Consider the following 71,141-nt stretch of genomic DNA (forward strand, 5'->3'; position numbering starts at 1 on the left):
CTGTGAGTATTTTAAACATTTATATGGGAATAATAGTGACATACTGAAGAGTGGAATGTAAACAAATGCTATAAATGTTAGTGTTGAAGAAAAAAATAACAAAGAAGTAATGGTAAATGGATGTAGGAGTGTTGAATATGGTAAAGCTAGGTGCTGATGATGTACTAGAGAATTAAATTTAGATGCTTAAGAAGTGACTGTGTGAATTATTTAATGTATATGTAAAGACTGCATCTGTGCCTGACAATTGATAGAATGCGGTTACTGTTTCCTATAGAAAGAGAAAGGTAGCAAGAATGAATAAAAATTCTGTACAAGTAATCGTTAACTTAAGATCACAATTGAGCCCAAAACTTCTGTGGTAAGTGAAACATTTGTTAAGTGAGTCTTGCCTCCTTTTATGACCTTTCTTGCTACAGTTGTTGAATAAATCACTGCAGTTGTTAAGTTAGTAACATGGTTGTTAAATGAAACTGGTTTCTTCATTGACTTTGCTTGTTAGAAGGTGGCAAAAGGCTATCATATGGCCCCAGAACAACTGCAACTGTCATAAATACGAGTCAGTTGCCAAAAGGCTGAATTTTGATCATGAGACCATGGGGAGGCTGCAACTGTCGAAAGGGTAAAAAATGGTCATGTCACTTTTTCAGTGCCATTGTAGTTTTGGACGGTCACTAAAGGAATTGTTATAAGTCAAGGACTACCTATACTGTAGATGGGCTATTTAAATTAAATGGATCTAGGTAGTTTTGGCAGAATTCTGATTGAAAGGGAATGTTAGATGATAATGAGCAGAATCTGGGAAGTGCACTGTTGCTTTCTGTTTGGCAGGAGATGTACAGACTTGATTTGTTCTTCCTCAGATTATTAAAAACATATACAATACTTATATACTTGTTGATTCATAGGAAGTGTACGATAAAATGAATAACTACTTGATTTTTTGTGTGAATATGTACTTGGATGTTAATTACTGAATGCACTAGGAATGTTATATGATATTAATAGAGTGCCTATGAGAACTGAATGCTTAATGGCTCAACATTGGATTGGATGTCTCATGTTTACTCATGCTTAATGTAAATTATGAATGTATATAGAATATTTGTGTTGAAATTAGAAATCCAGATAATGCTGTATTGTTGGTTAAGAACTCAAATGATTGTAGCATAAATAGCAATAGAACTTAAGATTTAAATACCACTTCATAGTGCTTTACAGAACTCTGTAGCAGTATTAGATTGTATGATGTAACAAATCAATTATAGTCATATAATTTTTATAATTTATCAAAAGCCATGTAGAGAGAAAGAGTATTTTACATGTTTTACATAAATATTGAAAACAATATAAGATTATGCATTTTGCTTTTGTGAAACACGGATGGAAAATGTTTACAATATATAAATGTTGGCAGAATGGTTGTGAGTATTATATAGTTTGTGGCAAAGAATAAATGTTTGTTGAAAGAAGTGAAAACAGCTATGTATTTTAGCTGTGTACTTTATTATATAGGAATTTGGCATGTCAGAAGAAATATAAAAGTTGAATGCAATGAGAATGAAATACTTAAGATACTAAATAGTATTAAGAATGAATAGTGGATTGAATGCAAAAGTGAGTAATCAGCACACAAGAAGCTTGCTGAGATGGTTTGATCAAACAGAATAAAAGGAATGAGTCATAAAATATACTAAATATGACTTAATGGGTTGTAAGAAAAAAAAAGACCCAGAAAATCAGCCGGAGGATTTTCTTTTCGTACCTCATGCCTTGCGTTTCTTTGGCTTACTTTTTTAGGACTTGGCATAATATTGCTTACCCCCAAAAGGAAGTGTGTGTGTGTGTGTGTGTGTGTGTGAAAATGTTTTCTCTTTCCAATCTGACAGGAAATTCTGAGCATTTTAGGGGAAAAATATAGTTTTCATTTGAAAATGATGAACTATAGTACTTTTTAAAGTACAGTTTAAAATGTTACATTTGATCTTTAATGCAGAATATTAAAAAAAATTGAATTAAAATTTCAAACTTCTTAGATACAATATTCAAACAAAAATTTTGATATGTTATTTAAATGGACCCCAAATTCCCCATTTCATGCCTATAAAAATAAAATTGGAATTTCTCAATTTATTTATCTTCCTGATCTTCCCATTCCCATTTCTATAAAGGAAAACGATCTATAAATGTATTGTAGAATAAATACATATTTCATATTTTCTATTTCTTGCATAATTAAAATCTTCATTCTGGAAAGTTTTGTGGATTAACTTAATCTTTGTTTCTTTCACTCAATTTTATTTGCCTTGCTTTATTGCTTATTGACTGTTTTCACAGAATTATTGGGTATTTATCTGCTTGATCGCTGGATATTTAATAAGAAAATAGTATATACAAAAATAAAATAGAATAAAGATGAGTACAGCATAAGTACATTACACACATGCTTATACACACACATGCACATACTCAATTTTTCCACAAATTCCATTCTCTGTAGATACATTCCAGCTGATCTAATGTCATCTGAAGTTAAACCTTTTGAGTTGAGTTTGATTCCATAAATATAATCACTTGATTCCAGTTATATATAGTCACTTTATGCATGTTTATCCTACAGCTTGGGTTCTCTCTTGCTCACCTAATTAGGCCCAATCTTGCTTTGTACAAAGTTAACCAAGTGCTGCCACAAATGAGTAGATAGTATACAAGAAGTTCATACAACTTAAATCATGACTTGCTTTTGGTTTACTACGATGCATAATAAACCCAGGCACTTCACTTGCAAATTATGGTTTTATGATTGATGTTATGTGAACAAAGCGAACAAACTATGATTAAAAATTCTGCAGCATGTGCAATGTATAGATTCAGTCATAACATAATACTCGTTAAACAATATTTTTTGTAAGATTTAACCTTCATTAATACTATGTATAAAGAAATAATCTGGTTGTCCTACCTTTCAAACTAACCAAGGCTTTTGCTGATGAACCTGAAACAAATAACAAAACTCAATAAAGTCATTTTATTTCTAACAATAAAGTTATTAGCCTTGCTTCATTTACACCTGACAGACTTAAGAGCTCAGTCTTTAAATCCATAAGTTGATAACAGGTTCAAAGATATTATATTATTCCAGATGGATCCAATCCAAGCCTTTCAAGTAGGCTAGCAATGAAGTTGGTATTGCTAATTCATCCATTTATTCCAACTTAAACCTTCTACTTAGCATGGCACAGCAAGATTAAGGATGAAATGGTAGATTTGCTGTTCCACTTTTCTGTACTCCACTATTAATATTTTGACTTCATATTTTTGTGTTAAAAAGAAAGCATTTAAGCCATTTCTACTTTATAGATGTAAACTGATTTCAAAACTTTTACAAACTCATACAAGGAAATATAACTGTGGAAAACTACAGTTTTGCATAAGGAGATTGATTTTTTTATAAAAATATTTTTATGTTGCGAAAAAAGCATCTATTAGAGATTATAGCTCTAATATTCAAAACAAAATTAAAATGTAAAACAAAATACCAGAAGCATAGTAGTATAAATTAATGTACATTAAATAAGAGTTTGATGCTATAGGGCAAGGCCTGTCTAACTGGAGACAATTATTGATGGATGTGTCATGCGCAGACCACGGCAATCCAGCTCCGCAAACCCATAAAATGTCATGCTACCTCACATGATGTTATTGAGTTTGACACCCATGTGGCTTTGTGCTTGCTCTTTTCCACACCTACTGCTTATTTCTCAATTTATAATAAACTGCTTACATTCAAATGGTCATACCATAAATTTTACTTCCTTCAAATCATTATCAAAGTCATACATTCATAAAAAACATTTATTGCAATTTCATATAAGATATAAAACAGGATGCCCACACAGGAAACTTTCAATGGTGATTAACAATGTATATTCTTTAATCAACATTACAGAAGGTGCTTTAGTCTCTTGTTTTACAATAATACTGCTATATTATTTGAGGGTGTAGTTTCATTGAAATAGTGAATCCTACAGATGATTTATATTTTACATTAAGTAACTGAAATACTTCAAGATGAAATAATATAACCTGCAAATTATTGAGTTAATATATTTATGCATCAGATCAGTTTTTTCTTTAAGAAGAGGAAACTATGAACATGCTTTTAAATTTTATTTTAACTTGTCTATATTTATTTTTCATTAATTCTCCTTTCATGATGGAATATATCTTCACCAACAGTGTTTTAGCTGAATAAAGGCATTACACTATGCAGCTGAATAAATTGTAAAGAAAAATATTAGCAAAGATAAAATGTAGAAAGATGCAACAGTCTGTTGAATGAAGCCACTGTCCTATATAGTCCAGTATTCTGTCAGATGCATTCCAGAAACTTACAAACATGGACAGTTATAATACTAAGCCTAAAATTATTCCTTCGTGTGGCAAACATTAACAGAATGTTCTATAGACTAGTAAAAATTAAAAACCTATTATATTTATATTGTGAAATGAATTTGATGGCACCAATATATTAAAGGTTATTTCTATCTTATAATCACCAATTCATACATTGTCGTATTAAGCAAATAAGATGTTCCTCTATGTCATAAAGCAATGTAAGTTTTCTCAACTAGATTGGCTAATCATAAGATTTATTTACTCAGCTATAAAAAAAATTGATGAACATGTCTGTAGAGTCTATAATGTACTATGCTTTGCAGTCCTATTCTGGCATCCAATATACTTCATTTTGACTTCCTCATAAATATGTTTCTGATTTTAGCTTAAATTGGGGAATTTAGGTAGTAGACTGTTGAAGAATTATCTAATTTTCTAAAAATGAATTTTAATTATATGTATGTTAATTTAAACTGTCTTCTCAGTATATGGGCATGTATTTATGCAGGTGATATCTGGTTAGAAAAGGCTTACTTTTTAGAATCAGAAATTCTAACCAGATATTAGATTCTGGCTGTCAGCATTCAGATGCTCTATCAATATTGTCTGGAGCTTATGAAAGCTAAACTCAAGCAATATTTACAGAAATCTAAGGTTGTGCACCTTAGGTGGTATACTTGGAATGGCAAGAGATTACAATAATTTAGAGGTGAATAAAATTAAACCTTATTTAGAATACAATTTATTCCCCATATAGCTTTTCTAGTAGATCAAGGTATACAACAAAATGTGATAGACATGCACTTAGCATTTGGCTTAAGCAGTAAAATCAAAGGCAAATGACATAGGAAGCATAAATAATTTAGGTTTTTTAAAATCCATGTTGATTCTTCATCATGGCACACATTTATCGTTGGATTAGATGATTGAAAGGTATACAGAAATAAAAAAGTAGCAGTGGTTTAATTTGCAACTTTGTATAGAAGATATATTCATAAACACATTTTCTGAATATATAATTTATACATTCTTTCAGTTACATATAGGATAACAGAAAAATTACCTAGCATTTGACATTTTATCTATATTTTGAATGCCAAAATTTTTGACTATCAATTCAACATTCAAAATTATTGACAATGTCATATACTACTAATTTGCCATAAATATAATAGAGAATATTAAGTTCTGCAGTGTTTTATATGCCTTGTCTCTTGTCCTGCTATCATATATATGCCACACAAGGAGATAGTCTGAAATCCATAAGCAAAAGTTCACTTCCCAGAATGAAATTTTCTTCTCCCTTCATTATTACATAACATATATAGATAGTTCCAGATTCAAAGAATCTTTCAAACCTGGAATTCTTCACATTAGATTGAAGAATTAAATCTATAATTTGATTTCTTCCATATTATAAAATAAAAATGCTTGTAATAATTATATTATTATTTTAAAGCAATATGCAGTTTATCCATTAAGATAACTTGTGTTGTCATTTATGTCATTTCATGTCTTTCATCAATGGCCTTATTTCAATATTCACTGTGCAACATCAATACATGTTCCACACATCTTTATCAAATTCAATATTGCAAAATATTAACAGGAATATTTGATATTACCTTTTACCATTAAAAGTAATGGTTCCTTTTATTTATATATCTACATCATACATATTTACAAACAAGCCAAACATCTCTACCAAATTGCTTCTATAGTAACTCTCAAACTTTTATAAAAAGGTATCCTTCAATGAACAATTTTCTTTCCACTTCATTGGTGGTTCAAATAGTACAGTATATCTACCCTTCTATACGAGGTACAGATCAGTATATATTGAAGTGATTTGCAGGGGATCAAAATTTCTTCAGCAATACTAGTAATGACGAAATCATTCTTCTCAAATTACAGTGCTGAATATAAAAAGCATGAAGTGATGTGGATTTATATTTATGTAAGGAAGAAGTATGCCATATATTCAAGTCCCGATTTTAATTTAATTCCAAGGAAATTACTTCCTTGACTTCCAGCAAGGTCTGACTGTTGAATCTCAGGATTCTCTATGAAACAAAATTAGTTCTTCAGATCTGATATTTGTTCGTTGCTGCTCTATCCCCAATTGTTCAGTCAGTACTTTCAGAGAGGTGCGCCTTCCACTCTTGGTTTAAAAACATTTGATTTTGCTTCCAGTAATTTTGCCAACTTACTAATTTCACCATACAGACGGGGCCACTCACCATAATACTAGCATAATTTCCCAGATATAATACACACATTGTTTAAATATATTGGATGTAGACAACTATCAAAACAAGACTAGGTGAGACTTGCTTTTCTATTTATAGACCATTAAAATGCTTACCACCTATATAAACATTATCATTTTGGCATATACAAGATCGGCATATACAAGAGAAGAATAAGACGTAAAACCGTACTTAATACACTTTAAAACAGTTTCCCACGAACCAGAGTAAAAGTCAGACAAATCTCTCCAAGCATATAGGAGGTTATCGTCATGACAACTACTAGAAGGATGCTCATAGCAAGACAAATACCACCCTTACTTTATTTACAGCGTGAAGCTGTACTCGCCCTCCCTGCCTACCCCGGAGAGGCGTAATGCCACTCGCTGTCCTACACACAACGCTCCCCTGCCCGATTTGAAAAAGCGTGCGTTCTTCCCTGCTAAGGACGGACCCAATCCCGGTTCCGGCCTGCTCCGAGTCTCGGGGTTCAGGGTGCGGTTCAGTCCCATCAGGAGAAGGGCAGCTTATATAATAATAGCGGCTTCCGGCCCTGCTCTGTTGGCCTCCCGTCCCGCAGCCCCCTTCCAAAAGTCGAGGGAGAGGCCGGAGGGGAGGCCCTCCGAAAACAGAGCTGGGTCAGGCACCGAGAGAGGAGATTGTGACGCCGGCCCGGCAGCTTCGGCTCTTACTACAACAGCAGCAGCAGGAGCAACAAAAGAAGTAGCAAGCGCCGGCGGAGGAGCGAGACCAGGACTGTGACTCAGAAAAGAGGGAGCGGGCGAAGGGTCCGGTAGTCAGAACCACTATTTCGGGAGTGGGTGAGCAGGGAGGGCCGGCGGCGGGGCAGAGTGAGGGGCAGAGATCGCTACTCACTCTCGTCAGGCAGCTGATCCAACTCCGCCATCTTGAAGGAGCCGCGCCGCTTTTTCAAAGGCTGCCTGTCGCGGTGCATTGTGGGGGAGGAGACGGAGTCCTCTCGCTTTCGCCTGACTGGTGGGAGGAGGAGGCGGGACGTGCGCGAGTCGCTTGCTTCACCCGGGCTCTACGAAGGCTCGGGCGGGAACGCGGCTGTCTCGTGCTGCTCTCTTCGGCGCAAAAAAAGTTGTTGCATTTTCACGACAGCTGTACTGTTATCTTTCCACAAGGCGACAGGAGACGAGTTGGAGGAAATGGAGCGCTGCATGCAGCGGCCGCATCTGGTCGATGGGTTCAGTTCGTCTGTGAGTGGCTCCATCACTGGAGGTTGGACACTAATTTGTTCGGAATGGTATAAACCAGGTCTCTAGAAAAGTGCAGAGAAGAGCAACCAGGATGATTAGGGGACTGGAGACTAAAACATATGATGAACGGTTACAGGAACTGGGCATGCTAGTCTAGTGAAGAGTAGGACCTGGGGAGACATAATAGCAGTGTTCCAATATTTTAGAGAGGAGGGGGGTCAAGCTATTTTCCAAGGCCAGACAAGGAATAATGGATGGAAACTGAACAAGGAGAGATTCAACATGGAAATGAGAAATTTTTTGACAGTGAGAAAATCAACCAATGGAACAGTTTGCCTTCAGAAGTTATGGGAGCTTCATCACCCGAGACTTTGAAGAAGAAATTGGACTGCCATTTGTCAGAAATGGTGTAAGGTCTCCCTCCTGGTTGGACTACATAGATGACCTGCAAAGTTCCTTCCAACTCTGTTAATCTGTAATCAGGTCTCCTGCTCAGGAAGCGGGTTGGAAGACCTCCAAGGCCTCTTCCAACTCCGTATTCTGGACAGCAGATTGTATAGGTTGTCATTGACTTACAATGGTTTGTTTAGGGACTGTTCAATGTTACAATGGCACTAAAAAGTGACCGGTTTTCATGCTTCTGACCTTTGCAGCATCGCCATGGTGACGTGATCAAAATTCAGATGCTTGGCAACTGACTCATATTTATGACAGTTGCAGTGTCCTGTCATCATGTGGTCAACCTTCTGATGAGCAGAATCAATGGGGAAGCTGGATTCATTTAACAACCATGTTACTAACTTAACAACTGCAACAAATCACTTAACTGGCAAGAAATGGGGTAAAACTCACTTAACAAACGTCTCACTTAGCAACAGAAATTTTGGACTCAATTGTAGTTGTAAGTTGAGAGCTACCTGTATTTACAAATACTGTTCTGCTTGCACAAAGGGTTCTCAGTGGGGTATTACTCTTGGGCAAATACAGAGCAATACCATGGCATCAACTTAGTAATAATTTCTTAATATTTAATGTTCTACTCAAGTGAGCTGAGCAGTAACAATGGTATCTTATTACAACTTTTTTTTGCAAAGATGTCATAAATACATAATGGCCCCATTTGACAAAGAATTGGCCTACAATACCTTTGAACAGTAATTCCTGTATATAGACCACCAGAATTTGGCTTAGTGTTTATTTCGGCCCTCAACATTGCTACTGAAGATATGGCACAGGCATAACTAGCAATAAAATGGGGCAACTGGATTTTGCATGATTTTTATAAGTGATTTTTAGATGAGATCTGGCGATCAGATTAAACATCACTACAGATTGAAATATAAAAATCACAGACTTTATCATTTCAATTATTTCCATCTGCAAAAACAGATGTAGGTTATTGTGTTACCTTAATTCATATATTACACATACACCTCTGGGTTAGATGATGTAACCTGGTACTGGCTATTGACAAGATAGAATACCATCTGCGAAATATCTGGGATATGTGTGAGCTTGTTGATTCCAAAAAAGTAGTCGGGGTTCTAGGATATGTAAGCTCCACAATCTGTTGAGTAGATTCCTATTCCATTTGGCTAGTGAAAGTTGTCAGCATGAGAGGAAGCTGGATGCAGATGGTGGTTAATATGACCTTATGAGATGCCACCTGTCTTGAAGGGAACAATTTTGTGCCCTCTCCTCAATCACTCATCCTGGTTGTTTTAATTACCCCCCCCCCCCCAAACTTCCCCTTAGGAAAGATTGATGAAGAAGTGATAGAGCAAGTAAAGAAGACATCATGAGAAACAGATTATCTCAATTCTTTTCTTTCTAGTTTCAGGTCTGGTTATAGGATTAAGACTGCATTGATTATTTTGGTTGACCCGGGAGTGAGATATAGCAGTGGGAGTGAAATGCTTCTGATCCTGCTTGATTTCTTGACAGCCTTCACTACTACTGACCATAATATCCTTGTTCCAGTTCCAGTTTGTGAAGGGTAGAGGTCAAACTCTCAGGCTCTGTAATGTAGGGTGCATTGGGGAGTCTCTTCTCTGCTGTTCAACATCTACATGAAACTACTGGTGGAAATCATCCCTTGGAAGGAGTTGCATTCCTGCATATACATCATTCCTGCAACATGGATTTTTCCCTAGATTCATGGCTCCTTCAGGAGCAGGTAAAGATATGGTCAAAAGAACATGCACAGCTTTACTTTGTGCCAGTTACAGCTGTTCCTGAACTAGGAATTATTGTTGAAAAATCACTCTATCCTTGTTCACCTCAAGCTTGCTGTATAAGAGACTGACATCCATGCTGTCCTCTATAAATGAAAATGTCTTTAGTTATCTTTCCTGTATTTTAGAAAAGCATACATTGATTTAAAATTATTTAACTTGTTTTATAGGATAGGATATATAGAGACATTAATTTTTTTTGGTGTAATATGGGTGTTATGAATACTGATAATTCAGAGCTACTGATAGCAATGCAGATTCTCATTATTGAAGCTAGATTAACTATGGATTTTGCATGAAGTTGCCTGAGATTACCATTTGGCAAATGCAGCATGAAGCTGATTCTCTCTCCAAAAGGAGTGCTGATTTTTTATGTTGTAACACGTGTTACCTTCTGACCACAGACAACCCTTTTTTGCCCTGTTAAGCTATAAAAAGCAGATTTATCCTCCCACTCATATCTTCCACAAGGACTGTTGACAAGAATCTGTTATTTTAAAGTAAAAAAAATCTTGAAGAGAAAATGGGAAAAATGTGCTTCTTTGAGCTTTTACAGAAAAGTCAAGATATAAATTTAATAATTAATAATTCTATGGTCTTTTCTGTCAGCATTACCAGAAGTAACTTGCCGTCATCTGGAACTTAAAAGATCCCCTTGTCTAGAAAACTTCGGCATTCAAGTACTAATTAGTGTCAAAACTCCTAGCTATGCCAGCTGCTGAGGTGTAACTACATAGGTATATATTCACAAACAATTTGCAATAAAAAAGCAAGTATAGCTACACACACAGTGAACTCTTCTTTTCAAGAGCAATAGAATGTAACCACCCAGCCATGTCAAAATAGCACTGATCTTCAAGAACTCCCCCCTCCAAAGTTACATCCCAATAACCCTTTTAAAATATATGTATGATGATGTATGAGTAATTGAAGATCCTCGAATCTTTGCCTTATAACTTGTAAAGATAGCTGAGTGTTGATCATCACTATATACTTCTCTTCCTATTAGGTCTTCTTATGTCTTCACAGTCATGTGAAGTGACAAAATTAAAGTGCACATGCTACCAGAATAAATCATGTGTGAGAAGAAAAATACTTTCTTTTATGGTTTACAATACAAGTTTGTTCTTAGAGCAGAAATGTTAGGATCTAATTAATTATTAAAACACACAAGGGCTTGTGCTTTGAAGTCTTTGTTACATAATGATATTGATCTTTTATTTTTATCTTAAAGCATAGAAGTCTCTGGAAATTCAAGTTAGTTAAAACTTTCACATGTTAACAGCTACTGGTGCTGTTTGCCAAAAGTAGCACTTTTCTTGCCAGGATACTCAGTTTATTTATATTCAGATCATTACAAGTTACCAGCTACAGTTGAGCCATAAAAGTGGAAAACAGCAAGGTGTTACTGTCTTCTAATGAATTAAAATGATGCCTGTGCATTCATTATGTGGCTGGATGGGAAAAAAGTAGTTTGGCAAATAAGTATCAGCTTCTTCAGTGATATAGTTTGTCTGCCATTCACTGTTGACTGGCTATTAAGCAGTTAAGAAGTATACTTCCTTTGGAGTGTTGGTGACTAAATATCAAGTTTGGGATGCAAAGCCATAGTAGTCTAGTTCTCTGTGTTATAAAACTTACCCCAAGATAAAATTGTGCCCAAAGACTGGAAGCAACCAAAACATCATTCCCCCAGAGATAAGATTGGCCCGCACATTGCTCTTCTCCAAGATCTTGAACATATGGTTTTGTCAGTGGCCTTTGGGACCCCATTTGAAATGAACCATGTGGATTGGTTGGTTCTGTTGCCGCCCTGGGGTGGTGATTGTGAATTTTTAATATTGTACATTACACAGACTGCGAGACTTGGGCGAGGTGAAACTCGAAAAATTAGAATATCATGCAAAAGTTCATTTATTTCAGTAATGCAACTTAAAAGGTGAAAATAATATATGATATATGACTCATTACATGCAAAGCAAGATAGTTCAAGCTGTGATTTGTCATAATTGTGATGATTATGGCGTACAGCTCATGAAAACCCCAAATCCACCATCTCAGAAAATTAGAATATTACATGCAATCAATAAAACGATTGTACATAGAACAATATTGGACCTCTGAAAAGTATAAGCATGCATATGTACTTAGTACTTGGTTTGGGCCCCTTTTGCAGCAATTACTGCCTCAATGCGGCATGGCATGGAAGCTATTAGCCTGTGGCATTGCTGAGGTGTTATGGAAGACCAGGATGCTTCAATAGTGGCCTTCAGCTTTTCTGCATTGTTCGGTCTCATGTCTCTCATCTTCTCTTGGCAATGCCCTATAGATTCTCTATGGGGTTCAAGTCAGGCGAGTTTGCTGGCCAATCAAGCACAGTAATCCAAGTCATTGAACCAGGTTTTGGTGCTTTGGGCAGTGTGAGCAGCTGGAAAATGAAGTTAGCATCCCCATAAATCTCATTTGCAGAAGGAAGCATGAAGTGCTCCAAAATCTCCTGGTAGATGGCTGCGTTGACCCTGGTTTTAATGAAGCACAGTGGTCCAAAGTCCTGTTGCTCAGTGGTCCAAAGTCCTCTTTTCTGATGAGAGCAATTTTTGCCAAAAGCACCAAAAGATGATTCAATGACCGTGGGATTACTGTGCTTGATTGGCCTCTCCATTCTTCCTCCATAGTCTGGATCCTTGGTTTCCAAATGAGATGCAAACGTTGCATGAGCTGTACGCCATAATCATCACAATTATGACAAATCACGGCTTGAACTATCTTGTTTTGCATGTAATGAGTCTTATCTCATATATTAGTTTCACCTTTTAAGTTACATTACTGAAATAAATGAACTTTTGCACGATATTCTAATTTTTTGAGTTTCACCTGTATATTGATTTGTTTTATAAATAAAAAGGCCTAATTATTATTCTGGAGTCTGTTCGATATTGCAGTTGTATGATCTGTAAGCAACATGCAACCCACCAATGCCAGAGATGTTAGTTTGCAAAGCAGTGCAGATTTTGGGCAGTCCTTTAAAAGTGCTGTCTGGCAACATGCCATCATCTCCATGTCATTCATTCATTACACTGGTGCATAAATTGTTAGTGCATCTATTGCTGTTGTACCATTTGTATTTCCCTTCTTGTTAACATTTTTGATCCGACTACATTGTTTCTCTCACCTAGTTTCTGGGGTACAATATTTGTTAAGTTACTTCCCAGATTTTCCAGACCAGCTGTTTCTCTGTCCCATATTTCTTTCTGCTTGTTGATGGTAGAGTAGGCGTCCTACTCCTCCCATGATGCAGCATGCAAAGTACTCATTTTTAAATAAAGAAATATTGCTATATAGAAACAGATTGCTATGGTAAGTTGTGGGTGTAGAAATGAAAGTTATTTCTTCTTCCTTTTCAACAAGTCTGCTAAAGATAGCGGGAAAGGAAGGAGGTGCACATATGTAAGAATGAAAGGCATCTGTGAGTACATGAGGGGGATATGCATATTAGGGCTTTGCATCCTTCAAAAATAAGTGGAAAGAAATGCTTCAAAGCTCATGCAAACAACCGCACCTATCATTCATAAAACAGCTCTTCTAGTTTAGGCTTCTGCACAAGCTTGAAAGCATGGCAGAGTCAAGTTAAAGTTAATGTGTTGGCGATACATCTTTTTTCAGGCTTACATAAAAGCCTGCCATTATTTTATTAAATGGTAGAGAGATGCTATGCTTGTGCTAGATTTGTAGCACTTTTTTTGAAGCACGTAGATTTCACATTTGCCTGAGTGCACTCACTTCCCAGCATGCATTACAAGAGCAGAGTGGATGGCAACTCCAAAAAGATTGTTCTTTCTACACACAATCATCTAACACAGTTGTTGACTGAGCAACAGGTTAGGATAGGATCCACAAACATTACACTTGACTTCTAACTTTAAAACCTTATACAGAAGTACTGTATTTTGCCTACAAGAAAACTTTAGTAAGAAAGTAGCTTTTATTTTTACTTCAAAATAAACACATTAACATTTATTCAGAATACAAATTAAGGAAGATTTGAAAAACAAGAAAAAAGTATGTAAACAATTCTAAATTTATCTTCCCTGTCTTTTTACTAAAGGTTTAATTCAAGGATTATTGACTTCCCCTCCCTTTTTGGGGAGTGGGGGTTGTTGTTAGTTAAAGATGTACAATATGTTCAAACTAGAATAAGCCAAGAGGGGGAAGGAGAAGAAAAGGGGGGAGGGAGGGAAGCACAAATACAAAATTGCTCATAGCATTTTTCATCTAATCTTGCATATTTATCAAAAAAATAAAATAAAGGAGGGGCTCAAAAACATTTGTATTAGTAATTCCAAGAAGCTGATCTTCACCAGAGTGTTGTTTTATAGTTGAACTTTAATTTCAGCAGATACTTCAGTTTCACCTGAGCAATATCGTAGACAATGTATCTGAAGAAAGTAATGAATGAAGGAAAAAAGAAAGACATTTTTGCTGTGTTCTTTTGCATTGCAAAATAAAGTAGGAAGACATAACTATCATTCTCCAAGCCCTCTCAGATTTCTAAAATGACTCAAGATTGGTGAGAATTCTAGGATTTTAGCCAGATCAGTGGCACAAGAGTCTTAGAAAGGCACTTGTTAAAGTTCCTGATACTGTATTTTAAACCAAAGTATGGTCTCTGGATTACCACTAAACATAATTCAATATAGCATGCTGCAGAAGTCAACCTGAGAGTACTAAGATATGAGAACATCAGAAATTCCTCTCTCCTCCAGAGCCAGAATCAGCCCTCTCCTGTCGTCCAGTTACCACTTGAGAAGCATGGAGTATACCCAAATCCAGAACTCACTTAGTGAGCTCCTATGCCACTTAGTGAGCTCCTATGCCACTTAACTGAAGGCAACTATTACAGAGAACAGTATTAATTTCCTTTGACTGAGTGATCTATGGCATCACTATTTTATCATGTTTTGATAGTTTTCATTGCTTTTAGATATAAGATACTTATATCTTAAGATATTTAGAATTTTAGGAATAAGGGGCACGCAAATGCATGGATAACTAAATAAAAAGTATAGGTTTTAAAACTCCAGCAAAGCCTGTACTTTCCCAGCATCTTCTAATTGTCAAGGACATTTATCCCAGAACTGCAGAGGTAACTCACTGTTCATTCTGATGCTAAAAAGTCCAAATTCATTAAGGCTAACAGTATTCACCTGGCTAGAAGCAACCACTTTCAGGTATCCCCAATGGCTATTCACAGTATATTCTGTTCTAATATTGATCAAAGGATACTCATTATACATAAGACAAGTATTGCTAATTCCAGATGGAATTCCTTTTCCCAAAGGGACATCTGCACCATCAAGAGAAGCAGTGGCTGTGGGATCTGGGGCTGTTTTGCCCAAACCTAAATGGGAAACAAACAAATGATTGTAGTTAAATCTAATGCATTCACATGTATATTGAAAAACTGGAACTTATCTGATCTGAATTATAAAATCAGTTAATATAGCATGCAAAAGAATTATGGGGATCAAATAAGTTCCCACAATGTTTGGGTATTTAAGTTTAGAAAAAGATGACAAATAGAGATATATCATACATTTATATCACCTCCTGCTTATGAACTGCACAGAGGTATTTGGTCAACCACTTTACAGTATGTTGGACTGTGGTTATAAGTAAATACAATATATTTAAATGCCTTGGAAAAAGTTCTATAGTTTTTCTCACAATGCTGACAATTTTGAAATCTAATCAATTCAGCCAATATATCCAAGCCTTTGTTACTAAAATTCTGTTTGCACTTAAATAAATAAATCATTTATGAATTGCAAAGATTTCCATCTGTCCCTTTTCCCAGCTTGGTGACTTGGAAATGAGTTGGGACTGTAAACTCCCTTCTTCTTCAATCTGACATAGCAGAAGGACATCAGATTGGGAAAAGAAACCTTGTACATTTGGAGAGGAACTATTCAGTTATAATGCAAGCTGATGGGTATAGATCAGTTTTAAGATTATCATCATTTAGCACAAGCTATTTAGGACGGATTAGGGAAAAGAAATATTTTTAAATGGACAGTGCAATTCTACCTACTTTTTTTAAAAAGTATTTTTGCAAACTAGGGGACTTGCTTCTTAGCAAGATTAGTATAGCAAGCTTAATAATGAAGTTCTATTATTTATTCAAATCTAGCTTTACCTTGGATTAACTTGTTTTTCTTTTTTGTCTAAAATATGTAGCATCCATGCTATATATAAGCTCTGATGTATTAATACTATTTTTCAATTTCAGTCATCTCATCAGTTTGGTTTCAGCTGAAATTATTAATTGAATGCCTTTTGAAGGGTGATGGTGGTATCTTAATATTGCATTAATCTGATTTATAGAGATTATTGAACAGTAAAGCATGAAAAACAACTGGGCCAAGTTGTATACAAAATAAAAATCACTCATCATTTCCAGAAGGCACTTACCTTTGACACTGTGTTTGCCCTTTGGCAGCTTGGTTATATGGGAAGCATTTTTCAATTCAAACCTATCAAACAGAGAGGAGGATCATTTAGGATACGATATTTCACAAAATTAAAAATTTGCCTCCTCCTTTATGAATATTTTGTTTTCAGTAAAACTAAAGGACTTGTTGCTTTAGAATAAGATATTTCAATACAAATTTCTATAGCTTCTCATCTGCGGTGAGACACAGAAAGAACATTTTTGTTTAGAATAAATATATTTTCAAATCTAAATTGATACTCTACATGCTATCACTGTAAGAAGGTATCACTCACATGTTTCCAAGAGCAACTTCTCCCAGCAAGAGTAGGCCAACAGGATCCACTTGAGAGGTGTGACAATAGTTGGCACTTTTGGACACCATATCTGCGAAGTAGATACCTTTGCCAAACATATAGCCAGTCTAAAAAAAGTTTAAAAAAATATGCTAAGCTTCCCAAAAGTTATCTGATTAGGAAGTCCAATGGGGATTGCAACTCCCTGTCTAGAGAAAATTTTAGCTCTAAGTATATACCTATTATATAAAACAACAAAAAGAAACATTTCCCCCTGATCTCTGGATGTGTTTCCCCCCCTTGGGAAGAAATGGTTGTTTGATACATTTTTATAATGGAGAGTAAGATATTTTTACCCTTTCAGATTAAAACAGACAGCAATTCTGTATTTTATTTATTTTCACCTTTAGTTCTGGGCTTGCATCTTAATATTCTAGTTTAAATAAACTGTATTTCTACTATGTATGATTAGACTGAATAAAATAATTTGTCAGAAGTTATTCTCTAATTGCTCAGAGGTGGCGAGTTGACCTTTACACTGTCTGCAATTCTACAAAAATGATTAATCATTTTTACAATGATTAATCTAGATGTATGGAACAGCATGTAGAATTGTGATAAGTGTAATTTCCCTCTCTGTCCTCTCCATTGAGAGAATTGAATAAACTCAAGCTAACTGAAATGGAAATCCCATCCCCAAAACTGCAAGATTATTAGGATAGAACATATTGTAAGTTCTTCTAAGAATCATATGCCTCAGATTGCTGAATTTTAACTCCCAGCAACTCTTATGCCATTGCTAACTGAAGCTGCTGGAAGCTGAGAGTTCGGCATCTGGAATGTCACTAATTGCATTAGAAAATTAGCATATTACAAACCACTGGGGCTTCAGGTGGAGCTATTCGGAGACCCTGTGATAAGATACCAGCAAAATTGGTAGTGCGAGAACCATGCCAGAGCAACTGGCGATTGTGTAAGTCCCGGAATGGTTCATAACGTTGATATTCTCCTTCACGTTCAATTTTGAAAATCTGGAAGAGATGGAGAAAAAGATATGATGACTGATAAAGCAGAGTATACTGAAAAATAATTCAATATGTAGAAAACCACTCTGAATTCTTAGGTACTGTATATTCTTTCATTTTTGTAAAGCTAGTTCCTCAGAAGTCTCATAGTAACATAAACTATGCATCAAACTTAAATCTAGATACTTCATTTAATTAAATGAATGAATACCTTCTATTGAAAAAGTAATGTACTGAATGCCATATTAAAACTGATTCAAAAATATACTTAGGAGTGGTTAGGGATGCAAATGTGACATTTCCCTGTAGCTCTTTAAAGCAGCTGTGTTTCTTTTTCTAGATGGATTATCCTATAAAAAGATAGATAGCTTACAAAAGCTATATTCATGACTTGTGTGCTCTAAAGCAGCCTTTTAGAACAGAATTTGAAATATCTACAAGAAAATCTAGCCATTTTTCTAAAACATCTTAAAACCAGGTTAGTTTTGAAGGCTTTGAATATAATATACAAAAAAATCTGAGTATAAGTAAAAGAAGTTGTTGCTTATTGAACTTTCTAAAAATCAGAGGTACCAGAAAGAACTTTTAAGGATGTAATCATCCTTGTCAAATTTCATTTCTTCACTTTTGTCCATCACTATTTTAGAATCGATTTTTGTGAAGACAGACGTAGATGCTACATTGACAATCTGTAACTGGATTTTTCCACATAATTCTCTTAAATTAGGCATGCCATACTTACTTATACAGTCTGCCCAACTTGTATCACCTTCTGTAGGCAGCCATTTTAATAAGATAATTATGTTGAGAAATCGAACAATACATCAATCACTTATTCCCTCCTGGATTTTTATGAGTGTACAAACAGAGCATGTCCTTCCCACTTCTTGCAATTGCATCCTATAATGTATGAGACTGCCAGTGAAGGTTATCTGGAAGCCACTGCTGGTATTCTGAGCACAATTCAAAATCCTAACCACTATTTTTAAAGTCCTACATGGCTTGGTAACTAGGATTCTTGCTTCAAATGGAAAAAAAATCTATCTACTGCAGGTATCTGAAGATAAGGCATTGTAACACTGTTCAAGCACATGCGAATATACATCTCCTGTAGGTGCGGGGGCAGTAGGCTGTTGGAACTGCTTTATATGGAAGTTGAGGAAAGGCATATCTATGTGATACACATGCAATTTGTGTTTTTCCAAATCCAAAGTTTTGCATTAATACACAAAAACCTCTTGGCTTATGGAACGAAAAACAGGAGGGACAAAGACCATCGCCCACTATAGCGTTACACAAACTACATTATCCTTAGCCAAAATATCAGGGTGGTCTCTGCAACCATCCTTTATTGACTAAGCACAAATTATTCTGCTGTGTTGTACTTTCAATGGTTTAGAATTAAGATAGTAAGCTCTAATGAAATATCCAAATTGATCATGTTTCAGTACTTCAAAACATGATTTTAAGTTTTGCTTAATGTGGGTGCCGATTAGAGTATCATCATATACTATTTGCATGTATTGTATGTAGCTATATAGCATGGATATTCATTTCATGACTTTCCATGCTCACAAGCCTAAGATATTTTTTTTGGGGGGGGGAGCTCAGAATATCTTCTCCATAAACATTTTGTATTAACTCCAAGATACAAGACTACATAAGATTATAGTTAACAGAAGTGAGGTAATCATGAGCCATGATTACAGTTCCACAAAAATATTATTTAGCAACTAAATACTCCAGCAATACATTCAGGAAAGACAAGTTAAATATAGACCAATTCCTTAAAATACCATACCACAACCATGAACTTACCTCCACAACTTTCAAACCATATGCATTATGGGTACTTGCATGGGTGTTCTTAACATATTGTTTTATAATCTTGGCTTCTTCTGAATCTTTATCTACTATCTGTCGGGAAGTTGAGAAAAAAAATCACTGTTGTAAATTTAATAATGTAAAAAGAGGAACCTGTAAATGTATTGGGTCATTAAAATGATGTACACAATCTACTTCCGCAATCCTGATCTAGAAAACCTGAATGTTATTTTTTTAAAAGCATCATATGAGAAGCTGCTGAAGATTGTACCTGCTTTGCCAATTGTTCTTGCAGGGTGAGACGGCAGAAGAACTTACCAACTGGAGCCGCCAAGGATTCCTTGGGCTAAAAGAAATACTGCCCTGAGGCAGAAGTATTGCTAAAGGGATCACTATATTGGTGATAGAGGTGTTAAGGAGATGATGTAATTATGGGGAATACTTAGACCTGGGAACGAAAACTATAAGGGTAAGAGGCAGGAGGGAGATATGATGGGAAGCTGAATATGGGAGAAGGGAGACTCTTTAAGCTTCCTTCCTTTTACGTTATTACCTAGCCAAGTCTGGGTGATAGCAAAAGTACAACCTCCAACCTAAAAGTCTTGTTTTGACAAGACAGTTGTTGCAAAACCTCAAAGACTAAATTAAAATTAGTATCTGAAGATAATAATAATGTTCTTATAGCATTTTTTAAATTTATTAAAAAAGAGGGCTTTAATAATCCAGATTTTAAGATTTATCAATTAATTTACACTTTAAAACCTATGAATTTTAAGTAACTTTCAAAAGCGTTTCCAGCCATAATTTTAAAGTTATTTGTCCCCTTCTGATTATTTGTCTGTTTGGTATTTTGGCAGTTGCTATTTTTACATTAAGGCTGTATGTTTGGGTTACATTGGAAGAGAAGCTCATACTTGATCCTTGAGAAAATGACACAGGGGACAATCCCTTCTTGAGAATGGCACCTAAACCTTATATTAGAAACTCATGAACAAAAAAACCCAAAACCTTTGATGAGCTTTTGCTCAATCACTCTTCTTAAGTATCTGTGGTACTGCAGGAACTATTTGAACTCATTAAAATGGCTGATGGCAATTTATTCAATTTGCACATCTTCTATTTACATAATTTGGGACCAATTTTGTTAGCAGTATTCTTAAACTGTTGCTATATTTGAAAAGATAACAATGGATTATTTTTACAGAGAACTGAAGATTATTATATATTTATCAATCACATTTATAGACCGAGCATTTCCAAAAGACAATTTCTAATTTACAACCTAATTATTAAGACCAATATTGGTAATATGCAAGAAAATATTATATTTTATATGGGTTGATGATACATGTCCATTGTCCCCTATGAATGAATTTCATATCAAGTTAAAGAAAAGATCGATCAATAATTTGTGTGTGGCCAAGTTGAATACCGAAAATGAGTCATTATATTTTTTAAAAAAATCTGGGCATTCCATCATATACATAATTCATGTTATGCATGTATTTCCCTGTTTTGTTTTTCTTGTTTTTATGTTTTAGAGCCTTTTCCTTTTCTTCTACATTAAAAATAACAGAAAAGAAAATAACCAAATGTATATGAGCTTCTAGACATGAAAACTTTTTTAAATTGTTGAAATTGTTGCAGATAAAAATTTATCACTGAAGTACCAAAATGTACATCTTATATCTACTCATTTAAATTAACCTTGGAAAGTTAGAAAAATATAGTGTCAAAAGAGAATAACACACATCTCTGCCATTTTTACCTGGATACTGGTTTTGAGCTTCTCGTAGTTCACATCTATTGGATCTTTATCCCCATCCTGACCGCCACTTCTTAGAAGGCTATAAGCGACCTCTATGTCAAGCAGATTATCCAGCATTTCCACTTTAGTCTTGATAAATGAAAGATGCAATTGTTCATAACAATACATGCATTGCAGTGTTTATTATCTTAAGAGACTGCTTCAGATTCTCCAATTGCTATTTTCCTATTGCTATTTAAATGCAGCACTGCAGGCTACTGCTAGATCAGCAGGTCAGCGGTTCAAATCTCACTGGCTCAGGGTTGACTCAGCCTTCCATCCTTCCGAGGTGGGTAAAATGAGGACCCAGATTGTTGGGGGCAATATGCTGACTCTCTGTAAACCGCTTAGAGAGGCCTGAAAGGCCTATGAAGCGGTATATAAGTCTACTGCTATTGCTATTGCTATTGCTATTCTGATAAAAATGAAAATTCCCCCATTTTTTGTGTTACACTTTATGTAAGGAACCAAAAGATGATGGATTTGATTCCTTTAAATACCCCCAATACCACCACCTTTCAAGTATGAATCACTCCTGTAATATAGTATTTAATTAAACTGAAAATGATTGGCCACAGGTTTACCTAATAAACATTATAGGTGAGGCATACCCTGAACTTGAACCTCCTGCCCATGTCCAACAGTGTATTAACCATTCAAAGTAGATTAGAAAGTTGACTATTGGGCTGACGTAACTGTCTTAAAATTACATTTTTAAAAATATGATTTATATTATTTCTGTGTTCAAGTATGAGAGTTAAATGCAGAGTACCTTAATGTAGTCAAGGTTGTTTAGAAGTGGAGGCTTCTTCATTCCAAAGTCATGGGGAATGAGTGTGTAGAAGCGATTGGAGAGATCTAATATCTGTGAATCGGTGCCACCATCAGAAACTGCCTACATGGAGAGAAAAAGAAATAAAACTATAAGAATCTTCGGCAGCAACAAATGCATGTATTTGAGTTACTTCCCTCAGTAAAAAGTTAGTTAAAAGAAACTTTAGTTAAGGAAGCATTTTGAAATATTTGTGTAAGTTTTCCCAGTGTGATGCCTTCCCAATCATCATCAGTAACAAAGTGACTGAAATATGACATCATGGGATGGCAGGAGGTGAGAATCCAGGATGTTAAATGTTAAGCAAAAGCAAACATTGCATATGCTATTTTTCCACATTCAGTTCAGGAAGGACTGGTCTACATGTAATTTCATGACAGATTTCTCCTTCCTTCCTTCCTTCCTTCCTTCCTTCCTTCCTTCCTTCCTTCCTTCCTTCCTTCCTTCCTTCCTTCCTTCCTTCCTTCCATCCATCCTTCCATCCATCCATCCATCCATCCATCCATCCATCCATTTTCTATATCTGCTAGATGGCTTACAATTCTAAAATTATAAAACAACTGAAATAATTTAAAAACAATAAAAACATCCACAAAAAAAGTACAAAACAGCAGCTGTGATGATTAATCACCTAATAGTAAAGCCAAGTAAAGTGGCCCTTAATGCATTCCAAAGCCCAGGTCCAGTTATAAATCCAACAGGTTTGGGACATTCTAATGTCTGGGAGGAGAATATTTCATAAGGTACAGGTTATAGCAGTTAAAGCCTGCCCTATAGTTCCTGCCAGTTGACACTCTTTGACTGACGGGATCTGCAGCATGGCCAATCTGCTGGATCAAATTGGGATGGCTAGAAACTCTCGGAAAAAGACGCCCCCTCAGGTAATCAGTAAGGCTTTAAGGTGACAATTAACACCTTTAAATTTTTCTATATTAGAAAATGCTGCAACAAATAGCCCACTTAACTGTGGTTCCGAATTGCACATTCTCTTTGACCCGTTTGCTCAGAAGGGGCAAAATTTTGTCTAGTTTTTTTGGAATGGATAGATATATGTATTTTAAAACCCTGTTGACATCACCTTAACAAGAATTCTTATACTAAGATTTAATTTTATATTGATGTGATCTCCTCTCATATATTATCACTTCTCTTTCTTGTAGTATAGTTACTTAATTGTGGGATTGGTATTATATTATCTCTCTCTTATTTAGTCAGAGCATAGCTTTCTACGAATAATTAAAAATACTATTGAATGATAATTTAAAATGTAGAGATTGAACAGTTTTATAAGTACATCAATAAAACTCTTCCTGAGCATTACTATTATTTTTCCTAAACCTTTAATTATCCTGCTTCTCTCTTTTTCCTCTTTTCCTTGTCCAATTCTCTCTTACTTAGCTTGCCAGCTGTGTATCTTTTAAAGACATGCCCACATGGTCCTGTACTTGCTTTCCACTAAAACAAAAATCTTCCAATTTCATTAAAGGGATTGTAGAAAAAGGCTGCCAAAATGATTAACAGTTTAGAGCGGTTCTTATATAAGGACTGAACAGTTGAGATCTAAAATCAGGCATATTTTTAAGTTAAGGACAGAAGAATGATATCTCCATTTTATATATGAAAATAGATGTGAAGAGACTCAGAAGTGACAAAAGCCACCAAGAGTCATTTGGTTGAATTGGACAGCTACAGAATTTGAATGAACGAATAGAATACTTCTTTTCAAAATGCATAGTTAAATTCTGGAGTTTGTTGCTACCAAGTAGGCAAGGATTATCAGTTAGGAAACTTTAAAAGGGAGCTACCTACATTTGTTGATAGTTACTATTCTTGAAGATTTCAAACTACTTCTGGAATCAAAGGAATATTGCTTTAAATAGCTGGAAAATGAATTTTTCTTTTTACTTACCTGCTGAACTTCATTCAGAATGGAATATGCGCTCTGGATCTGCCTCTCACTTAACTTCCCCAAAGGCATCTTCTGGAGATCAATCTAAGAAGAAAATAAATGGTTCCAATTAAAGTAGAATTTTATTATGGGAAAACAATGGAAAACTGGCTGCAAAAGAAGATATAGAAGAAATAGCAAAAAAAAATATTAACCCAAAGAATAGAAATACAAAGAGCATATAGGAAGCAACTTTATTCTAGTCAATCAATTTGTTTGAAAGGATTTAGCTTAATATACCTGTTACTTTTTGGTCTGCCCAATTAAATACAGTTAAGTACTATAAAAGATTTTAAAAATAGAGATAAATGATCTATGTGCACCTATTTCCAGATTATGTCTTCACATTTTGGGAAACAGGTTAAAAAATATACATTAAGACACAACTTTTTTCTACCAAAGAAAAATCACCATGATATTCTTGAAAGATAAAGAATGCCTATTCCCATCAAACTGTATTCGTGCCATTATCATTCTGAGAATATCAAATTAATAACACCAAGTAGTTAAGCAAAGGATGAATAATAACCTCAAACTCCACCATGGCTTTCTTCATACTTTCTACATCGAAAATCATCTTAATAAGATCTTGGACAGCCTTAGGAAGCTTTGACTTGGTTCCTGCACTCACTGTCAGTTTCTTGACTGCTTCTTCATCCTATTGGTAGAGGGTTGGGAGTTGAATGGAACGAACTTGTGTTAAAGCAACATACATGCACAAATTAAGCTACTTCTTTGCTTCTTTAGCTAAGAACAGAGAATACATGAAGTTCTCAATTGATTTTCGAAAGTTATTGCTACCCATACTTACTAGAATTTTCAGAAAATCTGAACATTTTATATCCACAGCTGCAAGGAAACAATAAATTGGGCACAAAATTGTTTGCATCCCCCTCCTCTTGTCCTCAAAGAAATAAATTGATTTCTAACTGTAGAGATTCCAGTACTTAGAAAATACCAACTCTGATCAATTGGGATGATAATGTGGCATTGTCCATTAGCTAGTCCTTTGCTGCTGTTTGAGAGGATCTAGTTCAAAGATAGGCAATCTGTCATGCTGTCAGTTTTGGATGACTTTAAGCAATGCCAGCTAGCATGGCCAAGAGGATTGAAGGAATGATAATTTAAAAATATCTGAAGGACCTAGATGACAGAACATTTTTGCTTTTAAGAATAAGTGAAGGTTATAATCTGAGGACCAATCTCTTAACAAATTACTGATACAGCTCTTCAGCAAATGCACATTACAAGGTTATGAAAAGTAAGATTAAACGCTACATAAGGTTGTCATGCATTCATTCCCCTTATCAAAGTCACATGTTTTGGTGAAAGGTGGTGCCTCTTTAGAGGTAAACTCTTTCATATGCAAGAATTGAGGCTAGTAAACAAGGGGTTATGAGTTCAAGTCCTGCCTTAGCCATGAAACCAAGCTGGGTGATCTTGGGCCAGTCTCTCTTAGCTCACCTCACTTCACCAGGTTGTTGTTGTGGGGAAAATACAAGAAGGAAGGTGCTTTAGATATATTTGTCACCTCGAATTATTTGTGAAAATAACAAAGGCAGGATATATGATATAAAACTCCAGTTTGGAACATAGAATAATAGGGTTGGAAGGACCTTGGAAGTCTTCTAGTCCCTCCCTCCCAGGATACTTTATACTACTCTAGACAAAGGGCAGTCCAGTCTTTTCTTGAAAATGCCCAATGCTAGAACACCCATAACATCTGGAGGCAAGCCGTTCCACTGATTAATGGTCAGGAGTTACTTAATTTACTTAAGCAACGTCTGCTACATGATGAATTTAAGCTGTTGGTCTCAGTCAAACTATGTTTTGATTTCACACCAACTCTAAATATAACCCTATAATATACAAATTAATAGCAATAGCAGTTAGACTTATATACCGCTTCATAGGGCTTTCAGCCCTCTCTAAGCAGTTTACAGAGTCAGCATATTGCCCCCACAGTCTGGGTCCTCATTTCACCCACCTCGGAAGGATGGAAGGCTGAGTCAACCTTGAGCCGGTAAGATTTGAACCGCTGAACTGCAGATAGCAGTCAGCTGAAGTGGCCTGCAGTACTGCACTCTAACCACTGTGCCACCTCGGCTCATAATCAATGAATGAATGGAGCTAGCAAGTGTTTACTATAGCGAAGTCTTTGCCTCACACTAAAGTTTTTCCTGGTTACTCCAAAGCATGTTATTATATGAAATCTTTTTGAAAAGGATCACATTACCTGCCCATAGTCTATCTCCAAAGGGTAGAATTTTTTGGGATATTTGGTGAAGTTTTTGGAATGCCAGGAATTGCCTGTTTTCTCTTCATACAGATCTAGGAAATGGTCAATGGCTTCTTCTTTAGAAGGCATCTTCTCTAGCTTGTTACTTCCAATTGATGTGCCAACACGTCCCCATGAGCGAAAAACCCAGTACCTAAAGATAAAAGTAAATGAAAGAAAAATATGAAATAATCTAGCAAGCTGTTCTGAAAAGAAGATATAAAGCCTAGCTCTTTGCAGTATACATAATTGTATTCATTGTTACAGAAATTGATAATAAAAATGCAAAACAGAGAGAAGGATGACTGTCAGTTCAATATTAGCATAGAACAGCCTCCTGTGCTGCATTTAGTAACAGTATGCTTAGGAAACAAGGATAAGTGGTAGGAAAGCTTTGCCTAAATGCTAATTCAAAGTTAATCTACGAAGAAGGGATTTATATATACAGAGAACACTCCCGCAGGACATTAACTAATTTAGCATCATTTAAACATTGATTCCCCTTTACACATATTCAGTAGGTTGAGCATAAGCAAATCTGAGTTTAAAAAATACAGTGAGATCATATATATATATATAACAAAACATTACCTTTTTTATAGGACAAAAATTGCTTGAAGAATATAAGTGTGAACCTACTCTAATGCAGCTGGAAATAAATATGCAATTGTGCTGAGATTTGGACAGCATCTACTAGGTGAAAATGAGTATAGTCCAATGGATCACGTTGCTGAGAAGCATATCTAAGCTTGGGGGGACCACAGTCATGATTACTGACAAGAGTAAATATAGAAGTAAACAGACATGGAATTTCTGCTGTACTGGATCTCTCTTGATGGCTTTTATGCCATCAACTACAATAACTGTTGATACTAGATACTAGGCTGGTATTAAACTAGATAGTTAAAAGTTGCCTACTTCTCTGCAACTAAGTTCTTTTATCAGACTATTATAAAAAATAGAAAACTTAACATCCTTTTCCTATAATGGCCAGGATGAAGTGAACAGTTTATGATCCTTGACACATCCTTAGCCAGGATGCAGTCTGGTTAAGGATATCTGATTACAGAGAAGTAGATCTTCTTGTCCAGGTGTGTCAAACTGGTGGCCCACATGCCGGGTGCATCACACACAGGCCACACCTATCCCAGCTCCCTGAAGGGAAAAACATCATGATATGTCACGTGACGGCAATGTCACCCAGTAAGTTTGACACCCGTGGTCTAACCGAAAAAGCCCATTTAAGGTCAGGCTGTTTACTAATAAGATACCTATTATCTAGAATTGGACTTGGACTTAATCTTCGTAAACGTCAACGTCCACAAGGCAGTGACCGTTGCATTGTGAAGGCCAAAGGCAGAACGTCACGGATTACAGAGTTGTTTATCCGTGTGTTGTCCTGCCATTGGATTCTCAGCTTGTTTCATGGTTCCGTCACCACGGGAACCAACACTCCCCATTTATCCGGGCTTGTGACCGGCTATATGGTATCTAGAATTGGCAGCAACCATTAGTATTTCCCCAGTGAATGAGCTCAAACAACAATAAGAGTCCCCCAAACAGCAGAAAATGTCTTGCCTGTTTACTCAGAAATTCGTCTGCTAATTCAAAGTGAGGCTTCGTCCCATGTGTACATGCAAAAAGATTGTGGCATTATTTGAATGATGAAAATTAAATGCTTTACAAGATTGATGACTTGTCATTTAAAAATCCTCAGCTGAATGAATGAATTCACAGTAATAATTAAGAAACTCTTTTGGGATGGCTGATTATGTCATGAGAAATCTTTGACTATCTTTGCTTTTACTATAAATCCATAAGATTTATCCACCCACCCACCCCAAATTACATAAACTTGGGAGACACTTCTAAAGTAACAGTATTTCTTTTAGATATAAATTCTGAGCTTTTGAACTTATATAAGATATGTGGACTTGAATAAAAGAGAAACAAGCGAAACTATACACACAAACACACACACACACGCTAATAGAAATTAGGCATTTTCTGCTTCTATTAAGATACATTTAAGTTGGCTGCGATTTTCTTAATTTTATTCCATTTAAGTTGCATGCTTTTTAACTTGTGGGGAGTGTTAACTTTGGAATTCCATGTGAGGGATGAACAGGAGGCAAAATCAATAAATAAAATAAAGCTGTATTTAGCTTCCCTCTGCTTGTTTCTCATCTATAGTTGTGTAAACATATTATGGATAAAACTGTTGTATATATTTGCATTGTATTTTATGAAGATCTAGACCTCTATATAATTGAGTTTTAACTAAGGCTAAATTAAAAAACAAACAGAACTAAGTTCAACTAAAGTCATTCCCAGAAAACTGCAACTGAAGATTGGTTTTATGTAGGGGTACAAATTGTTTTAGTTTTGGATTCTTATCACCTGTTTAAGAGCAAGAGCAAGAATCAAACAATTCTTATGAAAAACAAACGCAACAGCATCAGCTTTTATTACCCAAGCCACACTAAGGACAAATTTGCAATGTGCTTACTGTCTAGAAAAGGAGAATTCTCACCTGGTCTCTCTATCATCCTCCAGCATTTGAAGTTTGTAATAAGAATTTGTTCCTTGGACAATATCAACTAGACCCAAAGTGGCACTGAATATTTTCCCACTTTTTTCAAAAACATGCGCAGAATCTTCCAGACCTATTTACATATATAACAAATGTTAATTCTTCCTATTCAGAAACATTTTATTTTATTCATTTTATTAAATTGAGCATAAAATTGGAAAAGTTGGAGTTTTGATTTCTTATCCACAACGGTGATTCAAAGGAGAATTGTAACCCCATAACTGATTTATGGCAAATCATGTTGCTTCTTTCAGACTTCTAGTGCTGGATACCAAAATCACAATTTATTTTACCAAGCATCCATACTCAGAAAGTCCTATCCTGAATAACTAGTATATAAAAGCCTTGTTCCAGTTCCCAGAGTGCCAACTTCCTTGTTTTGTGTTAGGAAACATCACATAAAAGATGCTAGGACAAGGGGGTCCAAACTTGGGAACTTTTAAGACTTGTGGACTTCAACTCCCAGAATTCCCCGGCCAGCCATGCTGGCTGGGGAATCTGGAAGTTGAACTCTACAAGTCTTAAAGTTCCTAAGTTTGGATACACCTGTGCTAGGTAAAAAACCAAAAATCTTACTATTGTTGTTTATCTGATCATAAAGTACAATTACACGTACATAGGATAAATAGGGGTATCAATAGGACAGAGGCATTCATATCATCCATGCATTAGAAAAACTAGAAAAGCAGACACAGTAAATGAAAGCAAGGATATAAGAACATTCCCTGGCTGCCCAACTTACTGATATGGGAAAAAGGAGATAGAATTATTTTTATGAAAATAAAAATACCTGAGTCAGGATCAACAGCAGCCCCTCCTTTAACTGTCAACTTCATTTTCTTCTCAGACTTACTTGTTCCTAGATAATGACGGGAAACAAAGTAGTAATTTCTTTTTCTCTGGGTAGAAAGAAATCATCCATCAATTTAAAAAGTATAATTAGGTAATTATAAAAATGCTCCTTACATTTTGCAGGAACTAATGCAAACTGATCATTTGCTGAGTTACTCTGTCAATTGTATGGCAATCTCTATATTTCTAATAACTTGGTAAATAATGTTATTTAGCATTTGAACAATTTGTTTAAATTGCCTTTTGGATTATTTTTAAGCTTTGCAGGGCTTTAATACTTTTAAGAGTTTTTTACTGAATACTTTTTGTTTTAAGTTATTTTAACATTGTTTTAATTTTTACATGATTATATTTGCCTTTGGGGATATTTTAACCAATGAAAAAGCAAGACAACATGTAGAAGTAAAAACAGTAACAATGATTCTCAATAACATGTGTAAAGTTAATTGTAATCCCTCCCAGTTCAGACTACAGTTTAGAATATTAGAATTAAACACAGTGCAGATTATAAATCTTATAAATCAAAAGAACCATTTGGGTTTTGTTTAATCCCTGCTAAATCCAATCACCTACCTTGCCCTCAGATAATTCTTTTGCAGCAATTTTTAGACCCTAATCCAAACAGTTAGGTACTTAAAAATCTTATTTGATACAGAGAAGGCATATTTCTTGCATACATGTGGTTTTGTCAATGGCATCTTTATGTTTTCCTGAGATTACAAGGGAAGAATTCTAAAAAACGTAGATTCTTCAACTAAATATTAAAAATAGAACTATGGGCTTCTGTTTGTAACAAAATAAGAATACAACAATTGTTTATAGACAATCCTATTTAATGACAGCAATTGGGATTACAATTCCTATCACTAAGCAATGTGCAAAGTTATGTGATCATTTCATTTAGCAATGGCAATTCTGGCAGTACCAACTAATGTTGTTAAGTGAAGATCTCACACGACTGTGACCCCTGGCTTCCTGCCGACTTCCTCATTGACTTTGCTTGTGGAAAGCAGGCAGGGAGGGAGCAAAACATGATCATGTGACTGCAGGGGATGGATAGAAATGTTCAATGCTGTCATAAGTTTAAACCATCCCTGAACAAGCAGTTATTAATCAAGGACCACCTTATTTGCAAAGGAAGAAAACAAAAAATGAGGATTCAGATATTTCCTCGAATTTGGAAAATGGATCTCATATTTTATATATATATATAGCAGTAGACTTATATACCGCTTCATAGGCCTTTCAGGCCTCTCTAAGCAGTTTACAGAGAGTCAGCATATTGCCCCCAACAATCTGGGTCCTCATTTTACCCACCTCGGAAGGATGGAAGGCTGAGTCAACCCTGAGCCGGTGAGATTTGAACCGCTGACCTGCTGATCTAGCAGTAGCCTGCAGTGCTGCATTTAACCACTGTGCCACCTTGGCTCTTATTTTAGCATTCATGTTATACTACCATGGCATAAAAGTTCTTAGCGATACATAACCTTCCAGTTTAAGGCTTAAGTCAGCCTACTCTATCCAGGAAAGTTTACCCTTGAAGTATAGCTGCCTTCTTGCTAAAAGTTGCAGATGACATAGTTCAATATAATAGGGTTGCCAAGACAGAGAATGCTATCTCAGCAATAAGGTAACTGCAAATAAATGGCTTTAACAACAACTAAGTTTCAGGCAAGTTCTAAGGAATCTGAAGTACAGAATACTAAGCATTTCTAGAACAGATCTTTCAGCTTGCATATTTGTGCCAGAAGCAACATACAGAATCTACTATGCAGACACTCAGTTAATTGAGACTACTGCATATCAAGATCTTATCAAGCTAGCCTTGAGAACTAAAGTAAGCCTCCTCTATTCAGCATCCCATGTTCCAGTTGGCAAGTTGAAAGAATTCATTTTTCCTGATCTTTGAGGGATGGAAGGGCACACTATAATGGGTAGGGGATTTCCTTATCTAAACAATGGATGGTTCCTTCCTGTTGCCTGCTAAAAGCTGCTACACTTATTTCTTCTTAGAAGTCCAACAGCAAGGGCAAAACAAAGGAACCTGTAATATGAAGTAGAGGATGGAAAGGCCATTTCTATGACCATCACATGTGGCAGTTTTTCTACCCCCCCCCCCCCAATATGTACATTTCAGTCTTGAATGACCTCTGTTTAGGACAAATCCTGAAAAGGCTATTAAGGATCCTATTCTAAAGGTTAACCAATGTTCTTAGTAAAAAAATGGCAGCCTGAGGTGAAAATAACAACTACTATTTTGGCTTTTACCTTGCTCTTCCTTGTTCTTCCCAGAATTTTTCATGTTTGGGTGTCCACTGGATTTTCCACTTACAGACACTTCTTTGAGTTCCTGCTTTACTTCTGCACCCCAGGGAGACACCGCATGCAGTGATCGAAGCTCCTGAAAACCCTTGCTGGAGTTTTTTATATCCTGGAGGAAGTCCTCCGACACAACACATAAGTGGGCTTTCTTTACTTCTTCCATTTTTTTGCTCATTTTGTCAACTTCCTCTGTAAGATTTACATTTGAGAGAGAGGGGGGAGAGAGAAGAAATAGAAAAGGCAAGGCACACATGTTACCCTTCTTTAGCTGAAACAGCAGAAGACACTAATTTTCAGGGTACAGGAACTTGTAGCTATCTGTCTATATTCATGCCAGAACAGAGGTGGTATTCAGCAGGTTCTGGGCAGTTTTGGAGAACCAGTAGTGGAAATTTTGAGTAGTTTGGAGAACCGGTAAATACCACCTCTGACTGGCCCCACCTCCCGAGTCCCAGCTGATCAGGAGGAAATGGGGATTTTACAGTAATCTTCCCCTGGAGTGGGGTGGGAATGGAGATTTTACAGTATCCTTCCCCTGTCACACCCACCAAGCCACGTCCACAGAGCTGGTAGTAAAAACTTTTGAATCCCATCACTGTGCCAAAAGCATCTACGAAGCTAACCCAAAGGTGCTGAATGAATGAGGGCTCTGCTGGACCATACCAGTCTTGTTAATCTAGTATTGTATTCCAAAGAGATGGAGCTTCATCTGCTCAGTTGTAGCAGTTCCACCTTTATTTTTCTGATACAGCCCCCTCCCCTGACACAAATACCTGACACTGAGGTCAATTACCATGACCATACATTATATTAAGTATCATTTCAGAGCTTCTAATGCTATAATATCTTCAGAATTCTATTAAATCCTATGTTCTGGTAGTAAATGTATTAGTTATGTATCCATAAAAATATCATCAATATTTCAAGCATTCAGACCTATGGCAACAGATGCACAAAATCCTTACTAAATTAAAACTGGCATACATTGTGAATTTTGAAGATAGGTTTAAAACTAGGTAAGAGTAGACTAGATTTCCCAGAAAATGATGCAGTTGGATGGTAGCACTCACTGAACACCTAAAAAGTGTATAAAAAAGTACTCTGTTTCATGTTTATTTCCTCAATTTTTAAAAGAGAAATGTAAGTGTGTTGTGATGCAAGCTGGCATTCACTGAACAGCTTTTTCTCATGCATGAAATCAACATCCTTTCTGTCAAGCAGGAGAGTCAACTACAGAGATCCCCTTAATCTCTCCTCTTTCTAAAAACTTAAGTTTTGTAGTTTCACAGTTCAAGATACTATCCTTTAATGCGTTCTGCTGACTCCTCAAAGTTCCAAAAGGATTTCTGTATTTCCTTTGTTCTTATTAATATCAAATTATATTCATATTAATACCAAAGGGACTACCATCTTGCTACACTACAGCAAGAAGGTAGGTTGAAGGGAGGCGTTTTCAGAGACCTCCAATCTTTCGCTCCACACACACACCCTTGGATTACTAAACAGTATTACAATTGAGAAGTAAAGAAGCAGTAAACTAACAAAAATGAAGTAAAAGCAAAATGGTTTTTTGCTAAACCAAAATGGTTAAAAAGATTATTAGTAACATTTATATGGAAATGTTTGATAAAAAATAGACATAGAAGCAAACTAAGATATTACTTAATTGTATTAAAAAAAGCATACATAATCAGATTATATTTAAGACAGCTGAATACTCTGAGTTCCTTGCATTAGCTGCTAAATTTAATACAATCTCCTCTCCTCTTTTAGGCCTCTGTTTAATGTAACACTCTTGCTATTGAGAATGTCCCTGTTGACAGTATTACCATCTACTCACTTTGAGAGCTGATGCACAAGTCAGCTTTATTCACAGTCGCTGTCACCTTTCCCCCAAGTTCTTCAATGGCAGATTTAATTTCATCCTTGGTCTTCGACAATTTCCCAAGGACTACCATATTCATGTTGTTTAATGGTTTATCTGGTCAAGTGAAATCAGAAAGCTATGAATATACTATTCAAAGAAAGAAGGAAATGTGAAGATATAAAATTTTACACTTTTACTGCACATATTACCCTGACTTTTTAATGTATCACTTTCAAATCTTAGGATGTTAAATTCTTGAGCCAGTGTTATTTTTTTCCATTGCAGAATACAGTTATGCTCAGAGATTTTTTTTTAATTCATGAATATTACAATGCAATTTAAATATATTTATGCATAATAGATGGGATTTCATTCATGTTTGATGGGAAGCTGGGGGTGGGGGAGAAAAAAATGTTCAATGCCTTCCTTCAAGAGAAAATGAGTATTTCAGTTATTATGCTATAATAAGCAGCAGCTGACAATGTCAGAAAAAGCCTCCCATTCTCTCCCAACAGAATCTGCCATTCATGCAACTGCCAAGCACCAACTTTATTTAGTATGATACCCATATCTTTGGTATGACAGACAGCCTCTCATTGCAGCTTCCCATTTTTTCTTATCCAGGGCAAGAATGCCACTGAATCATTTTCTGACTTTCTTCTTTTATTTCCCTCCACCTTGCTTAGGATCCTTTTGATTCATTCCAGCTTGCTTTCTTCACTAGAGTGAACTGGCTCCATGCCTATATCTTTCCTTTCCTGAGAATGTTATCCTAGCTCTAGCATTCCTACATACCTCAGCTATCCCTGACGTTTCAACACATCAAATGTTTTTTGTGGAACAGGGTGGGAGGAATAGATAAATCTCTACTGAGAACTAGTTAAAGCATAGAAAATAGATTGGCTTGTTCCTCCAAAGTCCTTTGTATCAGAGTTACAGAAAAATATGCAATAGTAAAAATGCTTATAGCTAAACTGAATAAACAGCTAATTCAATATTTCAAAGGGTTAAAAGTACAAAAGTGGGGAAAATCAAACATAGATCATGCAAGTTGTTCTTATTTCAAATTGCTTCCCCCAAACTGTTACCTTCAACAAAATTTCAGATTACAAATCCCACCATTCCCGGTCTATCTAAAGATCTAAAGACTTTATAGAACAACCAACCTGTTACTTGCCATCTGTGGAGAACACTAAGAAATAATTTCATGTATGAAGTGTTTGTTTGAAAGTACAATTCTATTAAATTTATATTGTGGATCAAAAATATGCTGTTGTAGAAAAGGCAGTAAACTTCTTAGTGTTTAAAAGATTTTGGAGAATATATCTGGAAATTAATAGGTAATACCTAGGATATAATTATAATATGTCAAGTGTTCTTATAGTTTTTTTAAATGTTTTAAAAGAGTTGTTAATGATAATGGATTTAAGTATTATTTCTTTTAGCTTTGCTGCATGTTGCACAAAGTCACTTGTTTGTGAGATAGGGAGCTCTATAATAAAATAAAGAGAAGCATATTTAGCATATTATACAAAAGTATGTATAGTGTAGTGTAGTATAACATAGCATAGTACAGTTAAGAATCATAGGGCAATTTGTTCTGAAAGGATAAAGAAAATTATATTATAATTTAGTTCACTCTAATGATAAATAAAATTTTTCAGTAGGTACTTTTCCCCCCTGTGGGAATAACAACATTTTAATGAAAACTAACATTTCATGTTTTTAATCAAAATAGTTTCCCACAATGATCTCCAGTTAATATACCTGCTGGTGCAGCCGAATTCCCTGTAATAGGATCAGAACCTGCTGAAGGAGGTACAGAATTTGTAGAAGCAGCCTCTGGCAAGAATGCTCTATCTTGTTTTTTAAATTTGAATTTCTTTAGGTAAGGGATCTCTCGTAATTTCTGTTGTGCCGAAGGATGAGGAAAAAAATAATTTTAAAACAGTAATAAAAAAAGAACTCTCATAAACGAATGCAATGGAAAAAATAGGCAAATATATTCAGATAAGGTTTAATGTTCACTGTTCCCAAAACTCTCTTCATATCAGAGTGGGCAAACGATAAATAGCAATTTACAATATCTGAATAATTTCAAATACATCACCAGATTCCCCATAACTTAAAATTTCAACTAAAACTCTAAAAAAAAGCAACAATAACCTTGCCTTATAATAAACATCTCTCCACAGAAGAAACTAGATTGCGACAACTGCAAATCACAGTGATTTGCAGTTGTGAGGGAAGGAGCCCTCTCTTCAACCTCTTTTCTAGAAAAATGTTGCATTTACATTTATAGTAGTGGAAGGTGGTACTGAATCAACTTAAAAATGATCCTGTAGACTCAAAGTGTAAGTGATTTTTTTTCTTAAAAAGTAGCTGGGAAGAATTAATTGCCCCAATTTCCCAGTTCTGCTGGTAATTAAAACAATAAACATTTAAGTGGGGTGAGATGATCCAAACTATATCCATCCTTTGGTATGTTGTTGTATCAAATGGTTGTGCCTAATAAGCTGTACTTTTATTCTTTTATAATTAGTAATAAAACTTATACATATTAATTATATTAGAGATAGAGAATATTTGGGCTCCAGCCATTCTAAACTAAAATACTCAGTAGCACCAGCAGCTCAGTAGCACCAGCTGCCTCTTTTACATAAGTGAAAAGGAGGCCATACATAACTACTCTTCCCATTTGTTTGTCCATTTCGCTATTTAGTACTATCTCCCTAGTTGGAGGATCTCTAAATTGAGAGCAGGTAACTTTTTACCAGTTAAGGATTGCACTTAAAAGAAGATGGAACAAACTTCAAGGGCAGCAATGTTAAAACAGTACTTTACTTTCCCAGCCTGAGGCATATATTTTGTCTTTTATTTTAGGGAGGGGGGAGGCGGCACAAGTTAAAAAAAACATGTCCCAAATCATGAAGCAACCTGGGGATAGTAGGAGGGTTGTAAAATGGCAGCTGGGAATGCTAAGCTGCGGTCTAATACATCCGTAGGGCACTGGTTTTGGGAAAGTTGTGGCTTCCATAGGTATTAACAATATGCTTCTCAAATCTTTCATTTTAAATCTGACATCTATTATAGTGATACCAATTGTGTATTAAATCACAAACCAAATAAGGCCTGTAAACCAATTAAGCACTACTGCATAGTACACTTCATAGTACACTGACAGTTCCCCACCAATATCACTGTCTGGCTTTATCCCCCATCAATGCTGTTCAACCAACAGCTTCTTGGCTACAGTTCAGAGGCAAAATCATTTTATTTTTTCATCAAAATCGAGCAAGGCTAGGCTCATCATATCAGGCTCAGGCTTAGCAAGCCGTGTTTTTTTTGTCGACAATGGAAGGCAACCTTGGATGATAGATATGCACTTCCTTGGCTTCCCTGTCTTGCTGTAACTGGAGGTAGGAGCAGGAAAGTTGAATTCATATCCAACTTCCTTATATAAAAAGGAGAAAGAACTGAGATGGTGTGAGTGTTTCAAGAGTGTTGGCAGAAGGTCTTCGGCAGAGCGAGAAATGGAAGAAAAGAAAAAGGCTAGAAAGGTGGAATTCTTTCTCTTATACAATCTCATTAACAATGTTAATCAATGTGATAACAGTCATAGCAGGCCTCCCAGCCTACCTTTGGGATTTTCCATTCTTTCTTGTTGGGCATCTGTGTCTTGGCAACACATTTGGTCCAACCTGTAATATACCCTGTGCAGTAATAGGCATTGCTCTTGAACACAAACTGTCCTTTGCACTCTTCACAGGGAAGCAGAGCTCCATAAGCCATCCCATCTGCAACACGGTCCAAAATCTGAAGCAATGAAAAAGCAAAAGACGTACATTAAAATGAGTAATGCCCAATGCCACAGATGCCTTGTTCAGAGAATAGGATGTCAAACAAATGTCAACCATAGCTCTCCTCTAAAATTATAGGAGTCACTCCTCTTTGCCCAGCCTTTATTCACTGACAAGTGGCAGTGGCCAAGAACCCAACAATAACCTAAAGAACAGTTCCCGGGAATGGACTCATCTGTCCCTCACCTTATTGAGTCTTATTTTCTCTTCTGACTAGGAAGGACAGCCCTGGAACTGGATGAAGAAACCTGAGGGGCTCATTTAGATATCAAACTGGAATTTCTCCCAGCTTGCTTTAAGCAAAATGATGTACAAAACTATCTTTCAGAGATAAAATTTACAGAAGTAAAATAGCCGACTGGCTTCTGCATGTTTTGCATTACAAATATTATACTACAACCTCCAGCCACATAGGCATAAAAGAATCCCTGTGAAAGATGCACCCATTTCATGCTGGGGATTCTTAAGAAAAGAACCAAATATAAAACTGTCAGCACATCTATGAAGGGAGACACTTGGAATATGTTATTCAATTCTGGCTACCCTTTCAGCGGGGAGGGAGGGGAGATATTGGAAAATGCTTTCGTTTTTTTAAAGTGCAGGAAAAGGTAAAAAAAATGGGGGGGGGACTGCTGAAATAACTGCCTTGTAAGGAAAGGTTATGACGGGTTTTCTCTTTTCATACTACTAGATTTGTCACTCAAACCAAATGGTGAGATATTCATGGCAAAGAAGAAAAAAGTTTACACATGCATCAGTAACTACAAAATCCTGAAGTACACAGTGTCACTCATTTGGACAACTTTGTTAGCAATATAATCTAATGGTTGGGTTGGCAATATATAAATCATGTAACAATGATGTACCGGTTTCTTTAAAGCATACTGTAAAATGTGATTGGTTGATGTTTTCCTCAATTGGCCATAAAGAGGGAGCCAGAACGACTGTTTTGTCAGATGCTGGGCTGATCTGATCTGAGTGCAGTGAGCTATTGTAAGTTTTGCAACTGCTAGCAAACTTTGAGTACCAGACTGTTTGTATGATTATGGACTATGTTATTGGGATTATCCCTTAACTGAAAGACGTTGATGACTGACTGTCTTATCCATGTATGACTTGGACTGTTTGATGGACTCTGATACCTCTATTTCCACGAAAGTAAAAGCCTATTTAAATTGCAGTGTCTCTGTATGCTGGTTTGTGTGTTCTCCAACACAACTCTCCCAACGCTTCGCTGAATGTACTCGCTCTCCCAACGGGGAGCTTACTTAACAAACTTTATGAAAGAATTCCATCCATGAATAGGGGAATGGCATCAACAGCTTGCATAGTTGGATGGCTGTGTATTCTTCTCAATACCAATGTTTGTATGCATCTTGATATTGTTTGTTGGAAAATCTGGGACATGGGTACTACACAATGGTTTGCTTGTGTATTTCTTATAGGCATTCCAATAACTAGTGCTAGAACAGAATCTGAATTAAACTGGCCATTGGTATGGTATAATTCAGCATGGCACTTCTTACCAGAGAAACACCTGTGGTTCAGGTTATAGCAGTCTGTAGTCACATGCTAATACTACCCCATATCTGCTTATCATCAGAACTATATGACTAAATGCAGCATTATTATCAATTGCATCATGACCTTCATATTCCAAGAACTTAGTAGAAGCATTCAAATGACTGTTTAATAACCCTTTCCGACTTCTTAATTCTATTCTATTTCTGACTTCCCCAAAGATATTTAAGATACACTTACAGGTAACCCTGACTTTCAACCACAACTGCGACCAGGGGCTCAGTTGTTGGGCAAGACACTATGACTGCTTCAGTGATCTACTGCAATCGTGGTACTCCCAACTGTGGATAAGCAACCACGTGGGTCATTAAGCAGACAGCAAAAGAGCTGCCTACCAAAGGAGGGCTGGCAGCTCCCCTCCTTGTGAACTGGGCTGGAGAGATGAAGCAGAAATCCAAAGGTCCACACTTCCAATTCTGTAGCCTGATGGATGGTTTCTGTCCTCAACTCCTGATGCATGGAGGGGAGGGGAAATCTTTTGGCAGGAAGTAGGAGCTGGCGATTTTCTAGCTAGCTTCCTCTTTGAATTTCTGGGGAAGCCAGCAGAGAAGATTGCAAATCACAATCGTGACAACTGTTTCCATGTGCATACAGGTTGCCAAGGGCAAAGGAACATAGCATTTTATGATAACCAGAAATTCTTCAGTGTAAAGCACCCTTTCTGAGCTGTAATTAATTTTGGACAGTCATTAAATGTCCGTATGTTAAAAACTACCTATATTGGCAATAGATTGCCTTTAAGATGCCACCCTTGCTTCCTAATACTCTTTTATCAAAAGCATTAAACCCAACCTAGAAAGTTAAATTTCATTAGACGTAGTCCCTACTTACCAATGGTAATCAGGGTTAGTAGCTCAATTGCTACATGATGCTGTCATAAGATATAATATCATGTGACCATGTTGACTTAGGACAGCAATTCTGGCAGATTTTGTTGCCCTTATTAGGTGAATCATGTGGAGTCACAACATCCCACAATCACAGGACTGCCATTTGTAACCCTTGCCAGCTTTTCTAATGACTAATGTTTGTCAGAAGCTGGCAGTGAAGGTCCCAAAAGACAATCAGGTAACTATGAGGCTATTGCGACAGTACAACTATGAGGAACCATTATTAGTCATTCTTATTCAGCGCTGCTGTAACTCTGAATAATGGCTGAATGAATGGATGTTAAATTCTACTTGTGTTAATAGGCCCAAGTCATGTTTCTCTGACTGCTTTTATCTTATTAATGAAATGTATATAAGGCCACCACACTTCATGATAACTCTGGGCAGCATGCAACACTAAAACAAAGGAAGATGAATGATGCACGTTTAAAATAGAATGAAATATCCAACAGAAGAAAGGGACAACCTAAGAGGATACAACATAGTCCTATAAGAGACTTGCGACCCATCCTAGACCAAGGCCTTAGGCAAAACAAGTTTTTAAGCATCTTTTGAAGGAGACCATGTAGATCTTTGGGGGCTGCAGACATTCATCTCACTTCAATTAAATTTGCACGAGCATTAACATTTAGAAAAAGCTCAATGTGGATATGTATTACTAATAGCAAAACAGAATAATACCGGGTTTTCCCAAAAACATGACATTTCCTGATAATAAGGCCATGCCACATTTTTCTGGTGGGCAAAAATATAAGCCCTCCCCCACTCACCAACCTAGCGGTATCCTGAACATACCAAGCAGCAGAAACCAGGCCGGGCGGGGGGGGGGGGGAGGCAAAGGTGATCGCGTTGCTTGGTGCCTTCGGGATATTGCTAGGTTGGTGTGCCCAACTGAAGGGGAGGGGGTTGCCGGGCGGCTGCTCTCCTGCGAGTGGGCTCCCAAAGAGCCAGGCACAGCAACCACCTGGCAAACCTCCTTTCCAGCCGTGCAGAGTGCCATACACTGACCCAGGTGTATCACCAAGCCGTGTGAAGGCCTGTTTGACGCCGCCCAGCTCTTGCGGCTTGGCGCCTTTGAAATGCCAGTGAATGGCGCTCTGCATGGTTGGAGAAGGGGGTTGCGTGAGCGGCTGTTCTGCTCCCGTGCCTCCCAGGCTCACAATGCCCTGGCCCAGCTCTCCCTGCAGAGCCAGGGCATCTCCACTGCTGCCTCTGCCATCCCAGCGTGGATTTTTCGGCAGCTTCCAAACTGAGTCTTCTGGCAGAGGCCGCTCTGGGCTTACGCTCTATGGTTGTGGATTGGCTGTCGGCAGAGTGTACAAGAGAGCAGCTGCCCGGCAACCCGAAAACAATAAACTGTCCCCCTCATAATAAGGCCCAAACCATATTTTGTGTGTAAAAAAAAAAAAGACCCTGTCTTATTTTCGGGAAAACACGGTAGATGGAAATGATATGTTAAATTTGATTAACTTTGAGAGGCAAAAGAATATTGTTTATATATTAAGAAAAAATTTAAACTAAGCGGGATAATATAGAATAAAAATAAGATGACTGAAAAGTAAAATGGAAATATGATGTAAAATGTAATATGCATAATGGAAGATGTAGAGGGGAGGAAACCATGCCAACACTTTTTTTTAATAAAAGAAGTTAAAATATGTAACAAAAAATAAATAAAAAACTTTGTTTAAAAAAGAAAAAGCTCAATGACTATGTATATGTGTGTTCAAATAGATAAATAAATACAAAATCTTTTTCTTTTTTCTCTTTCCTCATTTTCACACAAAATGTCAAATAAAATGGAGCTCAACTCACAGCAGCTTCCCCAGAAGGAACTTCTTGCTTGTTGGCTATCAGGAGCTCCTTCAAGTCATTGGTAGAACAGGCATTCTTCAACTCATCTTTGATATTCCAGATCAGTTCTGTCTGATCCTGTAGGTTAAAAAAATGTATAAAGTATCACATTTAAGATTTCTTTCCAACACCTTTCTACTAAGAATAATAAGAGGCAGGGGTGACAGGCTTACAGAGCAGACTAAGTTTATATAATTCAGTGCCGTTGTTTGTATTCCTACATGAATATTATTTGGATGATGGTTCAAGAAACAGGATTTAAGAAATTGCTTTTAGATATTTAGAATAACCAGAAGGTTATTTCAGGTTAGCATCTTCTCACTGCGACTTGACTTGCAGTTAAGCCAAGCTACCAAAATATGAGACTGATTCTAAATGGAAGTTGGTAACGCTGTCAGCTCCTTCAGCATTATCACATTCCACTTACTTCAAGCATTCTTCAGGGTCAAATCAAATTCAGAATGGTGACAATGCAGAAGAGAGCAGTCTCCATCAAGAAGTCTAATTGCTCTTAGGATATTCTGATCTCATCATCCAAAGGTGCTTTAAATGAAACTAATTAATCATGGCAAAACAAACCTTTAGCAGCTTTTCTTGTTTTGATAATTTCTCTTTCTCTTTCTTGGGTTTCTTTTTTGAGATTACATTTGCATCCACCTCATCTCCTTTTCTCTTTCTGAAAAGAAATAATACATAGTGTGCTAAGGAGAGTTATTTCCTCTATTTTTTTAACATATATAATATTAATTCGGTATATAGTTGAGTGATTGTACACAGTAAATTTATATAGTGTATATACACAAATATGCATACTTCACAAAGATACCAACCTTTCTTTTAGAAGCTGAGGATGGTGTACTCTGCCTTTCTTTCTGCTTTTCCCAATCCTAAACCAGAACTTACCTTACATTGGCTGTCAGTTTATGTTCAATACAAGTATCCATAGCATTTCATTAAGGAACAGAGATTACAGAGAAAGGTTGACTAGTACAAATGCACTGCAGAAACCCTGAACACCAGAAAAAAGGAAACAGATCACCTATATAACATCTTCCAACAAAATGGGTAAACATTCAATTTTTGTCTAAAAGTGTGTGACCACTCAACCCACTACAACACAATCAATACAAGCTATTGTAGGAATAGAGGAAACATTACATAAAGACATGTGCAGTAAAATGCCATGATCTCAGTAGCTGGTTACCTTGAAAATACCTATGAGCTCACCTAATTAGCAGAACCAGATTTGGGAAAAGAGGAAAGGTTACGTACAGACATGCGCATTAGACAGCCATGAGCTCAGTAACTCAACTGTTTATTAGAGATAGGCCGTACGAGGGAGTTATGTGGAGCTTCTACCTTGGCTGGGATAGTCTGCAAGATTGACAAGGGAAATAAGAGAGAATGTACCAATAAGATGCTGTTGCTACCCCTGCTTTTGCTTTGCTTGTTAAAACTGTATAAAAGCCAAATAAACTCTGCATAAGGCAGACAGACATTTTGGAACCACTGCTGTGATAGATTTCTGAAACCTACAAGCCATGAAAAGGATGATAACATTAGCATACATCAAAAACATCTCAGAAACAACAGACTGTTGCAGTCACAAATCATCACTTTACCACAATAAAGTCCTCCAAAATTTCTTAAATATGCCAAAAGATCAAATAGCCCAAGAAGAAAAAAAACAGGAGTGGTTTGCAATGTACAATATAAGGACTGTAAAAGCCACTATGTGGATAGACAGGCAGAAGAGCAGCACAGCACATCCATAAACATCAACTAACATTTAGAGCACCCAATGAAAGCTCCTTAATTTCATAACATATGGGGTAGACTCATAGTTTCAACTGGGAAACTGTAAGCATGCTAATAAATCAAGTAGAATAAAAAAATGCTAGGGAATTTCTGAAAGCTTTGTATTCAGACAAAACAGCCATTAGTAGAGATAAACTATATTCAGCCACCATTCAAAAGACACAATAAAAACACTACAAAGATTAGAGCACATCCTCTCCAGCAGCCTACAATCAAACCATCATTGTGGGGTATGAGCAAGACTAGTTTCTGATGAATTGTCAATGTTTATATTTTGGATGTACTTGGATAACAGGTTGATGCAAACAATGAAGGAATAACTTGATGCCGATCCCCCCCAAAAGATATTACATTACTGTCCTTCAAAGAAGCCTCAGCAAATTAAACCACACTGTGGTTTGTAAAACAATGTTTTATGGTTTGGAAAATTGTGAAATTCAGCTAACCTTTATGTAACCACAAACCACCCCTTTCATTTCTAACAAGGGTTTTTTTTTTACACGTTCTTTTTTCTTCTTCTGTTAGGCAAGATCCCATCTGTAAAACTGATGGAAACTAGGTCCAGAAAGTGACATCTATCTTTCAGTGTTTCAACCATTACAATAGCAAACTTCCCATCCTGGTCAAAAATTATACAGTGGTGGTGCCAGTACTAAAAGCTTTTCAATTTTGCAAAAACTAACAAGAACTAGATTTGAGTCTAGGGCCAGATTTAAGAATTATCTGCCCCTTTGGACCTCCATTTCAGCCTGCAACGTGCTGGGCAAGGCCTGCGAAGCAGCATTTTGGCTTGCAATGTGCCAGGCGAAGCCTGCACAGGCCTAAAGGAAGCTGGAGAGGGGTGCATGCGGCTGAGAGGCTTCTTCTGAGAGGAGACAACTTGCTAGATCTTTGCACCAGTGATCCAGCGCGGCAGGTTGGGTGGGGAAGCAATTGTGGGGAGCATAAGGTATTTCAGTGGGTTGGGGGGGCTGGGATGGTCTTAGGCAGGTGGTCTGTTCCATCACTAGGCTCCCCCATGGCCTTTCCCACCCTGAAATACCTCATGTGCACTTAACCAGCCTCACATTCGATTAGAGAATGCGTAGGCGAAAGGAGGGAGTGATTCCATTCAAAGTACGAGATTCACTCCCACGAATCCTTGTATTACGAATGGAATGAGCAGGCTCCATTACATTCATAACTCAAGGACTACCTGTATCTCTGCCACCTATGTGGTGTGTGTGTGTGTGTGTGTGTTGGTGTTAATATTTTATTTTTATTGCAGCAATCCTGAAATAACTCAAACAACTGCTGTTAAATCTCCTATATGGAGTCATTTTGAAAAAAATCAAATTGGGAAATTCAATAGTATGAGGATTTGGAATTAAATGATCCTAAGGAAAACATTCACTTAATGATCCCTTCAGAATCTCCATTCTATTTTTTGCTCGGTGACTGCCATTATTTTCACTTTCAATTCTCTATAAAAATTGGTACATGATCTCCAGGCTCTTAAGTGCCAGTGCAATGGCTTTGTGGAAAGATGCAAGACTTGAGCATTCACTGAGGACTGCACCAGGGCAATTTTAAGTAGAAAATTAAGGAATTTGCTTTCTGTTACAGTCTCCTAAAAAAAAAACACCAGGAGGAATAGAAATAGAAAGCAAAAGAGAATGCAGCATGTAGAGGAAAGTCCAAAAGGATCTGGGAGATTTGTTAAAAAGATAGTCAAATACTGTAATGGATTGTGACTCCTACTTCTCATGCAGTTATAGACGACAGGCTTAGATTTTTGTTTCTGCTTAAAAAAAACCTTATATAAGCATTTTATAAAAAGCATATTCCAAAGTAGACAACAATTTGCAATAAGTTAAAAATAATTTGAAAGTTATTGTATCAGAAAACAACATTAATACATTAATAACAAATGGAATAGATCAGGGGTCACCAACCCCAGGTCCGTGGACAAGCACCAGGCTGCCACATGCCAGCAACCGGGTCGTGCAAACAAGTGAAACTCAATCTGTGAGATGCAAGCAAAATGCAAAACCATGCCCCCTCAGGTCTGTGGAAAAACCTTTCCATCGGCCAGCCAGTATTCCATCGGCCAGCCAGTGTCGGCTGGCAACTACAAGGAGGAGGGCCTTCTCAGTAGTCGCCCCGACCCTTTGGAACGAACTCCCCGTGGAGATTCGTACCCTCACCACCGTCCAGGCCTTCCGCGCAGCCTTGAAGAACTGGCTAGCCCGTCAGGCCTGGGGATGAAGATAGTTGCCCCCCCCCCGAATGATGAATGCATGTTGGTTACTGCTTTTATTATATGTGTCTTTGTTATTGTCTGTATCTCCCCTTCCCCGATTTTATGTGAGCCGCCCTGAGTCCCCTCAGGGAAAAGGGCGGCCTACAAATTTCAATAAAATCACTAAAAAAAAAAAAAAAAAAATCACTTTCTCCATAGAACCGGTCCCTGGTATCCCAAAGGTTGGGGACCAGTGAAATAGTTGGATAACAGCAGAGATTTTTAAAAACTCAGATAAACGAGTCCACCTTATAGTTATGCTGAAAGCTAATAAAATTCAATGCCAACCGTAACTAAACTGAGACTGAATTCCTCAACACAACTATGCATCAAGAATGCCTCCTTTTTTGTTCCTGCACTATGTGGCACCCTCACAGAATCCTGGGTGCCAAGTTCAAATGCTCCATCACGTATCTAGGTCCTAAAATATATACATTTTGTGTGTCATTCCAAGAATTTTCTACATCCATTGCAATGTCTTCAGAATAGATGTGACACATTTCTGATCTCTTCAGTAACATAGTCTCAAATGTTTTTTACTCCCTGCTGATTCTGGACAAACCTCCAGATAAAATATTGCAATGATCTAGTTGTTTAGAATAGTAAAAAATGAGAAAGAGAAGGAAAAAAACCCAGAAGATCTTAAGCTAAACAGAAAACAAATATTTACATCAGCTATCTAGGCAAAAAGGTATAGCTTATCTACACCAAAGAAACTGTGCTTCCTTCTTATAGAAAGGAATAGATAGATAGATATAGATATAGCGTAAGTCTTAAAGTAAGCTTGTCAAGGGTTATTTTTAAAAACCCTCTTGCAACAACAATAGAAAACTCTAAGAATTAGAAAATCTCCATTTGCCATGTTGCATTATCATTCTGATAATTGAAAATTTAACATCTTTAAAAGCTTAGTGTATTTACTAGCTAATCTGCAGCTACCTCTCCACAATAGTCACAACTGGAGATCTTCCATAGCCAACGTCAGAAAACACCAGCCACACTGGTATTTTAGAAGTATCTGTCATACCGAAAAGCGAGGATTAAACTAAAGTCAATCCAAGATAGCAAGGAAAGAGGAGGCTTAGCATTACCAACCTGGGAGTTATACACACTAGCAGTAACAATAACATGGGTGAAGGACTGGATAGAGTTAAAGAATAAAAGAATCTTGACCTTAGAAGGCCATGATCTGCAAGCAGGTTGGCATATGAGATGATAAAAATAAAACGCACAAATACTTTCAAAAAAATCTAATTAGAAATGTGTTATGCAAAACTGGCTCAAAATTAAAAAAAAAACACCACTATATGAAAATCCCGAATTGCCTACCCTCGACAGAAAGGACGATGCACCCAAATTTTACAGATATGAATAAAGTGTTGATACAGAGACTTAATTAATGGACAGGAAAATTTAAAAACAATCGAAGAATTGGCAGAACAAAACATGAAAGTTGACTGGCTAACCTACTTGCACATCAAAACTAAACACAATAATGATACTAAATTATACGGCATCCAAATGGAACCACACAAATTAGATAAAATAATCCAAAACTCAGAAAGAAAGATGATAGGGAGAATATATAAATTTCTTCTGAAGTATAAAATGGAAGAAAGAAATTGTGAAAGAACAAATGGTAAAATGGCCACAGAACTTTAGCTACAATATTGAATTAGATAAATGGGAAAATGTCTTGGTTTTTGGGGGAAGTCTCCCTTTGGTTTAGGTTGGTAATTGTTTTTCTTTGGAATCTGTTGGAGATTAATACGTTTGTGAGAGTGTGTAATTCAGTTTTCAGGTGGTCTTTGTTGGCTAGGCGTTTGGTTCTGGAGATGAGCGTCTTGGCTACAGAGTTGATCTGTGCAGGGTGGTGATGGGTTTGTCGTTTAAGTAGCGGTTGGTGTGTGTTTTTTTCTGGTAGATGTTGTGTCCTAGGGAGCCATTGGGTTTTTTGTAGATTAGGATGTCCAGAAAGGGAAGTTGGTTGTTTGCTTCTATTTCCATGGTGAATTGTATTTTGGGGTGCAGGCTGTTGAGATGTGTGAGGAAGTTGTCCAGTTTTTCTTTCCCGGGATTACCAACCTAATCCAATTACCAACCTAATCCAACGGGGGGCTCCCCCCCAAAACCAAGACACAGAACAGGACAACGGCATCGCCCTCCTCCCTTACATCAAAGGCACCACAGATAAAATCAGCAAAATTCTCCACAAACACAATATCAAGACAGTCTTCAACACTGACCAAAAAATAGCCAACATCTTAAGAAACCCCAAAGACAAAATCCAGCTAGAAAACCAAGGAGTCTACGAAATACCTTGCAAAATCTGCCCTGCAACATACATAGGATAAACGAACAGGAAAATAAATGCACGCATCGCAGAACACAAGAACGCAGTAAGAAAAAAAGAAAAAACTTCCTCCCTTTTCCAGCACCTTAAAGCTATAGGACATTAAATTAATTTTGAAGGAACCAGGTTAATCTCCAAAATAGAACACTTCAAGAGAATAATTATGGAAGCTATTGAAATAGAGAAACACCCCTATAACATGAATAAACATGATGATACCTCCTGCCTACCAGACATCTGGAAACCAGCCCTAGTCAACAAACGAGCCCCACCCACCACCCAGTCCATTACAACACGAAACAACAATGGACACATAGCCAGCACCAATCAGCACTAATCTACCAATCATGATACAACCACACAACCAATCATTCCACTTACTGAAACAAAGCCAGCACTCCATACACCCCCACCAAGATTTATAGAAAGACGGCAGCTCTGATCACACTTTAAGCCCAAAACCCAGCCTGAAGATGGCGAGTGAGACCTCGCTGAAACGTTGCCAAGACAATCTCAATCTTACACGGGAAAAGACCCGAATACAAGACCAGCGTATGTATGTATGTATGTATGAATATATGTATGTATTGTGTCACAACCCCTGGTATGCCCAAATATGGGAGGGAGCATACTGCTGCCCTTTTCTGTCTTTCAGCTCACCCTAGGAGCCATCCAGGCAGAAAGTCATTTTTTGATGTTGTCTTTGTTACATTTGTGTTGTATTTGTGCTGATAAATAAAGGGAAACTAGTATAGATCTATTTCAAGCTATTTAGCTCTTATATATATGCACATTCAAGAGTGTTTAAATTTATTAGAGGTAATCACCCAATATAGCAGATAGATAGAGGGTTAAAAATGGTGAAACACAAATGAAATATATTAGAAGGGGAAATAACATAAGGAGAATTGTATCGATTTGAAATTGCTATTAGAAAGAACAGGAAGTTCCTGTTTGTACTGTATTGGGTAAATGTAGTGTACGTCTAAGTTCTGTGTTCGTGTATTTTTTATGTTTGTAAATAAAAATAAAAAAATAAAAAAGAAGTATCTATCATACAATGATCAAAATCAAATAGCATGATATGCACCTTTTTTGGCATCTTCTACATACCCTTCAGTCTTGACAGAGGGCAGCTGCTTCTTTAGAGTTTCTTTGTCTTCTGCGTTTAACAGCGCAAAGCCCTGGATCTGAGAGGCATTAAAGGTAGGAAGAAAACCCAGATCTGTTCTGCGACTACTGAAACAGGCAAGATGGTACCAATTGTCTATCATCCCCAGCTGTGGTTTTTCAGCGAGCACCATTTTCTTTGAGATTCTAATCTGACCCTGGGTAGATAGGAAGAGAAATTAGAAATAAATTCACAAACAAAATTAAACAATTGTCTACTAAGGTTTCAAGCCAGAAATTTAATATTATTTATTTTATTGTATTAATAATAATTCAGAATAATGCAGTTGGAGTTTTCTTTACTGTTTCTGAAAGTTAAAATAAGTGTTTCCAAAAAACACATTAATAGGAACTTTATTTCTGAAATAAAAGTGGGATGAGTCCAGAGGTGGGTTTCTGCTGGTTCGCCCCGGATCTGGCAAAACGTTAATGGCGGCGGTGGGTGACTCCGCCCACCCACCCAGACAGTTTTGTGTATCCGCAGAAGAGTCACGCGAGTGAGTGATCCGGTAGTAAAATAAATTGAAACTTACCACTGGATGAGTCCCTATTCTTGAACATAAACAGATTCTGTCATTCCCAAATAAATTTTTAATTTTTCTCTTACACACACACACACACACACACACACACACACACCTCTATTCTTTGTTTCTTTAAACTGAATAGATTGCCAATAGACAGATGGATAGACACTATGTGTTACTATAAAGACCAAAAATTACCCCGTTCCCCCAAAATATTGCACCACAGCAGCAGCTCGCCACCTCCTGCACCTCAAAAATAATAAGATCTCCCCGAAAATAAGACCAAGTGCTTATTTTGGGGATCAAAAGAAAATAAGACCTTGTCTTATTTTTGGGAAAACATGGTAGGATGACAAAATTACTTCAGGAATAAGACAGAACTATTAAAATTTCAAGATTTCAGATCACAATATTTCTTCAATGTCAAAGCTTTTAGTTTAGCACTATTTAAGCCATTACATTTAATTTTTAAACAAATTAAATCTAGACCACATTAAATTTCAATTTCTGATCTTGTCTCTTCAATTATTATATAATCATAAATGAATTCAATTAATGTGTTATTCAAGGCACCATATTTAGACCATAATCTAAGATTTGAAGACAAAAATTAAACTTGGGAAGTCTTAAAAATAACCTGATTTTTAAATCCTGATTTGGAGAAATGCTTTCCAGCTTTGCAGACTAGTGCATGGAGGGAGGGAATGGTTCGCCACAAGTGGCAGCAGAAAAAACATGCATGCGTTCTCCCGCTACTTACGTAAGGGGGATATATGCGCATTCGCCCATCACTTTGGGTGCCCTGGTTTTAAACAGCTCACGGCTTGGTAGTGAGCTGTGGCCTGGGGGGTTGGAGACCACTGCTTTAGAAAACATTTCTGCCATTAATAACAGTTTGTGTATCTTTGTGTGAATGTTTACATCCTTATACACAGAGAGCTACCCATACGTTTACCTTTTCTATCTTTTGTTCACAACCTTTGCACGTACTTCTATTGGATTTTGCATATTCTGCTGCAAAATCATTTAAACTTTTTTCACTTCCGCCACCTCCCTCTTGGCCACCACCTTTGCCTGAAAAAAAAAAAGGAAAGGAATAATTTTTAGGTTCTAATTTAAAAAATCCCCTGGGACAACAGAAATAAGATACATAAATCAGTTAGATTTGCTGAGGAATAAATACAGACTTTTTAAAACTAGTCTAAGAGAGAGAAATTTTTGGTTGCAGTTAATGTTTTCTAGAACATGCAAGAGTGACCCCAGAGTATGACAGCAATAGTAATTCACTGAAACTTACTTCCAAAGAATCTCTTAAGCAATTATATTTTGGAGACCTTCTAACATTTTGATGAAGTCTGCTCTCAGCATAAAAATGACAAGCTCCTAAACCTGCTCAAGTCAATGGTTCACCCAACAGTCTTTTCCCTTTTTATCATCAGTGAATAGCTTACCTGCTGCAGCTCCTCCACTTTCTATGTGTTTCTTAATTTTTTCCTGATCCTCCCAACGGAGTTCTGCGAAGCCATCCAGATCAGCATGGGATAGCAGCTGAACTCGTTTCCAGAAGCAAGAATAGTGGTGCCAATGAGGTACTTTGCCATCAAACATAGGGGACTGAAAAGAAAGAATGGGGGAAGAATCTCAGACATGAAAACTGATACAACAGAATTGGGTTAAGAAGTAGTACCCATACAGTACAATTAGAATCCAGACAAAAAAGTATTTATTAATAAGAGTCACAGTTCCATACACCTTGTATATTTCCCCTCCCTATTTCATACATTTTTCCAGTTTTGCAGATGCTTTGTTTGGGTACAGTCAAATGGAGTGAAGTCAGCTCCAACCCTCCTGACCTTCAAGAGCTTAAAGATCTGGCTTAGCCAGTTGCCTTGGAGCACCAACAGAAGGGCTTCATGTTTTGGGTGGCTGATTGAATAACAACAGCTTCCTCCCTCTCCCACTCTTATCATATCCCCCCCCATCTTTTTAGCTAGGTTGATTTTATAGTATTGTATTTATATTATTATAAAGTATATAGTTTTATTTTTTAATATTGTAAACCACTGAGAGTTACTGTGTAGCAAGATGGGCGGCTAATACATTTTATAAATAAACAACTTATGCCCATCTATGAGTACCGTTTTCATTTCTATAACATCCCATATGCAGTTATTATCAATAGTTATTATCAATTCAGATTTCTATAACATCCAGAAGTAATTGTGATTCTTTTATTCATTTTGCTTCCTTCTGCTCAGGCTTTAATAAGAATTTGGAGATGTAACACTACTTACACAGAACTAAAGTGTTTGTTTTAAAAATTTGAGCTACAATGAGATACTGGTTAAAAATCTGATTTTTCCCAATCAGTCTCTTCCCAACCATTGCAATGGCAAAGAAATATAATTTAAGTCAGAGTGGTCTTGCAGAATTCAAACTAGATTCTTATGGCCTTTACATGGAGTACCTCCTCACAATGGATTACAATTAGGCCAGTCATATATTCCTTCAGAGGATAAAGCATGTGCAATATCAACTGGAGATCAGTAGGCACTTTAACAACAACAGAACCTGGATCCCAAGGTTCCCAGAGCCAAAGGCACACATTGTAACATCTTGCCATTCACTTTGTTTCTGGGTACATATTCAAAAAAACCTTGGCTCCTGCACTTGAAAAATCAAAACCACCACTCACATAGTGCGGAACCATAATTTTTTATAGGGATCTATGGAACTCATGCTACTCATCTATCTTGGAACAGCATCCCAGACAGACAGATCTTTGGTATATACATCTTTTACTTTCTGATTACAATGACAGTATCTGCAATATTGTGTCCATTTTTTTTCTGGCAACAATTAGGACACAACCATCAAATAGAGCAGGGGTGTCAAACCCAAGGCTCCGGGGCTGCATCTGGCCAGTGGGGTGCTTCGATCTGGCCCGCAGAGCTACCATGGAAACAGCAAAGGACTGTCCCATGGTGCCTCTGGCAGAAAAAAATGAAGCGTGGGAGGGCCGCAGGTAGCCCTCCGTTTTCGCTGGCAGAGGGTTGCAGGAGGCTGTTGCAGCTGAAAATGGCGCTCAGGAGTCCATTTTCGCTGGCAGAGTGCTCAGGCCACCACAGGCACATTGACATAAGTGATATTGAGCTGGCCACACCGCCAAGATCAAATACAACGCTGATGCGGCCCTCAATGAAATTGAGTTTGACACCCCTAAAATAGAGTATCGCTGATTACCAAATATTTATTTTTATATACTTTTATATATTATTGTCTATGGATCATTGCTGAATTTCCAGATTAAGAGTACAAGGCATTTAGGGGAAGAAGCCTCTGAATCATAAATATCAATATATCAAAGTGTAATCTAATTTGGCACTCACAGTTTTCTCTTTCAAAAACATTTAATAAAAAACAAAAATGATAAATCAAAACATTTCATAACGATGAAATAAATAAAAGTTACTAGGCAACTGTACAAGTAATCCAGCAAAATGGTTCTGTGATCATCAATTTCCCCCATTTTAATGAAGTTCTACTGTTACCAAGTTTGTTTGCTTATTTGTTTCATAATGCAGTCTTCATTACAGAATGTCATTAACCAGTGAATGGGTGTTCCATTTTGGGGCAGGATTTTTTTTTTGTACTTGAGATGGTAAGGGCCTAGAAAATAACTCAGCATGCACAACTATATCCAGCAGTAGTTTTCTGTAGCAAAGTTCATCTACATGCCAAGAATAAGAAACTTAATCATCTCGCTGTTCTCCTGCTAGTACATCTAAAGCTGCTTGCTCTCTGCCTGACCTACTTTTCTAGGTAAGAAGTTATGAACAAAATGTCTTTGCATGCTCCTCAGAGAATGGAATACAGTATACATTCCACAACAATAGGTTTGAAGACATCACGGTTCCACCACAAAATCGCGGAGGACAAAATCGCGCTCAACGAAAGCGCGCATTTGACGTCATCACAGTGCGACGAAAACATCGCGCTGTGATCGAAAAATGTAAAAATAAAGCGAAAACCTTACCCTAACCCCCCCAAACCTAACCCTAAACCTAACCCTTAACCTAAGCCTAAACCTAACCCTAAACCTAACCGTTAACGTAACACTAAACCTAACGCTAACCCTTAACCTAACGCTAAACGTAACCCTAACGCTCTAAACCTAACCCTTAACCTAACCCTAACTCTTACCTTTATGTGAATCGGCTTGCTTTAATTTTAATTTTATTTCAATTTTTAATTTTTTTTCCTCGCGCTGTGATGACATCACATGCGTGCTTTCGTCGAGCGCGATTTTGTCCTCCGCGGTTTTGACGGGTCACGGACATCACACCATATACTGCTAGTATCATTATTATTCCATTTATTTAATTTCACCCTATTGCAATCAAGTTGCCTTTAGGGAGCTACAAATTGTCAGGATTACCAATTACATTATTTTGTTAAATGGAGTCAAATCCACAGGTTTATTGCAAAAATAGTAAACTATCAAGAGATGGAAGGATGCAGCATTGCTTGGCTAAACAAACTCCGCACTCAATAGATCTGTCTATATACTATTCTTGGCAACACATCAGACTAGAGTCAAAACTGTATGCTTAAAGACTCTATGCCCCACTGAAGAATGTAGCATTCAAATTCAGATTCCAAAATAAAGATTGCAAAATATGATTGCAGTGCATGACTATTTTAACAAAGTAACAGCTGTCCTAAATTCTAGGCTTTAAAATCCCCTCCAACTCAAAGATAACGATTCCATATGTTAGTCTCATCCAATTTATGATTGTTCCAACTAGACTAAGCATCAGGATCAATAAATTTGCTAATCCTAAGGAAAAGCCTCATTACATTCAAAGTTGTGTAAACATTTATTCGGAACTGTGCACTTATGAACAAATCTTTAGGAGGGTTGTATTGTAAAATTGTATGGTGAAAATGTGCGAAATTGTGAAAAACAGGGTATTGAACTTGGTTGTGATTAAAAAAGATATCCCCCGCCCACTGCAGGACGAGCAGCTAAACCCCGCGGCTCTAATGGAACAACGTGGGAACTACTGTCAGCTCAAATTTCCCCACCTAGACGTAAAACCCTCAAAGAACTTCCTCCTAAGTGAAAAGCTAAGAGACATACAGCTTAAGGCGGCCGGATGGTGGGCCCGGCATAAAATGATTTCAACTGGCATCTTTGGAAGATCCCCGCAAGAAGGGAAGCTATGAAAGGGAAAGGGCGGTTCCTCCTGCGCTGCGCATCCTTCAGCTGCCTTGACCCATCGGGTGGCGCATTAACAAAACGGAATCGAACCGATCCAGGGGATCAGGCGCAAAGGCAGTGGCGGGAGGGTAACAGATGCACCGAGGGGCGGCCACAAAGACGACTGATTGCTCGCTTCGGCAGGCAACGTGGCGCTCCCGGGCCTGGGTGGCCTAGGGTGAAAGCCTTGCAGAGCTTGGCATAGACTCTTAAGCCTGCTTAGAGGGAAGGGGCTTAGAAAGAAGGTAGAGTCCCTACCTGCACCATGATGGCCAGGCGGAGCGAATCCTTGGCGATAGTTTCCTTGCATTTCTTGCAGGAAGCCCGCCCGCTCTTGGCGTACTCGGCCCGGTATAGCTTCTCCGCGGGCTCCGCCATAGCCACCCCTCAACCCTCCCCAGGGAACGCTTCCCGCTGAGTCTCGAGAAAGAGGCGGCAATTTCTGCTCTACGGCTGCAACGGCGGCGGCGCCGGCGCCAAAAATGTGCCGAGCGCAGAGCGCGTGATCCCGCCTTCTGCGAGCGCCTCAGCTTCAGCGATTGATTAGCCGAGCCTCACGGTGGAGCCCTTCGAAGGCCGCCCGGGGCGATGGATCCGTCTGAAGAGAGCGAGGCTCCAGCGGAGGGGGAGCGGACGGACGGACAGCCCCGGTGCCTGATAGGAAAACCACGCGGTCGGGGATCACGTGCTCAGGGGGCTTTCCTCTCTGCTCCCCGTTACGCCTCCCACTCGGGGGCTGGGACTCGCTTGTAATTTGTCAGAGCCCCCTGGAATTTCCCTGCCACCGCGGCCGAGGGCTAGCAGCCGGAACAGAACTGAGTTGGCCTCTCCATAAGCATGTGCATTCTTTGATTTTGGGGGGCTGGAAGTAACGATTTGCCATTAAATTTTTCTTGGGTTTCTTTTTAAATTCACTGTATAGCCTATAGCACTGTATAGCCAATAGCAGAGTTGGAAGGAACCTTGGAGGTCTTCTAGTCCAACCCCCTGCCCAGGCAGGAAACCCTATACCGTTTCAGACAAACAACTATCTAAGTTGTAACTATCTATGTTGGCTATCCAACATCTTTTGGGGCATTCACAACTTCTGGGGGCAAGCTGTTCCACTGATTAATTGTTCTAACTGTCAGGAAATTTCTCCTCAGTTCTAAGTTGCTTCTCTCCTTGATTCGTTTCCACCCATTGCTTCTTGTTCTATTCTCAGTTGCCTTGGAGAATAGCTTGACTCCCTCTTCTTTGTGGCAACCCTGAGATATTGGAACATGTCTCCCCTAGTCCTTCTTTTCATTAAAATAGATATACCCAGTTCCTGCAACCGTTCTTCACATGTTTTGGTCTCCTAATCATCTTTGTTGCTCTTCTCTGCACTCTTTCTAGAGTCTCTACATGTTTTCTACATCGTGGTCACCAAAACTGAATGCAGTATTCCAAGTGTGGCCTTATCAAGGCATTATAAAGTGGTATTAACACTTCATGTGATCTTGATTCTATCTCTCTGTTTATGTAGCCTAGAACTGTGTTGGCTTTTTTGGCAGCTGCTGCACATTGCTGGCTCATATTTAAATGGTTGTCCACTAGGACTCCCAAGATCCCTTTCATAGCTACTACTATTGAGTAAGGTACCGCCTATACTCTACCTGTGCATTTCATTTTTCTTGCCTAAATGTAGAACCTTACTCTTTTCACCATTGAATTTCATTTTATTAGATAGTGCCCAATTTTCAAGTTTATCAAGATCCTTCTGTATCTTAAGCCTGTCTTCTGCAGTTGGCTATTCCTGCCCGCTTGGTGTCATCTGCAATTTAAATTAAATTGGTGATCTCCGATTTAAATTTATTTTTTTTAAATTATTTAGTTTGTCAAACATGTACAAGATAACAGGTATAAGTATAAACATGGGCAGGAACAAGGGAAATGAGTACTAGCACAGGTAGTCCTCGACTTACAACAGTTCACTTAGTGACCGCTCAAAATCATAAGGGCACTGAAAAAAGAAAGAGGCATATGTTTTGAAAGTACCTCTCATTTATAGTTGTGTCTGAGAGCAGTGAATAAGAGCTAGGAAGAAAAAGAATCTGATCAACGGGACAATTGGGTAGAAGTCAGGACATTCTGTTATGATCCACCTGTTCATTTTGGCAGGCTAAAATGGGTTATTTTGTATTTTGCAGAAAAATTATACCTTAAGGAAAGGCAAAGGTTCTGTCTGAATACAGCTGTCCACTCTCACCCAAACAGAAGGATATAAGCATTTTTATTATTCATGAAGTAAATACTTTATTTATGAAAGAAATAAAAAGATAAAAAAATACTTTATTCCTGAAGTAAAATAAAATACAATGGGGGCACATCTGCCCTTCTAGGGGACCAAAAGTCCATTGTATTAAAACCATATATTTACTCTTTTTAAACACAACCTGAGAGTTTGGATTAGCTGTACTTACCAGAGCTGAATATTCCTTAATGCTCGGGTTGCTTACCAAGAAGGGATTTTGAATTTGTAACCTATCACAAAAGGACGCCAAATATGCTTAACAATGGTGACAAAAGATGTAAACAAAACAATTAATAAAACAAAGTAAATTATAATTTTTTTTTTTAGGATTACTATAGTTTTTTTAAAAACAAATGTCCTCCTCAAAGCAAAGTAAGGCTCAATCACCATTACAAAAAAAAGTATGTTTCAGTGAGGGAAAAACACAACATAGCCTTTCTTGTCCAAACAGCTGACAAGGGTGTTTCTGCAAATGGCATTTTCAGAAAATCATGTTAAGGACACAATGACAATAATTGTTCCAGGCCCCCCTTTGGGGGGAGGGACATATCAAAATATAGTTCAGTACAGTGAAACCTTGATTTAACATCTCAACAGGCAATGAACCAAATTTCTGCCTAGGCATCCCCCCCAAATAATGGACAAAGTATTAATTTTACATTGCTTACAATTATTTGTGTCATTTGTGTAATGATAGCATTATTCTGTTGATATAAATTGCTACAAGTGACCTAGTTTTTGATTTAAAAAGACATTGGGAGATGCCAGACTTCCATTCCCCAAACGTCCACTTAATTAAGTTCTCATTGCATTGGAAATTACTAAACTATGTGCATTCAAGCAAGCAAAATGAATACATCAATATACAATTCTACAAGTTATTTTGACATTTTAAGTTTTCCCACATACTTTATCCATCACAGAAAAAACTCCCTATATACACTTATTGCATCCAGAAAGGGAGAATTGGGTGTCCCGGGAAACTCCAGCCCAAAGCCTGATTCATGTATCCTGTCCTTTGTTTTGTTTTTCAATAATTCACTGTAACACTTTCTAAGTGTGATTACAGCATAGCCTAAAGATATTCAGTATGAACAAATAGCATATTTGGAGGTTATAAGTCCCTTAAGAAGATGCCACCTCCTTCCCCTCCTCCTTTAGCAACACAGACTAGAAATTGAAAGAATGGAATTAATTCCTAGCATAGGCAGTCTTCAACCTATGACCACAGTTGGGACCAGAACATTGGTCACTAAATGATGCAGTTGTTAAGGGAATCATGGCCAATTTATGACCTTTTTGCTGCAATTGTAAAGGGAATGTGACTTTCTTCATTGACTTAGCTTGTTGGAAGTCCCGCTCTACTCAAAATTCACAAATGGTGATCACATGATCTTGGGATGCTGCTATGGTTGTAAATGCAATAACAGTCTTGAGTCACTTTTTTCAGTGCTGTTGTAACTTTGAGGAATCATTAGACAAATTGGTCACAAATCAAGGTAGGACAAAATTTGCTTGATGAAATTGACAAGTATAATATTTATGATGTCTATAAGAAAATAGGTAGCATCTAAAAAAACAATCCAGTATATTACTCCTCTCACATCCCTTAATGAATAGAATAGAATAGAATAGAATAACAAAATTGGAATGGACTTTGGCGGTCTTCTGGTCCAACCCCCTGCTCAGGCAGGAAACCCTACACCATTTCAGACAAATGGCAACATCTTCAACATCTTCTTAGAAATTTCTAGGGTTGGAAATGATAGCTCAATGGCATAGTTCCCTTTTAAGGAGTTGTTTATGTTATTCATTTAAAAATGAATTTCACAGTTTGACCATTATTTATTTAATTTATATCCTACCATGTGGCTGGCATTGATAACAAATGAATCAACAGTAATACCATTAATATTAATAGAACTGACAGAAACAGGCAGGATATGATATGTGGTTTACTCCTATACATGACAATAAAATTGAGTTGCTAACTGATTGAATATGATAATGGAAAGATAATTAAATAAAGGTTAAAATATATGGAATATGGACAAATATGAAACTAATGGAGAGATTGTAAAGCAGAAGTTTGTGATTCACTTTTATACATGATAATTAAATTGAGTTGCTAATTGATTGAATATGACAATGGAAGGACAATTAAGCATGGGTTAAAATATACGAAACATGGACATATAGAGAACTTCTAAGACGATAAAGTGAGATGTGTATGGCTTGTTATTCTATATAGTAGATTAAGGGAATTGTAATGAACATTGAACAGTAAGGATTGTTATTTATAGACAATTAAGGGTAATCCAAGCCAAGATATGGAAAAATGGAGATGGAACATGAAATATACTTACAATGGAAAACTATTGAGATTTAAAGATAGAATCACAAATTGGGGGCGTGTAAAGATGCATAATTATATACATATAATGATGAGAATACCTGGGAATTGTAACCAGGTCTACATCTGGTCCAAAATTAGGCTGTGGAGGAGGGTTTAAAAACACAATTACGATATGTGTATACTTCCCCTCTTGTCTTTTTAAAAAAAGGAAGAAGATATATGTCAAATAAATATGTATATTGAAAAGGAATTATAAATACCATCAACATAAAAGTGTGTTGGGTGTATTTCGCTGAGAAGCTGAAATACACCAAATAAATGAGATGAAGAGTGTGAAATAGAGGAAAGTGGTAAGGGAAGAAGAGAGGGATAGGAGAGAGGGCAGGGGATGGAAGAGGAGGAGAGAAAGAAGGAGTGGAAAGGGGAGAGAGGCAAAGGAGAGAGGAAGGGGAAGTAGAGAAGAGAAGGACAGCAGGGAAGAAAGGAGAGAGGGAGGAGGAGGAGAGAGGCAGAAGAAAGTGAAAGATAAGGTACAAATATTGTGTATGGAGAACAAAAGAGCCAATAATTGTTTTAGGAATTGATGGTAAGATGAATTGATGTAAACATTTAATAATACAATAAGATGTTGGCTATGTAATAGTATACATGTGGTTATATGTTATAAAAATGAATATATATATATATATATATATATATATATATATATATATATATGTGTGTGTGTGTGTGTGTGTGTGTGTGTGTGTGTGTGTGTGTGTGTGTATGTATATATATATGTGTGTGTGTGTGTGTATATATATATATATATATATATATATATATATATATATATATATATATATATATATATATATATATATATAAAAGAAAAAAGAAAAAAGAAACAGGCAGGATATACCCAATTTGACAACATACCATCTTTTAAAGCCTGCAATATTTTAAACAAATGGAATTCTTAAGGTGAGTTTTCCCCATTTTGTAAACATACAAAAATTTCTCTCTATTGCTTCATTTATGAATTTTGTTGGCATACGGCAGTTTCTTGGAATGGAATGGAATAGAATAGAATAGAATAGAATAGAATAACAGAGTTGGAAGCGACCTTGGAGGTCTTCTAGTCCAAGCCTCTGCTTAGGCAGGAAACCCTACACCATTTCAGACAAATGGTTATTCAATATCTTAAAAACTTCAGGTGTTGAGGCATTCACAACTTCTGGAGGCAAGTTGTTCCACTGATTAATTGTTCTAACTGTCAGGAAATTTCTCCTCAGTTCTAAGTTGCTTCTCTCCTTGATTAGTTTCCACCCATTGCTTCTTGTTCTACCCTCAGGTATCTTGGAGAATAGCTTGACTCCCTCTTCTTTGTGGCAACCCCTGAGATATTGGAACACTGCTATCATGTCTCCCCTAGTCCTTCTTTTCATTAAACTAGACATGCCCAGTTCCTGCAACCAGTCTTCATATGTTTTAGCTTCCACTTCCCTAATTATCTTTGTTGCTCTTCTCTGCACTCTTTATAGTTTCAATATCTTTTTTACATTGTGACGACCAAAACTAAATGCATCTTTAGATTGATTGTTCATCATTTTCATATTCTTTATTTGGGTTTGTCTTAGAATGTGAGGGGAAAAACTCAAATTGCAACTTATTCTACATGGCTAAGCAAATCATTGCTTGTATCAATCCAACCTTAGTTATTGTTTGGCTTAAACATGTTGATATAGTTCTTGAATTACATGTGTATCCTGTTTCCAAACTTAATTATTTAGTTACTCAGGAGAATAAAAAATAGTATATGAAGGGATAAGAAGGTGCATAATTCTTTATTTAAAAAACCTGGGAATCTGCCTTATCTATATGTCAACACAATTTTTGCACTGGATTTGGGTGGAGAATTCTTCAATTCAGATTATGTTTTTAGCCACTAGATGTCAGTATACACAAAGCTAAAATACATTCAGAAACAAAATGCTCTTAAATTATAGGAATCAAAAACAATTTTTGTGGGTTTTTCCCCCGAGGTGGGGAAACAGCAGTAATGTTATCTGTATGCATAACTTTGTTTTTACAGCTTTAACTTATACCTATTTAACCTATTACTAACTCTGGGCTGCCTGAAAGTGGAGGGAAGCAGGATTATTTCTTTGTCTCCTTGCAGATCCTGCCTATGCTTGCTTGGGATATATGAAAATATATCCAAACAGACCTGGCAGTGTGAGGCAAGAAGAGCAGAGAAAATACACTTTTGAATAAATGGAAGGGTTACTTGTGTGCTGTTGGATTTTGATATTGATTGGGGAAAAAGCAGTTTGGGAGCATGGCAATTAGCAGAGTAGAATTTCGATCAGGATATTATAACTTTTGGACATTATTAGCTGTGGGTATAAGACATGGGGCCATCCACACTTGTATCTAACAGAGGTCCAAACAGATCTCAACAACCTATTTATTCTGCCATATAATTATGACGCTGCATTTTTATACTTCCCTGATACAGGCTCAAGTCATCCTTAACTGTTTTAAAGTAACATTTCCCCCCCCCCATAAGCCAACTGTAACATTTGGCAGTGTCTAAATCAGTGGTAGTCAACCTGGTCCCTACCGCCCACTAGTGGGCGTTCCTGCTTTCATTGTGGGCGATAAGGGTTTGCTATAACTCTGCTTTATAAATTTTATAAAGTAAAGTTACTTCCCTACTTTATAAATCACCATTGCTGTGGAACCTGTGGGCCGTTAGAAAATTTTACTACTAACAGAGATACAAAAATGGGCGGTAGGTATAAAAAGGTTGACTACCCCTGGTCTAAATGAAGATATTGTTATCCTCTTTGCTGACTACAGATAGGCCTCAATTTACCATTTTTGGTGACTGATGTCATAACAGCACCGGAAAAAACGACTGCTAATTGGTGTGTCAGTGCGTAATTTAGGATTTATAAGATAAATACAAAGAACAAGAACGTAAGAGATATCAGCACAGTAACAAACTTTGAAGAAAGTATATTAAGAAATTGTCCCCAAATATACCCACAACACTGGTGGCTCAGCCTTAATCTGCCAGGTAAACTAAAAAAGCAGGACAGTCCCTGGAATTCTTTTTAAAAAAATAATGTTATTAAAAGTTTTAATTACAGTAGTAAAAAAATAATAGAAACCAAGAAAGAAAAGAAAAAAAGTGCAAGAAAACAAGAAAAAATAGGAAAAAAACTTAAGAAAGCAACAACTTCCACCTTCATTACATATGAACAATTTCACCATCTTTTAACCTCCTCTTAATTAATTGATAAAAAGCTCTTAATCCCATAATTCATCTCTTGACTATAGGCAAATCCGATAATAATGTCTTCTCCAATCCAGGTGTCAGGGAAAAGTCAAAACAGAGCTCTGACATTATTTAACAGATATACAACTCAGCATTCCACATGTCAACTTTTAACTGTAGGCAAATCCATATTTAGATGTAAAGTGGTTCCAGAATCCTAGCAAGAACAAAAGACAAGAATTTTACATGACAAAGAGAGATTCTTCCTTTGTTCATGTCAAAAGCACCTGCAAATTATAGACTTATAACATTCAACATAGCCAATAAAAGATATAAAATGCAATAATAAAAGAAATATAGCATGTGTAAAAAGTATGTAAAATAAATAGGATTCGCCCAGTTTCTGGCCATGTCTACAGCATTTTTTCTTGACAGCAAGAGGTCTTCCTCTATACATTTTAAACAACGTTGTATCCACAATAGCATACGTGAGATGACTTGTTCTTCTCTCTGTTCACACAGAATATCTTCTATAGGGAAGCCCCATTTTCTTAAATTGTCCTTTGATTTTCCTATTCTGGCATGCAGTCTATTTAGTGATTTCCATACAGTCCAAGGTTGTTCCTTGATCAGACAATTGTGTGGCTGTCACCAGTTGCCCGGTAGCTCTTTATTCATCTTCCATGGTTCCAGGGAGATCTGTAGTGGCCAGTTATTAGGAGGAGCAGAAGTTTTGAGGAAGCTGTTCCTCAATCTCAGTCTTAGAGGTTGATGGCTGTATAATATGTGCATTTCTGTACACATTGCTTTAATCCACTCTTTCTACATAGCACTTTCCCAACATAATTTTGGAGTGGGGTGGAATACAAACTGGATAATGCACCTTTTGTATCGGGGTCGGTTTTAGATACCTCATGACCTGTCTCACTGTTTCATTTAGGGCCATGCCCCCTGGTTTGAATGTTTTGATCTGTACCAAACAGAGCTGGTATACAATCCTCCTACAGAGTAATATAGGGCTAATGCGGAAATTCTTAATGCGTACCTGTTCTCAAAATGTTCCTCCTAGCAAATATTTGAGAGAGAAGGGGAGATCATTCATAACAATGATGTAGCTGATAGTACTGATGGCTACAGAGAGGTGCTGCATTTTTTCCTTCTGGTTACCACCATAGGGCCTTCACAAAGACAATCTTTATTCCCTCTGAAAGTCTGTTTGAAATATGTTCAAATAATCAGTATGTTCTAGATCAGAAGTCGAATTCAGCAGGTTCTGACCAGTTCTGGAGAACCAGTAGTGGAAATGTTACCATCTCTGACCCCATTTATTCTCTGCCTGTTCCAGCTGAGTGGAAGAGAATGGGAATTTTGCAGTATCCTTCTGCCACGCCTACCAAGTCACGCCCATGAAATCTCGCCCACAGAACTTATAGTAAAACATTTTGAATCCCATCACTGCTCTAGATATGCATGGAGTTGTGAAGCTGTTAATTTCCTGGTCACCTTAGTCATAAATGAAAATTTAAGAATGGGCAGTATTTTCCCAATTCTTTTAGTTAAGGGAAATCTAGTTTACTAATGATATTATGACTGTCCTGATTAAATTAGTAGGGGCAATTTTTCCTATAAGGAAATGTTGGTTTACCATAAACATGAATTTAGTCCCTCTGGCTAATGTAGTTGATCAGGATGGTCAAGTAGGGTTGGAGGCAGTCCTCATATTTCCAGACATTCTGCTTCCACCCACCAAATCCACAAGCTGAAAAGATTCAAAATAAAAGCACAAGCACTTGTCACTGTTAAATGTGTGTAATAACATGCCCCACCTGAGTGATTTTTAACAAAATTACAAACCATTCACAGCCAATGTGCCTAAAGAAAAATCCAGCCCTTTTTGGTGGGGTGTGTTTTGATCATAGAAATCTTGCATATCTTTACTGAAGGCTGACAAAAAAACTGAAAAGTTTCCAAAGGTCCTCTCTTTTCTCATATCTACATGCAGTATCCTAGCTCTTCTATAAACAAAAAAGAAGCTGGAAGAGACATGTATATTGGGACAGAATTCTGATAGTGGAATAACTGATAGTTATATTTTCCCAGGCAGTGGTGAAATCAACTTACCTTCACTACTGGTTTGCAAATGTGTGCGTGTGCATGCGCTCACTTTGCTTGCATATGCCACCTCCGCACATGCGCAGGACCTTCCACACATGCGCATAGCATCAAAAGCAGGACTTGATGGCATCCGGGTGGGTGGGCGGAGCCTGCTACTGAGTATGCCTGCAAAAGTAGGTAGAACAGCAATGGGGGGATTCGCTGTGCCACGCGATTTATATTAGTTAGAAAGCAGGAAATCCGATGATTCTAGCTAATACAAATCGCAGGTCACAGCTGATCGTTGGAAATACCAGGTTGCCTGAACTGGTCTGAACCAGTAGCATTTCACCCCTGCACTCAGTGGACCCAAATCTTACTTCTTTGCTCCTTCTTCCTCAGCATCTTGATCGGCAGCACATCATAGAAAAGTCTAATATGGGCAAGTGTAACGAGGCAGGTAAGTAAGTTAATTCTTCAAAGAAATGTAAGTGCTAAAAAATAACAGCATGACCTTATTAACATCCCAGGGGTAATTCTTGTCAACCTGAGACACAAGGCAATAGCTTTATTTAGTAGGTTATGTCTCCTACAAGACTTTCCAATATGCTTTATCTCTTCAAAGTATTCAGCAATAAGTATGTCAAAATAGGTTCATACCGTTTTTATTACTGCTCTCAAGAGATTTGCTTGAGTCCCTTATCCTGTCTCCGGTACTTTGCAGAGAACATCAGTACCCCTCCACAAGGGACTTGTTATGTAGATGAATAAATTAGGCATAAGGATCTGGGCCTCCTGTTTCCTAATTATAGTTATACAGCTGTTTCCTCTTTAGACGCTCACACTTGATGCAAATTAGGCTTTTGTGTTTTAGCTTCCCCTTCCGTTTACATATGTACAATGAAAAAGAAGTAGCAAATAAGGATGCAAAAGGAGCTGGCCACCAATTTATGCGAGATCAGATCTGCAAGGTCTATAAAACCCAGCCTTGCCCAAAATATGGATTGCTTGCTTTTTGGACAGAAATTTATATGTGCAAAAAAGATTTAGTTGCCTTTCTACTACTTATTTGACTGCCTTCTCCTAAGGCACCCTTTTTAAATTCCAGCCATAAAAGGTCCTCATCCTTTATCTCTCCCACTTTTCCTACCCCCACTCCTTCCATGCCTACTGAGATCCCTCCTTTCATCCACTTCCTCTCTAAAGTCTTCCTCCTCAGTCCAAACTCTATTTACAACAAGTTGCAAGCAAAAGTTGTGACTTACATGAATTATATATTTTGATCATTTATGTGATGGTGTCACGATATGTGTAAAATCCCTTGTGCCACCCCACTCATATTTCTAGTAGGAAAGGTCAACTCAGAAGTATACTTCTAAGAGAACAATTTCTTTTCTAAGGGGCTGGAAAATGCCAGTGAAGCTAGTATTGTTGGGAAGGCCAGCCTCAGAGACTGTCCCAGAGAAATGCTGCAGTCCACATTGCATTCCCTTTGTCTCTGCAGACGATCTGTGTCCTTCTAGATAGTCTCCCACTGTGCAACTGATTTCCATAATACATGACAAATACAATAAATTACTCTTAGCAAGAGCTGAGAATTTGTGACACCCATCACCTGCATCTGTCAGCTCTCAGTGACAACCTGTTAGATGCAGGAGTCAATGTGTTTTTCTTCATTTTGTTGAGAAGCCATCAGCAAGATTGGATATGATACACACTTAGTTGCTACTGGTGGGGCAATTTGGATTTTAATTTAACATTAAAAACCAATGTGCCTAAAGAAAGACCCAGCCATTTTTGGTGGGGTGTGACTTAGTCATAGCAATCTTGCCTATCTTTGCTGAAATTTGCTTCATCTGAGAAAAAATATGTACAGTTTCCAAAGGCCCTCTCTTCTTTCACATCTACCAGCAGTATTCTAGCTCTTCTACAAACAAAGAAAAAGCTGGAACGGACATCAGACATGGCATTCAGCAGGTTCTGACCAGTTCTGGAGTGGAAACTACATTGAGTAGTTCGGAGAACAGGTATGTACCACCTCTGACTGGCCCCGCTCTCATCTATTCTCTGCCTCCCGAGTCCCAGCTGATCGGGAGGAAATGGGGATTTTGCAGTAAGCTTCCCCTGGAGTGGAGAGGGAATGGAGATGTTACAGTATCCTTTCCCTGCCATGTCCACTAAGCCACGCCAAAAGAACTGGTAGTAATTTTTTTTGAATCCCACCACTGAAAGACATGTATATTGGAACAGACTTTTGTAAGTGCAGTAACTGATGGTTGGTTATACATGACCATCTATACCCAAACCTTAAAAGACTTTTTCCTCCTGAAATGTTGCAATGTTCACGTTTATGCAGTTTATTTATTTATTCAATTTATATAGCTACCCATCTTGCATTTATGATTCTGAGCAGCTTAAAACTGAAACATAAACAATTGCCCCCCCTCTAGCAAAAAATAGAACAAGCATACAAACAATACAAAAAGTTAGTACAATTAAAAACAATCAGAACCTATACAATGCAATCACTGAGAGAGCACAATATTCAAGAACAGGGCTGCCATTTTGTAGGCTCCATTCTACTCTCTGATGCCCAAGAGAGATGGCAAATCCAGGTTTTCAGGCTATTCTTAGAGACCATTAAGATTGGGGTGAGCCTGCCCTTGGGGGTGGGGATTAATATCCTCCCTTCAGAAAAAGTCGCAATAGGTCATGTGACAATGACGTGACAATGCAAGTTTGACACCCCTGTCCTAAATAATGGCCCAACAATGAGATCCAATGCTTAATAAACCAGGCTGTGACTATGGCATCATTTACCAAAAAATGACTGATATTCAATAGGCATGTTGGGAACAGCTTAGTCCGATATCCATAAGTGAAGACAAGGTATATATGCTTTCTAAATTTGGAGTAGTAGAAAGGCCATACATTCTTTTAGTGGCCAGTAGCACTACAATTGCAAGGTTGTTTGATTGATTGTGGTTTTCAGTCCAATTTTCTGTCTGAATGTGCACTGATTTGAATTATCACATCGGCTGCAGGTTTTTTTTAAATCAGCTGTGTCTTGTCCACTGATCTCTGGGAGAAAGAAATAGTCAGGGATACCTTCTCATGCCAAGTTCATCTTGCCCTTGCTCATTCTATAGTCGGCTTCAATAACCAATCTCATGAGATGTTCAAATCTAGACATTTTAAAAATAATGCCTTAGTTTCGCAATGCCCATAGAAACCTCAGTGGCCTGATTTTCCCAAGCTTATATAAGTGCACCTTCCCACAGCAGCTAAAACTGATAATGTTATGGCGTTGAAACACACTGTGCTTGCCACTTCACAGAAGCCACTGTTGCCCCAAAGAGCTGTCATAAAAGCTGTCAGGGAGAAAACAGATTGTTGCGAGTAAAAGCATCAGGAGGATGGGCTGGAGCAGGAGTTATGTGTTTTGGGAATAAGGCAGGCATCACTGTAATAGGAAATGATTTTGCCCTTGAAAGAAGGGCTTCTGATGAAATGAAAGTCACATTTGTGTAGGTACATGGTAGAGTAAGCTTTCAAACTCTGAGGCTCTAACCAGATTCACAAGGGATGTTTTATATTCTTTAAAATGCTAGGAGATACATAGATACCTCTATACATGTATCAGATGAGGAAGGAAGTTGGAATTGCACTTACTAGCCATCCCCTTAGTGCAGTGGTGGGTTTCAGTATGGTTGGAACAGGGCCGGTGGCGTCCTCATGGATGTGCGCAGCACGCGCATGTCTCTTAGTGCCTCCGTGACATTCCACGAGGCTCCAGGTGCTCTGCGGAGCGTTGCGCAGGAGCTGTATGTGCCGTGCGTGGCAGTGTAGAAGCTTTAAAACACAGGCAAGGAGCTCAGACGGGCGGGCGGGCCCTCCAGAGCACCATATCGGAACAGTATCCGGTGCTCCAAGCAGGCTCCAGTGCGCCCCTACTGGGGCGTACCTCCTGCAACCCACCATTGCCTTAGTGTCAATCGTCCCATAGTCCCTTATTATCTGTCATGCATTCAGTATAATAAGATAGAGCTTTGTAAAAGTGTATTTCCATTGGCTACCCAAGACATATGATCAGCAGAATTGCAAATGCATCAGATCTATGTGATAAGTGTTAGGTCCCTTTGTACATAGCAGTACATGAACATAGTTTCTCCAGAGAAAGGAGCAATGGGAAATCTACATTGAAATGGCATCCTTCTCCCATGGATAAGTTCTGTCCAACACATGATTGTGAAAACTGTGTCTGCGAAATAGAGATGGCCCTCATGGAATATAAATTATCACTTAATTTCTAGTAATAATTCAATACTATTATTCAACCAGAAGGTGGAAGCAATTCTCACTAAACACAGAAGAGTTGTATTATGTAAGGCACAGTTCCTTTATTCTTAGATTACTGCCTAAGGAGCATGAAAACACTTGGTTTCAACAAAAGGAAATGTCACTGCTTTAGATAGTATTTCTTATGGCAAGAGAGACTATTGTCTATCAGATTCAGCTTTTTCTTATTCTTATTCTTATCCTTGTTCTTCTGTTTTTCTTCTTCTTTAAGAAAGAGTATTTAATGTCAGGCGTAGAATTTTCTACATTTTCCTGCTGACGAAAAGGCCAGGAACTGGTGGAACTGGAAACGATACTAGTTGGGTATTGAAATGACTGCAAGAAAACAACCAAGTTCAGTCAGAGCACCAAGGATTCCACAGTTCAACCCTCAGCTACAAATATTATCTTCTATTGATACAATCTAAAATGAAAGACAGTTTCATTACTTGGCATTTGAAATTCTGTGGAGATGAACCTTGAGTCAATGCTGCTCTCAACAGATAGAATTTGGGGCCAGATGTATCCCTTGATTTGTATTCTGGATTTAAATGAAAATGCCTTGGTTAAGCAACTGCTTGTCACACTCCTGTAGAAACAAATGCTTAACAAGGTCAAACCAAGATTGGTAGGTAAGTATAGGTTCAGAGAAAGTTGAATTCAATGTTGTGCCCATCTATCAAAACTTGCTTCCTCCCCCAGCACTATCTTATGTTAGGGAAACAATTGGTAGGTTCTCTTATCAGTAGGAAAAGGTTTTTATTTTAAGCCATAATCTTTTTTATCTATGGTTTGTTCAGGAATGAATATGAGTTGGCTCATTGCATTACACTAACCTGCAAATCCTGCTTTAAATCTAATTATTGGATTCACAGATATTAGTAAGTCAAAATCAAACAAACCACATCACACACAGAGAAAGTTTTGCATAGATCTGCTTTCAATCCCTCTCCAGGCAGTGCAGTAGGGTGGGTTAATCAC

The 71,141-nt window shown here is 37.4% G+C and overlaps 2 protein-coding genes across 2 annotated transcripts in view; both read right to left on the reverse strand.

Moving 5' to 3' along the window:
- Nucleotides 1-7,602, reverse strand: part of LIN9 (lin-9 DREAM MuvB core complex component) — a 25,614-nt gene extending 18,012 nt beyond the window's left edge. The window contains exons 1-2 of the mRNA XM_087717861.1: nucleotides 7,524-7,602; nucleotides 2,963-2,995 (exon numbers count right to left, since the gene is read on the reverse strand). Coding sequence (XP_087573987.1) covers nucleotides 2,963-2,995; nucleotides 7,524-7,602 — 112 coding nt within the window. The remainder of the gene's footprint in view (nucleotides 1-2,962; nucleotides 2,996-7,523) is intronic.
- A 6,465-nt stretch (nucleotides 7,603-14,067) lies between these two features.
- PARP1 (poly(ADP-ribose) polymerase 1) lies at nucleotides 14,068-56,452 on the reverse strand. The gene is made up of 23 exons (XM_087717862.1): nucleotides 56,091-56,452; nucleotides 52,021-52,183; nucleotides 51,525-51,643; nucleotides 49,986-50,200; nucleotides 43,000-43,096; nucleotides 42,382-42,498; nucleotides 37,875-38,051; nucleotides 36,003-36,144; nucleotides 34,209-34,349; nucleotides 32,315-32,557; nucleotides 29,985-30,053; nucleotides 29,135-29,267; nucleotides 26,560-26,755; nucleotides 24,853-24,981; nucleotides 24,285-24,368; nucleotides 22,316-22,438; nucleotides 21,505-21,633; nucleotides 19,731-19,829; nucleotides 17,766-17,918; nucleotides 16,888-17,015; nucleotides 16,573-16,634; nucleotides 15,388-15,502; nucleotides 14,068-14,540 (listed from the first exon to the last, which is right to left on the reverse strand). Exons 1-23 carry the CDS (start codon nucleotides 56,208-56,210, stop codon nucleotides 14,459-14,461), a joined length of 3,036 nt encoding a protein of 1,011 aa, XP_087573988.1. The 5' UTR covers nucleotides 56,211-56,452; the 3' UTR covers nucleotides 14,068-14,458.
- Nucleotides 56,453-71,141: the final 14,689 nt, after the last annotated feature.

Source organism: Thamnophis sirtalis, unplaced genomic scaffold (assembly GCF_051295495.1).
Source record: "Thamnophis sirtalis isolate CommonGarterSnake01/CBP01778 unplaced genomic scaffold, rThaSir2_p1.2 scaffold_6, whole genome shotgun sequence".
NCBI classification, from domain to species: domain Eukaryota; kingdom Metazoa; phylum Chordata; class Lepidosauria; order Squamata; family Natricidae; genus Thamnophis; species Thamnophis sirtalis.

What these genes read in the sequence shown, in the direction of transcription:
- PARP1 (XM_087717862.1), bottom strand. Translation starts at nt 56,210, where the DNA reads ATGGCGGAGCCCGCGGAGAAGCTATACCGGGCCGAGTACGCCAAGAGC. An exon ending in TGGAGATAGACTATGGGCAG is followed by an intron (nt 24,982 to 26,559) that starts GTAATGTGATCC and finishes CTCTACCAATAG; the next exon opens with GATGAAGAAGCAGTCAAGAA. An exon ending in GAAGTTGCTCTTGGAAACAT is followed by an intron (nt 16,635 to 16,887) that starts GTGAGTGATACC and finishes TCTGTTTGATAG; the next exon opens with GTTTGAATTGAAAAATGCTT.